At 48.7% G+C, this 66,983-nt stretch overlaps 10 protein-coding genes, 1 long non-coding RNA gene and 1 pseudogene across 14 annotated transcripts in view; 7 read left to right on the top strand and 5 right to left on the bottom strand.

The window, feature by feature from the left end:
* Positions 1-631, top strand: part of LOC117843350 (uncharacterized) — a 2,245-nt gene extending 1,614 nt beyond the window's left edge. Inside the window, exon 4 of the mRNA XM_034723926.2 lies at positions 1-631. This exon is cut by the window's left edge and continues 99 nt beyond it. Coding sequence (XP_034579817.1) covers positions 1-263 — 263 coding nt within the window. The 3' untranslated portion in view covers positions 264-631.
* A 595-nt stretch (positions 632-1,226) lies between these two features.
* Positions 1,227-6,721, top strand: LOC117843218 (uncharacterized). Of its 2 annotated transcripts, XR_004637672.2 has the most exons (3): positions 1,238-1,460; positions 1,549-1,993; positions 6,182-6,721. It is a non-coding gene; the product is annotated as an uncharacterized lncRNA (long non-coding RNA). The 2 variants fall into 2 exon arrangements; XR_004637671.2 differs by lacking the exon at positions 6,182-6,721 and having other exon boundaries at positions 1,227-1,460; positions 1,549-2,201.
* Positions 6,722-9,271: 2,550 nt separating this feature from the next.
* Positions 9,272-16,351, top strand: LOC117844318 (probable protein phosphatase 2C 42; annotated as a pseudogene).
* A 9,810-nt stretch (positions 16,352-26,161) lies between these two features.
* LOC117844317 (uncharacterized) lies at positions 26,162-26,698 on the bottom strand. The gene has a single exon (XM_034725052.1). The coding sequence runs from the start codon at positions 26,696-26,698 to the stop codon at positions 26,162-26,164; it is 537 nt and encodes a 178-aa protein (XP_034580943.1).
* A 2,194-nt stretch (positions 26,699-28,892) lies between these two features.
* On the top strand, positions 28,893-33,048 carry LOC117843844 (methyl-CpG-binding domain-containing protein 2). The gene is made up of 5 exons (XM_034724572.2): positions 28,893-29,111; positions 30,448-30,976; positions 31,322-31,375; positions 31,669-31,838; positions 32,452-33,048. The coding sequence occupies exons 2-5, from the start codon at positions 30,480-30,482 to the stop codon at positions 32,658-32,660; spliced, it is 930 nt and encodes a 309-aa protein (XP_034580463.1). The 5' UTR covers positions 28,893-29,111; positions 30,448-30,479; the 3' UTR covers positions 32,661-33,048.
* A 276-nt stretch (positions 33,049-33,324) lies between these two features.
* Positions 33,325-35,235, bottom strand: LOC117843843 (chitinase-like protein 1). Its single transcript, XM_034724571.2, has 3 exons — positions 34,526-35,235; positions 34,280-34,436; positions 33,325-34,124 (listed from the first exon to the last, which is right to left on the bottom strand). The coding sequence occupies exons 1-3, from the start codon at positions 34,926-34,928 to the stop codon at positions 33,695-33,697; spliced, it is 990 nt and encodes a 329-aa protein (XP_034580462.1). The 5' UTR covers positions 34,929-35,235; the 3' UTR covers positions 33,325-33,694.
* A 9,104-nt stretch (positions 35,236-44,339) lies between these two features.
* Positions 44,340-50,772, top strand: LOC117843658 (chaperone protein dnaJ 10). The gene is made up of 10 exons (XM_034724313.1): positions 44,340-44,966; positions 45,058-45,117; positions 45,611-45,693; positions 45,912-46,071; positions 47,174-47,303; positions 47,580-47,738; positions 47,853-48,031; positions 48,146-48,226; positions 48,315-48,461; positions 50,273-50,772. Exons 1-10 carry the CDS (start codon positions 44,880-44,882, stop codon positions 50,369-50,371), a joined length of 1,185 nt encoding a protein of 394 aa, XP_034580204.1. The 5' UTR covers positions 44,340-44,879; the 3' UTR covers positions 50,372-50,772.
* A 357-nt stretch (positions 50,773-51,129) lies between these two features.
* Positions 51,130-54,126, top strand: LOC117843657 (uncharacterized). Of its 3 annotated transcripts, none has more exons than XM_034724311.2 (4): positions 51,130-51,393; positions 51,510-52,493; positions 52,770-53,313; positions 53,412-54,126. In XM_034724311.2, exons 1-4 carry the CDS (start codon positions 51,145-51,147, stop codon positions 53,828-53,830), a joined length of 2,196 nt encoding a protein of 731 aa, XP_034580202.1. In that variant the 5' UTR covers positions 51,130-51,144; the 3' UTR covers positions 53,831-54,126. The 3 variants fall into 3 exon arrangements, with proteins under 3 accessions (XP_034580202.1, XP_034580203.1, XP_034580201.1); XM_034724312.2 differs by having other exon boundaries at positions 51,182-51,393; positions 51,493-52,493; XM_034724310.2 differs by having other exon boundaries at positions 51,182-52,493.
* A 696-nt stretch (positions 54,127-54,822) lies between these two features.
* LOC117844316 (uncharacterized protein Os08g0218700/LOC_Os08g12160) lies at positions 54,823-55,967 on the bottom strand. The gene has a single exon (XM_034725051.2). It carries the CDS (start codon positions 55,651-55,653, stop codon positions 54,994-54,996), a length of 660 nt encoding a protein of 219 aa, XP_034580942.2. The 5' UTR covers positions 55,654-55,967; the 3' UTR covers positions 54,823-54,993.
* Positions 55,968-57,688: 1,721 nt separating this feature from the next.
* LOC117846574 (pectinesterase-like) lies at positions 57,689-60,968 on the bottom strand. The gene is made up of 2 exons (XM_034727796.2): positions 60,067-60,968; positions 57,689-59,979 (listed from the first exon to the last, which is right to left on the bottom strand). The coding sequence occupies exons 1-2, from the start codon at positions 60,494-60,496 to the stop codon at positions 59,276-59,278; spliced, it is 1,134 nt and encodes a 377-aa protein (XP_034583687.1). The 5' UTR covers positions 60,497-60,968; the 3' UTR covers positions 57,689-59,275.
* Positions 60,969-61,106: 138 nt separating this feature from the next.
* Positions 61,107-63,683, bottom strand: LOC117846576 (protein Iojap, chloroplastic). Its single transcript, XM_034727797.2, has 5 exons — positions 63,393-63,683; positions 63,168-63,294; positions 62,360-62,498; positions 62,137-62,225; positions 61,107-61,553 (listed from the first exon to the last, which is right to left on the bottom strand). Exons 1-5 carry the CDS (start codon positions 63,582-63,584, stop codon positions 61,441-61,443), a joined length of 660 nt encoding a protein of 219 aa, XP_034583688.1. The 5' UTR covers positions 63,585-63,683; the 3' UTR covers positions 61,107-61,440.
* Positions 63,684-64,621: 938 nt separating this feature from the next.
* On the top strand, positions 64,622-65,960 carry LOC117845589 (uncharacterized). Its single transcript, XM_034726653.2, has one exon. The coding sequence runs from the start codon at positions 65,010-65,012 to the stop codon at positions 65,907-65,909; it is 900 nt and encodes a 299-aa protein (XP_034582544.1). The 5' UTR covers positions 64,622-65,009; the 3' UTR covers positions 65,910-65,960.
* The last annotated feature ends 1,023 nt before the right edge of the window (positions 65,961-66,983 follow it).

Raw genomic sequence — 66,983 nt, 5'->3', positions numbered from 1 at the left:
CCCAGATCCACGCCCATACCCATGCCGGCTCCAGCTCCGCAGCGGCGGCCGCGGAGATGATGGACGCTGATCAGGACAGCGACGGCGCGTCCATGGATGTCGAGCACGACGTGGAGGGGCAGCCCACGACCGCAGCTGGTGGCGCGCTGCAGGGGGAGGCGTTCCACCATCAGCAGTGGCCGCCGCAGCACTGCGTTGCTCCGCAGCAGCTGCAGCTCCCGGCCGCGAGCTACCAGCCAAGCCCGGTCACGTGGTCGTGGTGAACGGCTCGAATCAGAGCAGGAAGGACATGGTAGTAACTAGTAAAGTAGTGTAGGATCACCTCCCGGCCCCGGACTCCGGTTGCTCTGCTTTTGAGTTTGGGGCTATGAAAAGCGTGAGCTACCGAGCAGAGGAGGTGATTTCAGGGAGACGGTGAAAGCCACCCGTTTTTTGACACGAGGCGATGGTGTTCTTGTCGGATACGATCATACGTGCCGAAGTGCTTGCTGGGATTGGTGACTGTTGTTTCCCCCCTTCTTTCTCGTCAAGCCAACTGACGTTTCTTCAAAGTTTGAGAATGTGGACTCTGGACTGGAGTTGATAAGTGGAATGAATATGTTTGCGCATGATCGCCTTCGTTTTATCTGTACTCGCTCTGTGTTCGTGTTCGTGCGTAGCTACAGATAGCGGAAGGTTTTTAACTAAGTTAATCCCTCTTTGATTAGTCTTGAACCTCTTGAAAAAGAGACTAGTTAAAGACTTGAGGACTAGTTGGAGAGTAATATTGAAATATATTGGGAAGTGATGTGCGACAGTAAGACTAGGTTATTTATGGTTTCATCAATTTTAGAATATTGATTTGGTATTTGCTATGTGTTACGCTCAGAAGTCATAAGAGTAGCATTTTGTGTCATTGTGGGTATGTATTTATTGGTGTACGTATACATGCATTCATGTTATTCGTGTGCCTTTATTAAAAAAAATGATAGCAAAACAAGCCGTTTTTTATATACTAGCAAAAGGAACAAGGAGGCAACCCACTACTCATTATAGCTTTTCTAAACTTATAATTTTTCTATGTATATGGACACAGTGTATATCTAGATGACTAGCAAAATTTATGAATCCAATTAAATCAAAACTTTCTGCAATTTGGAATTGGTAAGTACCTATTACCATACGCGAAGATGACCCAATTGTCAGAAGCATAGCGCCGTGGGCCGTGGGTCGTGGGCCGTCTCGCCGTGGAGAGGACGAATCGCGCAAAAAGACTCGGGAAGCGGAAAACCGTCACAGACTCACAGCCTCACAGGTCCTCCCTGCTGGCCGGCTCCGTGCTCTCCGCCTCGCCTCCACTCGGCACTCACCCACCAAGAGCTGCGGGCCTGCGGCCAACACCTAACCGCCCGTTGGATTCGTCTAGAGTTTTGCCGGTCTCACCGCCGCAGATCTGACCTGCAGTGCCGCGTTTCACTGAGGTTGGTCTCCTTTGCTCTCCTAGGCTTCGATCTCGCGATCTTGGGTGCTTATGCGCTGTTGGGTCGAATGGAATGCCGGTGGATGCAGATGGCAACCACAGTGATGCGATTGACGATGGTGCGGCCGGAGCGGGAAATGTGATGGCGCGGCTGTGGAGTTCCAACCTCGACCTTGTGGAGTCCTAAAAAAGAAAAAAAAACTCGACCTTGTGCTGCCGCACTTCCGCAAGCCCAGCATCTACTTCTACCGAGCCGCTCCGGAAGGTTCTTCGACGGTGAGCGGACGCGGCACGCACCGGCGGCGCTCCTGCCGTTCGATCCGATATCGGGGCGGCTCACGCGGGACGAGGACGGGAGGGTGGAGATCGGCTGCAACGGGGGTGCCCTTCGTCGAGGCCGATGCGCCCGCGCCGCCGTAGATTCCCACAGCGACTTCGCGCTCACCATGGAGCTCAGACGCATCATCCTGGCGGTTACAGCAATCACCCCGGCCGGTTGACGGCATTTCAGCCTTCCCGCTCCTCGTGCTCCAGGTGAGCTCGCAGTGCTCTTTACAAGCTGCATATGGCGACTAATTTGGCATACCTGTTAGTATATTTGATACCTGATTGAATGGCTTGTGACGGACACAATCGCAACCATGTTCTATAATGGCGAATCATGTAACCTCGAATCCTGCACCTGTTGTAAACATTTTAAATTGTCAGTAACGTCAGGTTGGGAGTTGGTTCCCTTTTGTTTGACTATGGATTTAATCCTCTGAGACACTTCTACGGTTCTACCCTGTCTGTTGCTGTCTTGTTTTACTGGATGGGAGCTCTATTCTTGGCTTGATTTGTCACATGATCCAAAGTGTTGCTTAGTTCTGCCTTAAGAGTGTTTGATACCATCAATTGTATTCGTCCATGTCCAATGAAATAAACTCTTGCTTCATCTTGACCAGATCAGAGCAAATCTCTACCTATTATTAAGCTATTATTAAAGCAAGTAACGTCTCCGTGGTTATTTTGCAAAAAAGTACTTTGACTTTTTAGTAATCAACCCGCAGTCCAAATGTTGAAAAGAGGGGAGCTCGGGTAGAAAAAGAAGGGAAGGGAGGGGGTTAACGGGAAAAACACTTCTCCTTTCTTCACAACAGAGAGGCGGAGGGAGATTGGGTGCGGGCGGCCGGCAGCGTCGGTGGTGCGGCGGCCGGCGTCCTGAGCTCGGCCGCGGCCGTGAAGAATAGGAGGAGGGAGAGTGTGAAGGGAGGTCCTCTCTCCTCCTCACCTCGGCGAAGGAAGCGCTGGAGGCGGCGACGGATCTGGACACAGACCCGTGGATCCCGTCCGGCAACCTCGAGCACACGCTGCACAGGTCCAGGGATTCGGCGGGGCGCGTCGTGGAGCGGATGCAGCCCGTGCGTTGCTACGGGTCTACGGGTGAAGATCTTAAACATTACATGTATTATCTATATAAATAATATCCAGATCCCGTCTCAACGCATGAACTTTTTACATGCATTGATTCTTGGCCTACTATGTCTGTTTGGCAATTTTAGAAGTACCTGCTGTGCAATGCAACCAAGGCAGCCATGCTTGGTATTTTCACGAACATCTCATGCGCACGCAACGCACGGTCTCGTGAATCCAAGCTCAAAATTTGCTAAATGCCAAACCCAGCAGAGTAACTACTTATCCGTAGCAATAGCAAGCAGGGTAAGGAGCCAAGGACACAGACCTGCGCGGCCGGTGAACTTGGCGAGCTGCTCCTCCTGAAACGGCACCGGGGCTGAATGCGGAACGGGAACAACGACCTCGCGGAGCAGCCATGAGGAGAAGAGGGAGAGCGCGAAGAGGCATAGGGCCACAGAGATTGTGGCGCATCCGAGGGATCCACCTCCATGTACCACCCTCCTATCCTTGATGGCGCCGACTGGGAGAGTCGGCGATGGGGCGACTCAATAGCAGTCTGTTGCGCCACTAATCTTCTACTGTTATGTGAGACTTTCAGCATATCATCTGAGTTATCCAACTCCAAGGAGTTGTTTCCTCTAGAGAATCCCAATATAGTAGTTCCACCAAGCACTTTAATACCTATACCTTTTAATCCTGTGTCACCATCATTTCTGCTGTTATCCTCATGATCATCAAAATGCATCCCCCCTTGCTCAATGACTTCAATTACTGCTGCAATGTCTCTTGTATCAGCATCTGCAGGCAGCAAAGGCTGAAACGACGAGTAGTCTGCATTATCACAGTTTGAAGTGATGATATCCATAAGTGCAGCCACAAGCATGCTCCTCCCTTAAGAATGATCTGAACCATCGAATGAAGATTTCTGTCTCAAAAAAGAAAATATGTTAGGTACAACGAACTAATTGTATCTCAAAAAAAGCAAGAGCCCAGAACATTAAAAAATTTGGCTGCTGCTTCTCGTAAACTGAAGTACACCTGAGTATGATCATAAGCTAGGCCACAAGCTATACTCACTCAACATCTGAATACTTCTGTGGAATTAAACTATTGCAAGCTTGTACCAAACCACATTACAGCAATCAACCAAAGCCGAAAAAATAGGTTGAAGACCCGTCATTACCTTCTTGCCGCGCGTGGGCTGGTACGAGAAGATGAACTGAAGGAGGTAGGGACCGCGCGCGGGCGCCCGAGAACGGCGGGCGCGACCCAGGGGGTCAGCCACCAGGTGCGCAAGGGCCCTGGCAGCCTCGGCCTGCGTGGCCCCCCGCATGACGCTGTCGAGCAGCCAGTCGACGACGGCACCTCCGCCCGCGGAGACAATGGCGGCCCGCCGCGCGGCGCTGGCGGCGGTGATGTCGTCGAGCAGCGCGGCCACCCGCAGCTCGAACCCAGACCGCACCTCCTGGTTGGCCGACGAGAGCACGGACAGGAGCGACTTCCAGGGCACCCGCGCGGCGGTCAGCGTGTGCTGCATCCGCTCCACGACGCGCCCCGCCGAATCCCTGGACCTGTGCAGCGTGTGCTCGAGGTTGCCGGACGAGATCCACGGGTCTGTGTCCAGATCCGTCGCCGCCTCCAGCGCTTCCTTCGCCGAGGTGAGGAGGAGAGAGGACCTCCCTTCAAACTCTCCCTCCTCCTATTCTTCACGGCCGCGGCCGAGCTCAGGACGCCGGCCGCCGCACCACCGACGCTGCCGGCCGCCCGCGCCCAATCTCCCTCCGCCTCTCTGTTGTGAAGAAAGGAGAAGTGTTTTTCCCGTTAACCCCCTCCCTTCCCTTCTTTTTCTACCCGAGCTCCCCTCTTTTCAACATTTGGACTGCGGGTTGATTACTAAAAAGTCAAGGTACTTTTTTGCAAAATAACCACGACGGACGAAAATCCAGACAGAGACGTTACTTGCTTTAATAATAGGTAGAGATATCAAGTCACAGTTTTGTGCTGAGCCTGCTGTTTCTTTACTCATGGACATGGGCATGTTGACTACAACATGCTCAACAATCTTTCTTGGCCGCATAATAACTGTATGTTGGTATGAAAATACTAGCTTAATTCTGTGGCATGTCCATGTGATAATTTTCTGTGAAGACTTGTTTGATTGTCTAACTTTTATTTGTTTGCTCCTATCTTGATGCTCCTCTGCCTCTGGGGGTCCCAGAGAATGTTAGCCTAATTATGAAGGATCAGTTATTGTTGAGTAAATATTGAAACTTGGCCCTTACCCCCAATATTATATCCGGTCCACTTTGCCAAAGGTCTTGGTTTCTGCTGGACTTTGGTTTCTCACTGGAGCTAAAACCTTGTATTGTTCTTTGACAATAGGTTTTAGAGATCTTGATGCTTGATTTTGCTATCTTGAATGCACAAGTTTTGGATCTGAGTAAGTAATGCAGAAAACAAAATCATCTCTTAAACTATAATTAATTTTAGGAGATCTTATGAGCGAAGGGAGCAAGATATGTACATGACGTATGAGGCATATAAAGTGTTGGCCTTTTGTTGTAGACAGACTATCCAGTGTTGTGTCTTACACCTGAATATAGCACAACCTTTAACCTGTGCAGCAGTTTGGAATAAGGCTCTTTTGTACCACCTCATTTTACCTCATTATTAACCATATTTGAAACCTGACCTCAAGATGTATGTGTTGTTTTTCAGGCTAAGGTACAGTAAACGGACAACCTTACCATTCTTTGCGATCACATTTGTTCCCACAGCATAATTTTTTTCTATTATGCATGAATTCTACATGGACAATATTTTCATCATATTGTGCTGCAAGCCTGCAATAGATAATTAGTTATAGTTGAAATTAAGAATTTAAGATCAGCAGTACTTTACTTTACAGAAGTGTCATTAGGACTTGACAAATTACATCTTAAGATATGCAAGTTCTACATTCTTAGGTATGATATGAAATTGGACTTGGCAAATTATATCTTAAGAGCTGCAAGTTCTACATACTATAGGTTCAGTTTCATGTGTTTAAGGATGATATGAAATCGGACTTTACTTCAACGATACACCTATATCTTATGGATTCATTTTTTTTCTTATAGTAAATATTGATTACCATTTGTCATCTCATGATAAATTGCATATATGGTTATTTGTTCCTATCATCCATATGCTTCATTTCGTATGTTGTTTGCAATGCCTTATCTCAATCATGTATAATTTGTAGCTCATCTGGAAATATGCATTACATTCTCAGTAAGGATGGTATCAAGGGGCTAATTCTACTTAACATTTTTCTTTTCGCTTCAGGTGGCTTATTTCAAGTTTGGTGGCGTCTCCTTGGTCGGCAGACTCTCGTCTCTCCATCATGTTTAGTGCGGGAGTGGCAGCCTAGCCTGCCCCTGGCTACCCAAGTGCCTGGCCTGCATGTTGTTCTCCCCATCCGAAGCCGTCATCCCCAACTCCCAACTCAACGCCTTCTGCCACTGCTGCTGTGGCCTCGCACGGGACCTTGCCTGGCCGGTTGCACTCGTAGCTCCCCAGTCCCCACAGGAGAGGAGAGGCATGTTGTTGCTGGAGGGCCTTACTTGGCATGTTGTTCTGCGCGTATCTAGCAAGTACTAGTACTGAATTAGTTAGCAATGTGTGTCCCTTGCACGCGGCTGCCTCCTGAACAGTCCTCCAAGCTGTACTATGTGCTACTGATGGGCAACAGGCCAACAACGGCTACAGCCCGCTTCAAGATGGTTAGGGCTTGTTTAGTTGCCCAACTTTGAGGTGCCCAAATTACTGTAGCAACACTGTAGCGTTTCGTTTGTATTTGTGAATTATTATCCAAATATTGACCAATTAGGCTCGAAAGATTCATCTCGCAAAGTACAACAAAACTGTGCAATTAGTTTTTGATTTCGTCTACATTCAGTACTCCATGCATGTACCGCAAGTTTGATGTGATGGGGAATCTTCTTTTTGCATAGTGCCAAATTTGGAATTTGGGGGTGAACTAAACAAGGCCTAAGCAATATCATCTTCACTGTGACACCACTTGCTGGGGAAGGAAAGGTGACAATAAGCAGCAGTAGAGTCATCCAAGGAGTCAAACTACTACGGCTTGGCACCTGGAGCTGCATGCCTGCATGGTCCAAGCTGGTCGGGCCTTCTGATCACCATGGCGCTGACTTTGGCAGGGGCTGGGCTGACCTGTGTATGGTGAGGACGCGTGGCCTGTAACGGCCGCTCTCTGTTGTCTGTGCTAGACATATTATGCGGCTGACATGTGGGTCGCCGCGAACACAGAGGCTGATACACTCGGGCCCACCGTTGGGAACGTCGAAGCCCGAGGCCACGTGCGGCCGGGAGGGCTTGCCTTGCCGGCCAAGGCCAACCCGCGCCGTGGATGCTGCCCGGTCGGGCCGTCACGGGAGCCCGCTGCAGATGCTGGCCCGCGACCCGTACAGCGTTGCGCCCTTCGTGCTGCTGCGGCCGGCGGCGGCGCACACGCGCCGAGTGCTCTCCCAAACCGCTGGCGGCCGTGCGCCCTTGCGAAACCGGTGCCACAGCAGGTACTCCGACACCAATCCTACGCTAGCTAATTCGTACGTTACTATTTGATTGGTACTGTCGTGATAATTCGACGCAACCAAGTTAGACCTGAACTGAAAATTAAGGGGGAATGGCAATGTGCTACTGCTGTCACGGACAAAAGAAAGGCCTAGTAGTGTTGGATAGGGGTGCAGAGCATCCCTGTTCCACTTCCTTTCGCCGTTCAAGCTTAAATGATGCTTAGTTTTTCTTTAACCCACTTACCACATATATTTGCATATATCCAATATACTATATGTTTTCCTGTACACAGCATCTTTTTCTAACCGGGCTTGCAAGATCAATTATATATTATATTAATTAAATTAGTATACGGCAGGCAAGAGACTACGAGACGGCAACTTGCAACAGCCTACCGCGCGGCGTGAACTTGGCATGAACGACCGCATCTCTCTCTCTCTCTCTCTCTCTCTCTCTCTCTCTCTCTCTCTCTCTCTCTCTCTCTCTCTCTCTCTCTCTCTCTCTCTCCTGCGAAGGCTCATGAGGTGAGATCAATCTACATTCTCTTCCCCTCTTCTAGTTGCTTAATTTGTTCGTCTGCTTTCTCTAGCGAAACTCCTTCCGAATCCCGTAAGATTCTCTCCCCATCCGCTGCGATTTCGTCCTGCGTGCGATGTTTTTGAACGTTCCTGGCCTGTTGTTTTCTTTGTGGGGCGGAGCATATATGATTCTTGCCGTGCTGACTGCTAAAACTTTTGCATTTTTTTGACCTGGGTCTGATTAACTGACGGATTTGTTCTTATGGTCAGTTCTGATCTGTTATTGCTGATCGGTGATGTGTTGCCATTGCGGTAGTTTTGTTGGTGATAAGGATGATGAAGCTATCTAGCGTGCACCTGTGCTTATGTGGTGATTTTCCGCTCGCCTCTCTAATTGGGATTCGATGATCTGGTTGTGGTCTTTCGATGGCTCCCTCGTTATACATGGTCGTTGAGTTCTTCTGAGCACAATCTTGGGAGCTCATCATCTCGAGGCCTTTTGATTTACGAGACTTTTGCGGAATTTACCTCAGATTGGATTTCAGACTTCTTTTATTTTGTTTGCTGCGTTCCTGATGCGCATGAGAACTCGGCGATGAATTTGTTATGCTAGGAATGTTTGAGAGATCGCAGTTTCTCAGGTTTAGGGTTTTAGAAAGATGTTCTTTGAGGTTAATGTGCGTGCTGCAGCATGCAGATATGATTCTTAGGTTGGGCTCTTGATGTTGCTTTGCTGTACGATGTTTGATGGCTCTTGTTGTGTGTGAGCGTTGGCTTCAAATTTTCTGTTCCCTTCTTTTTGAATGTCCTAAGGAGCATTTCGTGATAGCAAAGATCAGATGGTGTAATCTTGCTTTGTTACTACAAATTTCCTGCCAAAGGGCGCTGTGCATGCTCCCCTTGGCATGTAGTTAATTCCTGTAAAAAATGTAATGCACTGTATGCACTTAAATTCTACTGTTTTTACTTCAGTAAGATAGAGTGCCTGGACCATTAGTTCGTTATTGGGCATGATGAAGTACCTGTTCTTGAATTTCACATGACTTTGAATTCTTCTTTTGCATTGGTACTTGGTCGCAAAATCTTAGTTCACTTCATTTTGTGTATCTAGGTTTACTTTTCTGCTGCGGAATACTATTGTTATGTATGACAGAATAATCCAGTTTTAGCTACTGAATTTCTATTTTTATCTCATCACTGCTTCATGTTATTTGGTTAATCTATAATCAATGACAGTGTGTTCATTAATTATCTTGTTATGGAACTTTAAGAACTTTTACTCATACTGTTGTGTTGCAGGATGTCATCAGGCTTCACTATGGCACTTGCCATGCCAACGACACTAAAATGTACCAAAGCTGGTGGGAACAAAAGGCTCAAGTATGCTGTATCAGCTATACAAGGATACTGTGAAGATATGGAAGATGATGTGAGTAGCCTACTAGCCTTTTAATCATTGGAAGCATTGTTCTCTGGAATAAAAATGATTGAATTGAGTAGTTTCTGCGAAACAATGAAGCCTAATCGCACTCTTCTCATTCTACAGCATGCAGTTGTTGAAGATATGGATAGAGAGACATCATTCTTTGGCGTTTATGATGGACATGGAGGTTTGCCTTCTAACCGTCTTATGAACATCAAATTCAAAACGTGTGTGATGCCATTTGACTGGATGTTAGGCTATTTGATTTCATTGATTTTGTTAAATTCTTTTGACTTGTAAGTTGTAACCTTATATACACTCAAAGAATACTTGACTGTTCACTCATCCTTTTGTTTTCAGCAACATGTACCATTTACTGTGAGATTTGTCATGTAACCATTTGAGTTATTTATATTCTGTTTCAGGGCCTGCTGTTGCAAGGTACTGTGCAAACCATCTGCACATTGAGCTTCTCAAGCAGCCAGCGTTTCATCGTTATCTCGCTCATGCAATTGAGAGAACATTCTTCAGGTTATCAATTTTTTGTAGCTCACTACATTCATGCATAATATATTTTTTCAGACAACATAAGTTACCTCCCTTTGTTATTACAGTGGAGAGCAAAGGACTAATGTTACCTCGTTCTTTGTTCATAGTTGATAGTTGAACTTGTTTCTCTCACAACTAATAATTACGTAATTAGTGTGCCTACTTAATTCTTGCAGAATGGATGTAATGATGAGAGATAGGAATGCCGAAAAGGAATTATCTAAGTATGGTGGTAACAAGCACTGGAGAAAATTTAGAAAGAATCTTTGCATGAGCTCCATCTTTCCTTGCTTTATACAGGTTTTAATTCAATTAGTATCTCTTTATAAAATCTAATATATGAAAGCATGTAATATTTACTTTATTTTGGATGTTTTACTAGTGACCTCCCTACGAGGGACTACTAGTGGATGGATGCACCGCATGTGTTGCTCTGATTAGAGGCAACCAAATAATAATTGGAAATGCTGGTGATTCACGTTGTGTACTCTCAAGAAATGGCCAGGTGCAAATTTTCTTATCAAGTGTCAGCATCCTATTTTGTAATATGTTTGCATGCATATTACTTGTGCCTGAACACACTGTTTATTTCCATCGTACACGAAGGCTGTTGCTTTATCCACAGATCATAAACAATGCCTTCCTGCTGAAAGACAAAGAATCGAAAAAGCAAGAAATGCAACTGTTAGAGTTAGAGGAGATGCCCCTCAAATTGATGATGGAATTTCGACTTCAAGATCGATAGGTATAGTTCCACCTGACCTTTTGCTTCGTTAAGGGATTTATTCAATTGATTGTATTGCGGTCAATATTTCACTTCCCTACATTTCAGGTGACCTTAAATGCAAGCAGAATATCAGCCTGTTTCCCCAGGACCAAATATTGATTGCTTTTCCAGAAGTGCAGTCTGTAAGTGTAGCTAAATTGTGGTGCAAGTGTAATTTTTTCCGACTGTATATCATCTGATGGAAAATTGTCCTTTTTTTAGGAAGAAATAACCGCTGAGTCAGAATTTCTTGTTATAGCATGCAATGAATTCTGGTAAGTTCTTAGCTAAAAACAGAGATGCATTGTCCAACTCGTTTCCTTTCATATTTATGATTTAATTCATAATACATCTATTGAAATGATAATTATCTTCAGTTAAATAGAATAGTATCTGTCTAGGAGGTGTTTGATTTTTGCTTCAGTTAAATATGAATTGCTTTGGACTGGGCCACTTCACCAGTATGTATATTTCATTAGTACATGGTTCCCAAACTGCCGGATTTAAGTCCTTCCTTCAGTTCTATGTGATGGGGGTCGGAGGAGCCAACTTTACAGCACGATGCTAGGTCTGCCTATCCTCTATGTGCTAATGTTTGTAATGTTCAGATAGTTATCAACCTGATGAGACGTCTGCTTTAACATGTCCGTTTGCTGAAAATAATCGTCAGATTTGTTTGATTTGTTTCGAACGGATTTACTGGGTCTGCATACAGTGGTACTCAATGAAACATAGTAATGAAGTTATGATAAGGACCCTGGCCAGCCTGAGTTTTTCTTCACACGGTCAATGATGTAATTTTCTTGACACTGTTTGCTCTATGCTCACACACGTCTTGTACATGTACTTTTTTTTTGTAGGGATTGCATGACAAATCAACAGGTGGTTGATTATGTAAGGATATACTTAAAAGCTGTAAGTATTCTCCCCTCGGCATGTCTGCTCGCTTTGATAATCATGCATTAAAAAGAGGGAAATTTGCTAACAGATTTAAGAAAAGTTTGGGTGCCGTACTGGCGTGTGCTGCTATGCTGATATCATATACACACAAAGTATTCTCCTCTCAGTCTAGTAGTTGATTTTAGTAGAGAATTTCTCTCTATGAATGGTGGGGGTATTTGGCCTTCTTATTTTGCTGACTGGTTTACAATTACTGGCTACAATCTTTGCATCTTCATCATTTGCTACTGCTGTTGTCCTGACATATTCTGCGGTTGACTGAGGGCGTCGAGCTGAGCTACATCTGTGAGTCCCTTCTGTCGCACTATGAAAAACATCACAAAGGGGGAAAGAACATGAGTACATGACTGTCGTGATCATTGTCTTCAAGAAGAGAAATGAAGCCTGCCCTGCCCTCCCTCCTGCCACTGGCCAAGGTGAGGGCTCAGCTTCCCACTCGCTGCTGCCCCCATCCGAGCCACCCGCTGCCAGGACCGGGGCTGATGAGCCACTCGCTTCCAGGCCCAGGGCCCTGCGGACAACTTCCGAGATTGAGCTTTGAGTCTACTATTCTTTCGGGAAGGAATTGAGCCTCAATCATGATACTAAAAGAAAAGAAATCCTCTGAGAGCGAGAACATTCAGAGTTAGTAGTTGAGTAAATTTAGAAGTATAGATTCACTCTGATTACCAAACGGGCAACTTTACAACTTAGGGAGCTGTAGGTCTTGTGTTTAAGGTGAAGGTACTGGAATCTGTTGAAAATAGATGGTATCCTAAAGGTGGATTACTATCATGAGTCACAGGGTATTGGTAGACTGACACTCAATTGTTTGACTATTTCATCTCAGTAGTATTTCTGGATGGATGACTTCACATGGTAATTCCATACCTCAACTAAATCACCAACGTGCCCGGCTAATGATCTATGTTCTTTTACCATGATACCCTTATAAAATTATAGTGATGCTATCTGTGTTCTTTTACCATGATATCCTTATACTACCTATATATAGGTGAAAATTTCAGTAATATATAATTAATCTTGACCGTCGAATATTTTTACACTAGTCTTTTTCGAACACTAGTATAGCTTAGCTAGTATTATTGCGTACCGTAAAAGAACTTTTCATATTATTGGCCGCTATGCCATCGCAACCTTGAAACGTCAAACCATCTTTTCAATGAATGCACAATCTCAAAGCAATTTTGGCATGCCATCAGCGAGTGGATTCAATGCCCTAGTATCGATCCACCAAATTGGACAGGATCACAGTGTTTCGTTGACTGGTTCCATGACCTGGCCGGAAGCTCCTGTTCCGGTCTGGCAAAGGGTGTGAGGTCTCTAGTAATCTTAGTGACTTGGAGTACTTGGAGGGAGAGAAATGCAAGAACCTTCAATGATCTGGAGAAGAGCGTGGCCAGACTTGTCCAATGGATCAAGGATGAAGCAAAATTATGGGGAGCAGCCGGCTCCAAACATTTGGCAGCTCTTGTTGTCCCTCAAGTTTTTGAGTAATCGTCTTATGTTTTTTTCTTCTCATGTAGTTCGAGTGGGAGCTTTTATTCTCCACCTGTTCTCAGCCTCTGACTGAGCAGGATTCCATTCGGCACCTCTAGTAAAATGTTCTACCCCCTTATCAATATATGCCAGAATCTATCCGGGTCTTTCGAAAAAAATAGTGTTCTTACTCCTATTATCAAGTTCAATTGTATTTTGCTCTTTTCTTTTTCAGTTTTATGATCCTCACTTTTTGAAACCGAAGGACGAAAGCACTGTTTGCTGCTATCTTTTAATTCCTTATTAGATGGAACACATGGAACCGAAAAAATGGATTCAAAAAAAGGAAAACATGGTTTCACAGTGCTGCTTAGTAAATGTTTAATGTCAAAACCGGTAAATGTTTAATGTCAAAACCGGTATAAAATCATTAAGACAAATCAACAGGGTGAAACTTTTTTTTTTGAAAAAGTTGAATTGACAACGTTAGAGGCTCTTAATAGAATAAGGGGTAAACGCAATCTTCAATTTGAGAAAACAAGAAGAAAAACATAAATTAAAAAAATAAGGATAAAATCATGATTAGTCTTTAAAATATATGCGCGAACATAAAAAGCCCCCTCATTAGGTCTACTGGTGGCAATGTAGGGAGTGTTGGAGAAAAATATCCCGTTGGATTTTATTATAATTCCTTTTTTTAAAGGTATGCAGGGTATGAGTCCTCATTTGGATACCAGGAGCTAAACTTTAACCTTATCAAATCGGATGTTCGGATGCTAATTAGGAGGACTAAATATGAGCTAATTACAAAACTAATAGCAGAACCCTAGGCTAATTACATATGAATCCATAATTAATATGAATCCATAATTAGTACATATTTACTGTAGCATCATATGATCAAATTATGGACTAATTAAGTTTAATAGATTCGTCTCGCGAATTAACCTTCATTTATGCAATTTATTTTGTAATTAACCTTATTTAATATTTCTAATCAGTTATGTCACCCGAGTGAAACCAAACGGAAAACCAGTGCATATCCGACTCCGTAGCCAATTCCCCTTTCCCCTTTACCATATATCTCTCTCTGTCTTCTCTCTTCTCCACATGTCCCATCGATCCCCAACGCTCATCTAAGTCCAGAACCCAGCAAAGCCCTAAACCCACGCCACCATGCCGGAGGTCGAACCTGACCTCGAGGCTGGCGTGGCCGCAGCATCACACGAAGGCGGAGGTGAAGCTTGAGGCCGATCCCAAGGCCGCGGCGACCGCCGAGGCTAAAACCGCCGTGACGCCGCCGCCGCAGAATTTGGAGCAGGGGACCCCGCGCCTGCAGTGGGAGTTCGTGCGGAAGGTGTACGCCGTCATCTTCCTGCAGTACCGGCTCGCAGGTGGCGTCGTCGCCGTCACCTGCTTCGTGCCCGCCGTCCCGCGCTTCTTCACGTCCCCCCACGTCGCCGTCGATATCGCCTTCATCGCCATCGTTGTCGCCCCCTTTATCGGTGCGCTTGTGCTTTCTTCACAATTATGTTCCGACCCTTGCCCTCCTACTGTTTTGTGATGTACCGTTAATCGCCCTTTTACTGTTTTGTAATGTCCCCGTTAATTTGAGTGCGCTCAATTTGTGCAGCGTTATGGCCGATGCTCAAGTACAGGGAGAAGCACCCGATGAATCTGCTGCTGCTTGGCCTCGTCACGCTCTGCTTCAGCCTCAGCATCGGCATCTTGACCTCCGTCTTCACCACAATTGGTATAGACATAATCTCCTATCCCGTCCCCGCCTTCTGGAGTTTGATGTTTGTGTGTGCTGTGGTAAATGCTGGTAGTTTTGATCCAGAATCAAGTGGTCATCTACTCATCTTCTTGCAGTAGGTTGTTGGGATGATACGGGTGATTCATGGTTCAGACAGAATGTAACATTTAGCCTCTTCATCCCTCTTGTCACGGGTTGAATGATCCTGTGCTCGCTTAGTAGTGCATTGGTGTGCTGTAAGGACCACCGGGAAATAAGAACACTAAATATTTGCTGTCAGGCTACAAGTCTTAAAAAACATGCTGTGCCCTGTTAAAGAAGATATATGTTTGGATGATGATTAAGTCTTGATCAGGGCAGTTTTTTTGTTGCATCAGCAGCTAATAAGTTAAATTTCCATTTAGATGATGGTTTAAGTCTTTATCTGCTTAGAAACTCTACAACAGAACATTCTACATGTTGAAAACCCACCCTGTATCTGCCATGGCATGCCTTAAGATTAAGTGTTGAGTCTCTCTATGTTTATGACTTTCAAGGCTGATTTTTGTTGATGAAACTCATGGGGTGGCTTGTTCAATTGTTCATCTTACACAACTGTAGAATTCAAAATTTAGTTGTGTGAGTTGGTATGCTAAAATATCATTTGTATCTCGGTAATGAACTGTATTTTACATGTCCACAGGTACAGTGGTTTTGCAATCTATGATTCTTACAGAAGTTGCTATGATTAACCTCGTCATCTACACATTCTGAGCATCCATAAGACACTATAAAGTCACCTTCCTGTTCCCCTTCCTGATCACCCACCTCCTCACATTTGTGATCTACTTGACCATTCAGGTAGAACATAATTCAACAGTTTCTTTCTTAATTCTTTCAACAGTTTCTTTCTTGCATGATGCCTTTCTAAATATGTCACTCCTTCCAGGTCAATTGTCCTCTGGGAAGCATCAACATGAGCGGATTCGGTTGCGTTGTCAACGTGTTGTGTTCATCATCCATGACACAGACCTGTTGATCAAGCGCCACAAATTCAATGAGCACATCTTTGCTGCAATATCACTATACTCCGACCTCATCAACCTGGCCCTTTCTTGTCTGTCACCCAGTACGTTGATCAAATAGTTGTACAAGCGTGGCAAATGGTTCTACGTAATATTAATAATTAGACCCCCTAAGGTATCTTGGCCTTTATGGATCTGCACAAGGCAGTCCTAGTTGGTGGGCAACTGCATCTGACTTTAGTCGAGATCATAAACACTCGCTGATCGCTTGTTAAGTTGATGTTCGAGTAGTTAATGTGTTCTCTTATATGTAGCCAGTCATGCTACTTTTGGGGTTTATTCACACCGTTGTTTGCAGCTCTGCTGCTGATTACCTGAACGGTGACTGTTCTGGTTGGTTTTTATTTGGAACAGTCTATTTGTATGCAGATGACTAATACTAGTTCGTTGTTTCTGGAATACGGAGTTTGTATTTAATGTCGCACATACATTAGGTCCTGTTTGGAGAGGGGTGCTAAAATTTAGTCATGGATTAAAATTTAGCCCCCTCAAATGAATGGGCTAAAATTTAGCACCTGGGGTGTTTGGGAGGGAGGCTAAAGTTTAGCACTTTGATTATCAAAAGACTCTTTTACCCCCTCTCCTTTACCCTCAATGTCGGTGTCAAGAATCACGGGTCGAGACTACCGGCTTAGTAAATTTATTTTCTCTGCGCGTTAGGCTCGGATGGTTGTACGAGAGAACACGAGGATTAGATTGGTTTGGGCAAGAATAGCCCTACGTCCAGTGTGGGTGGCTGCTCGTGTTACTCGTACCAAGTTTGCAGTAGGGGCTACAAACGGGCGAGAGAGGAAAGCTGGTTCCCAGGTCTCTGTTGGTGTTTGCTGATGCTCAAAGTGTCTTGAGCGCTAGGGTTCTACAAGAGTTGTTCTGTGTTCGTTCTTGTTTGTTCGTTCGGTCGTCCGTGAACCTCCCTCCCTCGGGCCCCCTGGTCCCCTTTTATAGTGTAAGGAGGGCACAGGGGTTACAAAATGAGCCAGGAGTAAAGGAGGGTAAAAAGGTAAAAAAGGAAGCAAGTGGGCTACTGGAGACGCCGTCTTCCTTTCTTGTCTCTGCGCCTTGTCAGTACTGCTACTGAAGAAAGGCGGTTTGCCGTTGGATCCCATCGATGACTGGCGGTCGGCCACCGTAGCTGAGCACGCGAGTCGCATATGGCGGCCGATCACTGTAGCCGCGCAAGTTGGTGGTGATGGCCGGTCGCTGTAGCCGTGCGAGTTATAGGCGGGAGCCGACCACTGTAGCCATGTGTTCTGACAGGGCTGCGCGGTTGATGTGCACTTCTTGCCAGGCTGCGCGGGAAACCAGACGGTTTGCCCTCCTCCGTTAGACAGTATGGGCGATGAGTGCCCTATGACAGGTGTCGCAGAGGGATAAGGCGGTGCAGTCATAGCCCTGTGCTATCGTGGTAGCAGTGTGTAGCCCAACATTCTGACAGGTCACGTCGAAGAATACGGGCGCCTCTCCATGTGTCAGAACCGTATCCTGGAGCATGCGCGCCCCATCGGTTATGTTTTGGCGAGATTGGGGGGGACCCACAAGACCTGTGCCTCCATTTGATGGCCTGCACATGCCTTCGGGCGAGGCGGAGTCTTGCTTCGAGGGATCAGGCGCGTCCGACCCCTTGCGCCCGGGGTCAGGCGAGGCGAAATCTTGCTTCGAGGGGTCGGGCGCGTCCGACCCCTTGCGTTCAGGGTCGAGTGAGGCGGAACTCCCTCAGTCGAGATGAGGTGAGGCCTCGGGGGGTCGGACGCGTCCGACCCCGTGCCCTTGGGGTCGGGTGAGGCGGAGCGAGGTACCTCCGGGGTGTGTTTGGTCGGTGGAGATTACGGGTGCCGGGGGTGGGCCCTAGCCGTTACGATCGTTGATTAGGGAGCGTAAGGAGGTCATTAATACTCCTCTCCGACAATTAGGGAGCGTAAGGAGGTCGTTAAAATTCCTCCCCGACAGTAGCCCCCGAGCCTTTGGGGAAGCAAGGTGCTCCTCCAGAGGCTGTGACTGGCTCTCGGCAGAGTGTTTGTCGGGGGTCTTTGCTTAACCCGTAACCTGTTTTGGTCAGGGAGAATGTTTCTGTAACGACCTGGATTATTTAAGCCGAGTTTAATCTTAAGACAAGTTCCCTAATCTGGTTGACACAGCTTTTTTGGAGCTATACCGGCTAAGTCTGGTTTTCAGCCCAACCTAGCGCCTTCGGGAGGGTTTATCTTTGGAAAGTTGAGCAGGACACCAAGAAAACTCTTGTTAGAAGTTGGAGAATGAAGTCCCTGCTTTAGCTTTGTTAATTGGACCTTGCTCCAATCCATCTCCAAAACTTCCCAAATCTGCAGTCGCCAGATTGGCCACTGCCGCGCTAGTCCGCCTCGCCTCCCACGCGCATCTCCTCACCAGGATCCTCGGCCGCACCCCAACGCCTTCCGGCTTTTCCATCGTACCTCAGTCGCGCTGCCCACGCGCGCGCCCCACGATGATACCGCCTTCGCCAACCACCGCGCAGGCAGTGACAACTCCTTTTCCCCCGCCAGGCCAGTCGTGTGCCGCGGCAGAGCCGCTAGTACGCGCATTCTCACGTCGCATCGCTCGCCCTGTCACCTCGCCTGCAGTGCCCCTCTCTCCCTCCTGTCCGCCAATACCGAGTCGCCGCACCCAATCCGGCGCTGGACGCGACCAGGCACACCTCGACGTCACCAGTCCTTTCGTGCGGCAAAACCGCGCCTGCCTAGCGCTGTCTTCAGTGCCTAATGTCGTAAGATCCTATCCCCGGAGCTCCGCTTCGCCGGCCAATGGAGACGCCGACCAATCGCCGCCATGGCAGAGCACTCCTTTCTCTTTCGATCTTATCCTCGCGCCGCTCGAACTCTTTCTCTTCCGCGCAGCTATAAAAGGGGTACCGAAGCCTCGTACCGAAGTTCCCTTTTGCCACCACCGCCTTGTCGCCCTTGCTTGCTTGTTCTTCTCCAGCGCACTCGTCGCCGCACACTTCTCTGCTTCACGCGCAAGTGCCGCCGCCTGAGCTCTCTGTGGAGCTCCCCTTCCGCCCAACACCTCGCCAGCCGTTTCGCCTTCCTTCGCGTTGTGCTAGAGCGTGCATGTTGCCCTCAAGAAGCGCCGCCGCCGCTCGAAACTTAGCGCCTTTCGTCGTTTCGTCTGAGCTTGCTTCTTCCCGACCCCAAGTTTTCATCGCTAGGACCAAAGGTAAGCTGCCGACCCCTTTCCGTTTCGCTGGACCCCTGTCCGTTTCGCTCGACCCCTATCTATTTCGCCCGACCCTTGTCCGCCTCGCCCGAGGGCTCGGCTGTATCCTTTTCTTTTGACCAAGGGTATCTGTGTAAAATTTCAGAGACTTCTCTGTGTTAAGTCTGAGGACCTCGGTACAGTTATTCCTTAGGTCTAAGGGTCAAATCGTAAGTTTTTCCCGATCCGACTCTTTTATCTTGTTCTAAATCAACAGAAGCTTGGGAAATTCATCTTAAATCGAGGAAAAATCAGAAAAATGTGAAATCACTTGGGTTGGAATCCTCTTTCTGAGTAAAATTCAATAAAATGGGTTTCACACTTTTCCTGTAGTTTTGCTACAGTTTATGGGCTAAATCTTGCAAGCATTGTTGAAATAACCGTCTAAGTGTCTGACCCTTGCATTTGCATTCCGTGTAGAGCTAAACCTCGTTGACGGCACGTACGAGCTGCACCCGGTGTCAGAATACGGAGTTGTAGCTGAGCTGCCGCCTGCAGGAGCTGAAGCCGAGCACCCAGAAGATTAGTTTGCTTCCGCCCCAATCGAAGGCAAGCTCCGGAGCATAACCCAATCTTTCTAAACTTGCGCATGCCTTCATTTGTATGTATGTGCATTTACGTTACAGGAATTGTTTGAAACCATAGATGCATGACTTAGTTCCCTTTATCTGAATACTAGTATGATAGTCCGAGTAGTTGCAGTGCTTAACAGGACTCGGTAAAAGTCGAGTGATTCCCTGTCACTCGCGAGTTATAGGAGTTGCTTGCTCCCCTTCTAGTTACAACTATAAGGACGATGGATGGGGCAGGGCTCTGTGAACTATTTTGGTGGTCGGTGGATTGCCTCGTCTGTCTACATCAAATTGATTAAGGTCGGAAAGTGTTGGTGTTCGTGATCAAGTGTTTTAAAGTACTAATCTCATACCTAGTATGGGATGGGGAAGCCTAGTACCTGATTGAACTAGGGCGTGGCTTATACCCCTGCTGTCCCTGGAACGAGGTTCCCATGGTGCATCATGTGGGTGCAAGTGCGGTCATAGTACGGCAAGAGGTCGGGACTGTGGAGTATTGCATGCCAAGGGAAGTTTGGACCTAACACGCGCCTGGGAATTGATGGGGACGGCCGACACAGGAAGTGACCCTTTGTGGTGCACGGATGTCGTGAGATTAGGTTCACCATGCATGGTTAAGAAATTCGAATCGATTCGTTTGCCTCTCACAGTTTGAGACTGCTTGATCGCTATGCTACACTGAGTAAAGATGGAACATGATGATCATGTGAACCTTGATGCTTCTTCTTTAAATTGTTTGGAACCTATTTTTGCTTAGCATAAGTTGCTAATGTAGACTGGTTAATGAACTTAGAACCTGAGCTAAAATATTGAAAGTAAGGACCTACTGTAGTCGCTTTTGGCAAAGCAAACCCCTCAGCCAAGAGCCTTGCATGTCTAGAAGTTGGTGGAGTAGATCCCACCGGTCAGTTTAGTCTTGTTGAGCGTAGTCGCTCAGCCTTGCTTGTGGCACATCTTTCAGGTGATGTTGAAGCTCCTGAGTTGGCTGCTGTTGGCACTTCGCCTCCCCAGCTTCCTCCTGGGTGGACGGTCGAGCGGGATCCCTCCTCAGACGGCGAGGATAGGGACCAGTGATGTCATGATCGGCCTTATCAGTGACATCCGACCCCGACGCTAGCTTCTGTGGTTTATCCTTTTCACTGCTTATGAACTCTGTACAACGTTGTTTTTTGAACCAGTGTTGTAAGAAATTAATGTACTCCTTTAAGTTGGATGATCCGTTGTATTCTCTGGAACCACTCACCTTCGTGTGAGCTCTGCTAATTCGGTCCTGTGTAGTGGTCTTATCGGATGAAATCCGACGGACTGCCGAGTTAACTTGATTAAAGCATATGATCGCGGCTCAGGCGACTTAATTGTGCTTTAACTAAGTTAATTCAAGTGGTTCCGCCACAGCTTCGCTGTTTGGCCTAATTGGGGGGTTTCGGGCAGGCAGAGCGCTCTGAGGATGATACGGTTTGGGGAGATTCCCATCGTCCCGCTTATCATTCCTGCCTGATGCCCGATCGTGACCACACGTGTGGTCGTTTTTCTCACGATTCCAGCCCCCGAGCCCCCGCGAGTTGCAGGGGGACCGATCGAGAGGTCGGATCGTCTTTTAATTGTCACCCCTCAAATGTCCGTTCAATGGGACGGAGGGGTTGAGCCGTGCCGGGTTATCCTCGTCGAACGAACCACAGTGCTCGGTGAGCTGCTAGCGGGTTAGTTTGAGTGGAGTCTTGGTCCCCGTTAGGGGGGGTCCAGCTTGGGCCAAGCTGGTGGCATACTCCTGGTTCTGGACGGCCAGTTCATATAGTTCCCGGATCCGTTCGACCGGATCCCGGGGCTCATTGCCTTTCTTCGTGGAAAAACGATGAACTTAATCGCCAGTCGGGACTCGAACGTGAGGTCGAGACGCCCTTGGCTTTTGTTCGCCAGGGTAGAGGCTGCTAGCGGACCCGTCCCATCTCACCCCTTGCTCGGGAAGTGTCCTAGGGCGACTGTCGAACCCTTGGGAGGGCCAGCCTTTGAACCCCTGGACCGTAATGGGCTGTAACAACATTTTTAGCTCTGTATCCCTTTTTACCTGAAGCGGACCTTGGGCCGCTTGTGGGAGACGTTTGTGCGTATGACCTCCGGGAGGCGAAGCAGCAGATAATGCCGGGGGCGTGGGGTGAGGAGGCGCGGCGTTCCCTGCAGTTAGAACAGGATCGTGCGTACGGTTTTCAAAAAAAGCGGGGGTGATGGGATGTACCTAACGTCGCAATAAATGCGATTGGTTCGTCTTTCATTTGTCGCGCGGCCCTTATAAAGCGAAAGAGCTTTCCTCGCTGGTTTCGCCCCGCGCTTGCCTTCAGCTTTCTCGCCTCCTTGCCTACTCTTTGTCTTCTTTCGAGCCAGAGCAGTCGTTCTTTCGCCGCCGCCGACGAACCTTCCCCCTTCTCGGTGATGGATTCGTGGTCTCCGTCAAGCTTCAACACCGCACTCGCGACCGGCCTCGTGAAGAAAGGTCTTCTTCGGGATAGGACCGTCGCGAACGAGTGGTGGTTTCCCGGGAATAAGGCCGAGCCGCACCTGGAGGACGTGTACGTGGTCTCCTTCGCGCACTTCCACGAGAGGGGGTTCGCGATTCCCCCGAGTCGCTTCTTCCGGGGGCTGCTTCACTACTACGGCGTCGAGCTACAGCACCTCAACCCCAACGGCATCCAGCACATCGCGGCATTCGTCGCGCTGTGCAAGGGATATTTGGGGATCGAGCCCAACTTCTCCCTCTGGAAGTACTTCGTTGCGGTTACTCTTTATCAGAGGACTGAGAGGAGGGGAAACCAGACGTGGCTGATTCCGGTGCCGGTGGGGTGTGCCGGTATCCACCTCCGTAGCAACCGGGCCAAGGAGTACATGTCGATGAAGATCGCGTCTTCCCACAAGGGGTGGCATTAGCAGTGGTTCTATGTGAAGAACCGTGCCGACGTCCCCTTGCCGGAGTACACCGGCCGCACTATCAAGGAAGCGCCGGCGACGTGGTTTTACGGCCCTGTCGAGAAGGAGAAGAAGCAGATCCGGGAGCTCCTCCAGGCCATCAACCGTCTGAAGAACCATGGCCTGACCGGGGCCGGGGTCGTCGGGGTGTACCATGGCCGGAGGGTGGCGCCGTTGATGCTGCGGGCCCGCTCGCTCGACGAGATGGTTCCCGGAGCGCCGACCGACGGCACCGTCCTCTCGACAGAGGAGATTTCCGATGCCGAGATCGAGCAGCGTGTCCGGGAGGTGTTGGGTGACAAGGATGTCGTGTTCTCGATGCCGGGGCACCCTCCGATGCATCCGGATGAGGACTTCATCGAGCTGGTGAGAAACTTGCATTCTCGTTCTTTTTTCCTGCATTTCCCTAGTTTGTCGTCTTGACGCAGGGTTTTTAAATTTGTAGGGCAATTTAAACCTCGTCGTACGCTCCCAGCCACTGTTGCTAGAGGACGCGGAGCGGAGGATGCGGAACCGCCTCGCCGCTGAAGCGCAAAAGAGGAGGAAGGACAAGGAGGCGGCGAGGAAGAAGAAGAAGGCCATGGCGGATTTGCAAAGGTAGCGGAGGGGCCCAAGTGCGACGTCGGATGAGGATGATGATGCTGATGATGATGAGGATGATGACAACAACGAGAAGGGGTCCGACCGGCTCGACCGGTTGATGGCAGAAGAGCCTAAGAGCGGCGTGGTCGGGGACCAGCTCGCTGCTGAGGACTATGTACCGGCCTTCGCGCCAGGCCCGCTTGTCATCTGGGAGCCGCCCCCTTAATCGGCCGCGGAGGGTGCGCCGAGCGTGTCAGCCGTCCAGGGCCCAACCCCGCGGGACCTGGAAGCCGCGCCCCAGGAGTCGGCGAGGGGCGTGTCTCAGGAGTTAGTGGGGCCGACCCCCATTCCTCTGCCTGTGTTGCACGAGCAGAGGGATAGCGGCAAGCGGCCGCTATCTGACGTCTTGGGGTCGGCGTCGGGCTTTGGCACACCGGAGTTGAAGCGCGCTCGCCATCCCCGTACCACGGTGAGGTAAGTGGAGGATCCGTGTGTGCCTTTTTCCTTTTTTGGTGATGAGTCGATCTCGCGTTGATGAGCTGTCGTCGTCTTGCAACGTTACGCGTGGTGTCATCCCGCCGCTAGCGCCGAAGAAAGCGCTCAGGTTGTCGGCCGCCTCTGTGGGACCAACCAGGGCTCTGCCGGAGGCAGGCGGCGGCGCTGTTGGTGAGGCCGTGGTGCCTACTTGGAGGCGGCATCCGAGGCGGCGACCAAGGAGAGGACGCCAGGGTCGAGTGCAGAGCAGGTGGCCGCCCCTTCTTCCTCTTCCGCCCTTGCAGCTGACTCCGCGGGAGAGGATGTTGCCCCTCGGATTCCTCCATCCACCGAGGTGATATTCATTGATGACGCGGCGGAGGAAGAGCCGGTGGGGGAGGCGTCCGTACCTGAGACGCCGGGCGTGGAGACGGAGGCGATGGTGGTAGAGGTGACGGCGGCGTCTACTCTGGCGCTGGAGGTGGAGACGACGGCGCTTGCCCCGGCAGCGGAGACAGAGGTGGTGGTGCCCGCTCCGGAAGGACCGTCTGCATCGGTCGAGAGGCCATCGACGTTTGTTGGGGAGTCCTCCCGCGCCATCGTCAGGTCTGGACGTGATCCCAACGCGTGGGGAGGACCGACCGTGCGTTGGGCCCCCCGTGGAGACCCGGAGGAGCCCCTCTTCGTCCTTGATGACGTCGGGGAGTAGGAGAGGTGGCTGGAGGTGCAGGGAGGGCTCAAAGACGTTCATGCCGCCCTATCCTCTGCGATGGGAAGGCTGCATGACGTTGTCGCCCCTGCCGGTCAGGTATGGTGTTCTTTTCGGTGGTCATTTTTCCCTTCTCTGCTCCTTTTTCTCCAAACGAGTTTCAAGCGCAGATCGTCCTGCAAGCCCTCAGGGACTGCAGCCGGAGGAAGTCCGAGTTCCTCCGACGCGAGAGGGGGGGTCTGGGAACGCCTTTTCGAGGAGGTGCGGCGGAACGGGGAGCTAACTGGACAGCTCGCCGCTGCCCCCCAGGCTGTCGCCACCCTTGGTGAGACGGTGGCTCACCTGTGCGCGCAGGAGAAGGAGGCGCAGGCGGGCGCTAGGAGGGCGAAGGACAAGCTCCGGGTTACCACCGAGAAAGCCCGCCAAGACGTCGAGGAGCTCGCCCGGGTTAAGAAGGAGCACGGAGCCCTTCAGAAGACTGTCGAGCGCATTCGGCGCGAGCGCCACACGGCTCGGCAGGAGCGCGACGCGGCTTGCCAAGAGCGTGACACGGCTCGGCAGGAGCGCGACGTCGAGGCGGGTTGGAAGGTCGAGGCCGAGCGGGTGGCGGCCGATCTTGTGGAAGAGGTCAGCCAGCTCCGGGGGACAAGTGCAGGGGCTTCAGGCCGCGGTGTCCCAAGGGCTTGTCCGGGAACGTGAGCAGCGAGCCCGCGCTGATGGTAAGGACTTCATCATCCTTTTTCCTCTTGCTTGTCCCGGCGCGTACCGCTAGTCCTGATTTTTTCTTGTGGTTTCAGCAGGCCTTGATGGCGACCTTGCCCGGTTGAGAGCCGCCACTGATGAGGAGCACGTCGAGCTCGCCAACCTGCGGAGCGCCGTTGGTATGGTCTGTGAAGACCTTGGAGTCGTCCAGGAGGAGGGGACGAGCTCGCTGGCGGCTCGTGTCCTCGGGACGTACCGGCGGGCGCGCAAGGTTGCTCGGGACGCGCTCCGCATCAGCGTGAAGCGGGCCTTTGGCGTCTTCAGCTCCCACTACGCCGGCCTCAACTTCCAGCTGATGAGCGAGGGCTACGCCTCCGGCTATACTGAAGCCGAGCTGGACGAGGTCGACGCGTCGGTGGCTACTCCCGCGCAGGCCTTGGCGTGGCTCTTGGAGGAGGAGGCAGTCCTGCCTGAGCGTCCTTGAGATGCTGTATCGGGCAAAGGTGCCCCCAAAAAATGTAATGAATTAAGTAAACTTAATCTTGTTTTTGCGATGGATAGAGAAGCCTTTTTGTTTATACAGTTTTCGAAAAAGGTTTTCAATCCTCTTTCTATGTTATGGGTTCGGAAAGATCAAAATGCAAGTCGGACAGGTCGGGAAGCGCCGATGAGCAAAGGCACCGTAGCCGTCGGAGGCGTAGGTTTCTCGCAGTCTGATCGGTCTTGCCGAGCGTCGTTCGCACACTCTTCTCCTCCCGCGCCCAAACGTTTAGGAAGAGGGTCGGTTTGGAAAAAAGTGGTGTTTTTAGAAGACGCCAAGTGTCTTGAGCTAGAGCCCTTGACAGCCCCCGAGGGATATTCGACCCTAGGCGAGAGCCAGGGTCGGATATCCCTAAGCTTGGAAAAAAACTTTAGCGAAAGCGACCCGAAACAGCTTTTTCCACAAACAAATAGTAGAAGTTTATACATAACTTCAGAAATGACAACTAGGGGTAGAAGTGACTTAGCTGTTCGATGTTCCAAGCGTTGGTGAGGATTTGCCCGTCGGGGGTCGCTAGTTTGTACGTGCCTGGTCGCAGTACTTGCGCAACGACAAACGAACCTTCCCACGGCGGGGTCAGCTTGTGCCGACCCTTGTTGCTCTGGATGAGGCGGAGCACCAAGTCGCCGACGTTGAGGGCCCGGCCCCATACCTTACGGCTGTGGTACCATTGCAAGGCTTGTTGGTACTTGCCCAAGTGTAGCAGGGCCACGTCTCGTGCTTCGTCTAGCTGGTCTTGCGCGTTCGTGAGGGATGTTTGGTTCCCTTGTTCGTCGTACGCCCTGACCCTCGGTGACCCATACTCCAAGTCGGTGGGGAGGATCACCTCGGACCCATAGATCATGAAGAAAGGGGTGAAGCCGGTTGCGTTGCTGGGGGTCATCCTCAGGCTCCATAGGACCGCGGGGAGTTCCGCAACCCATCGGCCATCGAACTTGTTGAGGCGGTTGAAGATCCGTGGCTTGAGACCCTGGAGTATCATGCCGTTGGCCCGCTCAACTTGTCCGTTCGTACGGGGATGTGCCACGACCGACCAGTCCACACGGATGCGGTGATCGTCGTAGAAATTGAGCAATTTTTTCCCGGTGAACTACGTGCCGTTGTCCGTGATGATGGAGTTGGGGATTCCGAAGCGATGAGTGATGTCGGTAAAGAATTGCACCGCTTACTCGGATTTGATCTGCACGATCGGTCGAGCCTCGATCCACTTCGTGAATATGTTGACGGCGACGAGTAGGTGGGTGAAGCCGTCGGGCGCTTTCTTGAAGGGCCCGACAAGGTACAGACCCCAAACCGCAAAGGGCCATGTGATGGGGATGGTCTGGAGTGCTTGGGCAGGCAGACGATTCTGCCGGGTGTAGAATTGGCATCCCTTGATGGTGCGTACCACACTGGTGGCATCGGAGATCGCCGTTGGCTAGTAGAAGCCTTGTCAGAAAGCGTTCCCAATGAGGGTTCTTGGTGCGGCATGGTGACCCAAGCCCCGGCGTGGATGTCATGGAGCAGCGACCTTCCTTGCTCGGAGGGGATGCAGCGTTGTAGGATCCCAGTATGACTTCTCTTGTAGAGCTCTCGGTCGATCATGATGAAGGACTCGGCACGACGGGCAATCCTCCGCGCTTCCGTCTTGTCCGTCGGGAGTGACTCGCGGATGAGGTAGTCGAGGTACGAAGCTCTCCAGTCAGGCAGAGGGTCCGGCCTATTTGCCAGTTTTGCGTCAATCTCCATAACCTTGGGGTCGGAGGGGGCGGCCTCTGGGTCCGGGATAGGTGGGTCGTTGCCGGCCTCTCCCGGTTCTTCATAGAGGACCGAGGGCTTATGCAAGTTACTAACAAAGACGCCAGCGGGGACTGGCCTCCGGTCGGATGCTGCCTTTTCCAGTTCGTCGGCTGCCTTGTTGAAGCGTCTTGCGACGTGGTTGAGCTCGAGACCGTCGAACTTGTCCTCGAGCTGGCGGACTGCGTGGCAGTACGCCGTCATCTTGGGGTCGTGACAGCTTGACTCCTTCATGACTTGGTCGATGACTAGCTACGAGTCGCCTCGGATGTCAAGCTATCGGATGCCCAGCTCGATGGCGATGCGGAGCCCATTGACGAGAGCCTCGTATTCGCCTCAACCCAATGCACATCAACTCTTCGCATCCCATACCAGCAATACAATCCACCAGAACACAGGACGTAGGGTATTACTCTCCGGATGTCCGAACTTGTCTAAACCTTGCGCCCTTATGTTACCATTCAAGCTCTTGATCTTGTGATCTCCCCCGCCTACAAATCTACCACCTGGGTAACCTCCTGATAGACTGTCGGTCACTAAATCCGATAATTACCGTGGAATATTTGATGGGGGACTTCTGGGTGCTTAATAGCTCCGTGCAATTTTTTAAGAAAAAACATAGCTTTCCAATAAAAAAGATAGATTTGAAGAAATTCGGACAGAAAGAAAACTCCCCAATATTTATTACCCCCTCCATTTGTATTTATAAGGTGTAAATAAAAATTAAGATTACAATTTTATTTTTATTTATTACTCCCTCCATTTTTATTACTCCATCCATTTTTATGTGTACATGCATATCAAGATTTAAACTTTACAATATTTGATAATAATTTAACTATTACTTTTTTATTATTATAATGTACCGCTACAATAGTTATAAGTTTATAAACATAAATAATATAATATAAGATAAATGAATAGTCAAAGTGTTATTTAAAAGATCGTATATTAATAGATCTAAGCAAATAGCCGAGTCGGGCCGGCAAAAAGCTAGTTTTTTTCGAGCCCAAAATCTCCACCCAACCCAACATTAACTCCACCGGACCAACAAAATCGTGCTGGGCTCGAGCTCGGACCAGCCCGCCCATAATTTTCTAGTGGAAATTTAATTTATTTTATTATTCGGGTCAGGTCGTCGGGCTGGGTCTATTTTGCTCAGATTCACTGCTTACGAACTTAAATGGAGAGAGTATTGACGACGGCGGTGAAGAGAGCGGTCGTCCTATCGTGATCGGACGGTAACGAATCGGCCACTGCCGTAGCAGTAGCTCCCTAGCAGTGGCTCCTGCCGTCAGCGAGGACCAGGCCGCGGGCGCACGCACGTGCTTCCTCCCATTCGGACCGAGACCTGATTGGGGGCACCGTCCGGGCGGAGAACGCGAGTACCCCCAAATCCCCCATCCCCGAACCCCTCCCCTCCGCAGTAAACCCGCCGTTCTTCGCCGGAGCTCCCCGGCCCCAGCCCCAGCCCCAGCCCCAGCCCCAAGCCTCAGCCCTCGTCCTCTCCATCTCTTCCGAGGCCGCCGTTCGGGGCCGCCCGCATGCTCGCATCCTAGACACTGAGCCGGCGCGGGGAGGAGATCCGTCCGGGCTCGAATCGGTTTCTTCGCTCGCTGGTGAGTGACCTCGGCTAGCTGGACGGGTTGGTCTGGAGATTACTTTGTTCTAGGGAAACCACCTCTTTGCTGCGAGTGAGAGCAATTGCATCCAAATCATCCACTATCTCTCTGTTCAACCGGGTTCCATTTGCTTGCTGCGTCTGCGTGGCAGTCTAATTCATCCACGCATGGTTTAATTAGGTTCTTCAGTGCGCAAGATCGATCTGCCTTAGGCACGGGTGCTGTTCATTTTCTAAATTGCCATGCCCGCATTAACCCTGGCTCTGTGCATAGGGTTTTTTGCAGACTCTTCTGTCGTCTCTAAATTTCATCTTGACATTCCTATGGAATAATTTGCGGGTGGATAGGTTACTGTTCGAGTTTGTTTATGTTCTTTGATCTAATGGTTTGTGTTAGGCTAGGCCAACCATTGAGATGTGTTCCTGGTGCTGAGATCTGCTTGTTGTATTGGGTCGACAATTGAGAATCCATAGAGTGGAATGTTTAACGAGGAATATGCAGCTTTATCTTGTGTGCATTATGCTACACATAACAGTCTCTTTTTCATTGGAGCATAAAATAAGCAATCACAACTGCACCTTAAAGCTCATTAATCTGAATTCAGGGATTCTTCTTGAATCTGTGCCATACAAACAGTTTGTAACTTGTTCTGAAAGATTGTTCTAGCTATTCTTGCCTATGAGGTAGTATAAGCCTTTATTGCCTAATTTTAATCAAGTTGGTTGGTTTGCTTATGCAGACCAGGATATCTTGCATCATACTACTATTATTCATGCAATATTTGAGCTTTTTGAGTCCTAGATGTAACTCCTATTATAATTCAGGCCACCTAACTAAAAGGAAATTAAGTAAAGAACTCCTCCTGTATTACATATATAACCTTTCATTTCCTTTTTTTTGCATTGGTATTTGTCCCACAGCTAGTATCGACCAAATATGCGTCTCTCATTTTAGACCATCAGATTAGGGTTGTTGAATGTATATTCTGAGTCCAAAGCATCTCAAAAATCTTTCAGAGCTACTGCTGATTTTGCATAGCAATAAGGGACAGAAATTGAAAGTGCATTATCATCTAAATGAATTGACTATAGTTGGCATCACTCGCGAAAGAATAAATAAGTAATGATGCCTCATTCATCTTTATTTATGTTCAGATTATTTTCTTTTTATTGCTTGCACTCAGCTGTATATTGTTGTTAATTCTGTGCTACAATTTTCTAGCCATATTCATAGTGAATTGGGCATCTCATGTTGTTTACATGATGTGTGCATTTTTGACATGGGAACCATTCTTCTGTTCATAGCATGGAATTCTAACATTTACCAACTGCAGGTACCTAGGTTCTAACAATTTGCACAAAACCTATGGAAAGTTCTAAATCTCCTCAATCATCAAAGAAGAGTCGGGTTGTTGTGCCCTCTGATATTAATGGCCCCCGATTTGAAAATGATGACTTTTCTTCTGAAAGCGCATCAAATCAAATGGTCGTTTTCAACCATGAAGCAGGAGATAAAGAGCAGGACGAACTAGGAGAAAACCGCTCGCAGAAATCAGTCATAACAAGGGGGATATCGCCATCTATTGGGGCATTCACAGTCCAATGTGCTAAATGTTTCAAATGGAGACTTATTCCAACAAAACAGAAGTATGAAGAAATTCGTGAACGCATTATACAGGAACCTTTTGTATGCAAACGAGCTCGTGAGTGGAGACCCAATGTAACATGCAATGACCCAGAAGATATATCTCAGGATGGAAGCAGGCTTTGGGCTATTGACAAACCCAATATTGCACAGCCCCCTCCTGGATGGGAAAGGCAGATCAGGATAAGGGGTGAAGGGGGCACCAAATTTGCTGATGTGTAAGTAATGCTTTTCTCTCAGTACTGAATTGCTCTGATCTTATTCTCTTTTGCAAGGCAATTTAGTTCCAATTTTTATTGGCTCCCATCTTTCCTTTCAAATCATCATCAGTTAGAAAACAACCCAAAACATAGGTGCTTACATTTACTTGTGCTTGCATTTTGGTTGGGACATTATGATTTTTCTAAAATGTTCTCCAAAATATCATGGAGATAGGAAAAGTTCTACATGCATGCCTGCAGTATTGTTGGTACAATTCGTTACATGTGGAACATACAAAGTTATATATTTCTTACTGCATTTTCTGAACTTGATAGTTTGCGCAACCTTCAATTTGTTTTCAGGTACTATACCTCTCCTACTGGAAGGAAGCTAAGGTCTCTGGTTGAAATTGATAGGTACGCCATTCTAGTTGTTTCTTCAATACATCCTCGAATGCCATTCTTTATCCACTGAGCTTTAGATTTTTCCTGAAATTGCATTGTGAAAAGTTGCAACATCTTGAATTCTTGATGCAGAACTTACACAACAAATATTGTTTGTTTTTTTATAGTTTTTATGAGTAGATATCCCAAATGATTAGTATGCGGATGTTAATTATATCAGTTATGCACTGCATCAGTTATTTATTATTTCTGAATTTTTTACATATATCCACCTGTCTGTCTTAAAGTCTCCATGTCTTTGGCAGGTTCCTCCAAGAGAATCCGGAGTATGTTGCACAGGGTGTAACTTTAGCTCAGTTTTCATTCCAGATACCTAGACCTCTGCGGCAGGACTATGTCAAAAAGAAACCGAAGTTGGTAAATCCAAGTGATGAAGCAAGTACAGTCATCTCCAAGTCTTTTCAACCAGAAGAAGGTCCGTAATTGTGTATCGACAAACTAATAATAACTTGCCAATATAGTGCATGACTATTACTCTTAGATAAAGTTTTCCATATGAAATCATGAATGATATGGCCTCAAATATATGGGCAGACTAGCAGAGGTTTGGAAAATATACAATTGTAGCTATCTGGGTTCCGGACTACTTAAGCAGATTGAATCCCTGATTATATATGGGAGTAGTAAATTTATTTAACCTGTTGGAATGGTGTTGTGGTACATAAGAATTCAAAATGAATTTCTTGTGGGGCTATTTCGGTGGTGGGGATTTTTTGGGAAAACTGTTTCCACCCAAAACTATCCAAACAGTCTTGCTAACTACCATATGTTGACTATGTTTTCACTGCAAATTGCCCAGTAATATCCTGGGATCTCTATTGTAGATGCTAACAGGCCTACATTCTTCACGTCAAACCATTGCTCATCATGGTTACTTACTGTTAAGTGTTAACTTATGCAGCAAGTTCTCTTCCGCATTTTAATAAAAAGCCTAATTAGCTCTGTCAATTGGTTGCTGTTTGTTGTAGTATGTGCACGGCTAGACTCATTATAATTTTCTGATTCCACATTTGAACTTTTCATTTCAGTGAACCCCATATCCTGGGCAGTTCCTACAGCACATGAGGGGGATGCTAGCGAAGAAGCTTCTCACGCTGATGAGACAATTGGATCAGAAGAGATAGAGCTAACCCGGAAGAGAAAAACAGGAAGTTCTTTGTCAGAAGAGTCAAACCATCTCTCTGATGAACTGAAACCAAAGTTGGAGGATGCTCAGAACGGAGACACATCTACCTGAAAAGTATTAGTGGCTGATGTTGTAATGCCAACTGCCCCCTTTCATGGTTTTACGGGCCCGCTTCCCCTCTATTTGCTTTCCATTGCACTTGGGAGTCGGTTTCTCTGTTTTGTGAGGCCACACTAGCCTTACATGTAGTTAAAAGCACAGAGGCTGGCTGACCTGAAATCCGACACTTTGGGGGCAGCAGCTTAACGAAATGTTTGTATCAGAGTTGAGAGCCGTATGGAACTCCTGCGGATAAGTATGTTTGTTACCATGTACTTAGCTAGGAGAACCAACTTATGTAAGATTAGTGTTTTTCACGATCTTTCTTTGTGTAAGATGAACTGTCGTAGCGACCTAGTTCTGCTGAATGTCAGATTTTAATCTCATGTTCTTTTTGTTAGATGGACCAGCAGCAGTGGTGGTGAAATGTCAATGCCAGTGCTATTGCATTTCTTAAAACGTTTCTGATTCGGCGGTGTGATCCTATCTTTAGCACATAACAATCACGTAGAAACATGACACATTTCCTCCTCTTTCAGTTGCTGTGTTTTGTTGTTTAATGAATTAACATAAACGGAAAGGGACACCTGAGAATAATTCTGTCTAGAAATGTCATGAGCATGGTGACTCAAATTCAGGAAGTGTAACAAATTAATGATATCAGATAGACCGAAAGTTGGGAGAAAGTCAACGTATGTTCAATTGAATCCTCTTTAAACATGTTTCGTAGCAGGAATACAGAAGTTCAGAAAAGCCTTGTATGTTTCAGTCTGAACCATCCTCTTTTAACACATGTATGTTGTATCTGACAAAATCAAGGAAATGAAAACAGACTATCTATGGACACCATGGTACAACGACTACAAATATCTCAATTCCCATAGACAGCACATAAAGTCTTCTGATCAGCCACTCAAAGCAACATCAATCCAAAGCAGCTCCACACATTCTGAAGAATCAGTAGCTCACAGTAGCACAGGAAGCTTGATCAGTGGCAATGGCAAGAACAGGTGTACAACACGTGTGGCCGCAGTAATGGGTCCCTTCTAGCTTCCTGATTGCTGCTGCTGCTGTTGGTCATCCGGCTTGCTGGAGGGATTGAACGGTGCCTGCTCAGCGCAGTCGCGGTTGTCACCAGAGTGCTCACGGCCAACCCCCATGAGGTCAAGGTAGTACTGGTAGTGCGAGATGATGACGTTCATGGCGTCGAGGAATCCCCTGCCACAGATTGATTCGCCGTAGAGTATGTTCATGGTGGCGCCGAACCCAGGCAGGCGCTTGCTGAGCGTGTCATTCTTGGTGGGCTTCCATGTACCCACAAAGGCCTCGTGTGCCGATGGCTGACTCTTCTTGATCGGCGTCATCCATCGCCACATTGCCGCCATGAATGCGAGCGTCGCATTCTGTTCCAAGTACTCGGGGTGGTGCAACAGGTCCGCCTTGATCCCGTCGCCCGCTGCGCCATAGTTGTAGTTCCTGACAGAGTTAAGGTAACCAACCACATCAGACTACCGAAAATCCAGAGCATGGCTGCGAATTTCTACTGCTATCCGGCGAGCCATGGCAAACAAGAGAACTTGAATGGTTAACTGGAAGCTCAATGCGAGCATGAACAGCGGGGACAGCATTACCAGTAGACGGGGATCGCGCCGCGGCCATAGTACTCGGCGCCCTCGACGCAGGGGTACTGAGTATAGGTCTTGTCACAGTAGGTCTGGTCGGGACTCATCTCGTGGTTGTAGCACAGCCCCCACGCCGTCGGCCCGCCGGTCGCCACGCCATACCCACCTGCAATTTCGCCGCCGGTCAATCAACTCCTCCTCGAACCAAATCGAAGCAGAGCAAGCAACCAGAGCAGAGGAGAATCTTTTGCTTACAGGAGGTCTTGGCGCCGACGTGCCCGAGGAAGGCGCAGAGCTCCATCATCTGCATCTGCTTGCCGCCGGTGGTGCAGAACCCCTGCGGCTCGAAGAGCGCGGCGGCGGTGATGAAGGCCTGGTAGTCCCAGAAGCCGACGGCGTGCGCGACGGGGGTGTTGCGCTTGGCGAAGAGGTTCTCGAACTGGTACACCTTGAAGAAGTCGGTGATGGTGTCGTTGCAGCAGTACTTGCTCCCGGAGCACTCCCACCCCTTGTTGCAGATCTTCTCCTGCGACTTCTTTATCTTGGCCTTCCATGTCCCCGCCGTCAGCACCAGCGCAATCGTGCCGCCCACCAGCACCGCCACCGCCGTCACGGCCAGCGACCACAGGATGATCTTGTTCCTCATCTTCCGCTTCATCCTTCTCTACCTCTCTCTCTGATCCCCGCTGCTCGGTCGGAAGCTCGCTAGAGAGTTAGCTGGATCTCAGCCGGGGGCTCGATTCTGGATCTGACGAATGCGCGCGCGATGTAGTTGGAGGGCGCGGTAGCTGGAGATCTCGCGGTGGTTGGAGGGGAGGAGATTAATCGGTGGCAAGGAGTGTGAGGTAAGGGATGGGGGAAAGCGAAGTGGCAACAGCACATGCGCCGACGGGGAAGTGGTGGGTGTCGGTGGCGGGAGGCCGTCAAGGGGGAAGAAGCGCCCAGCCAGGCAGCAACGCAGGATGTGGCTTTTCGGTGTATTGCTCTAAAATGCCCGCCGCTGTTTTTGCAAAAAAAATGATTTTCTGCTTTACGTTCTTTTCCGTTAATAGTTAACACGGAATAACAGCATAGGAATCGTTCGGCATTACTCGATTGAAGTTTAACGTTCCATTTTATTTGAATTCAAGGTTTTTTTCGAAAATTCAAGAGTTGTATTTAAGTAAGCTCTCCATCTTCAAATTTAGCTAGTGGTGCGATGAACATGTGATCTGTAATATCCAATCAAAGACCCAACCGAACACTGTCTACCCTGATCGTTAATTATGACAATCAAATCAAGAGCTATCTAAAGGGGAGCTGGCACAATTGTAGAATACTATAAATTCTCTTATACTACTAAAAATTGAAAAAAAAATTCTTTACAATTAAGAAAGGAGGAAACACATTATCATAGCTCTGTCTTGCCTTCTTCCTCCATTACACGGTAAGACGGTTGGCACTAGAATAAAAACACGTGATGCGCAACAATCTGGCACCAAACTATCCCTCCTGTGATATCTTCCTACATGATCCTGGAAAATATGGTTGAAATGTAGTTGATGATTTATGGTATGTGATGCATTTTATGGTTTTTGTTTCGACGTCTTGTAGAAAAAATATTATGTTTGTTTTGGAGTTTTGTTGAGGTAATAAAGGATGTTGTTCATAGAAAGTTTTTTTGATGTTTTGGGTATAATGTGATCTTAGCATACGCCATTGACGCTATCTTTTGTTAAAAAACTTTCAAGAATCAAAGAAATTTGTGGTATTACATAACAAATTAACTTTTATGTTTCCATACTAAGTAATAGTATTTGAAAATTTATTGTTGATCAAGTTCATAAATTTGATCGAATCTTATTCGCAGCATCATGTATCGGTTTATAAAAGGAGTCGGATGATATCCACAATAGGATTTGAAAATCAATCAACACCGGGTAATGTGTTGATTCTCTATTTTCTTGAAATGGATACTACAATTGTTCTCGTATCGCATCAAAAGGAACATTGTAACTGTATATCTAACTTGTCGTAGACATTTCGAATAATCGATGTTGAGAAATCTGCGCTCCAACCTTAACACCGACTCCCTAGAAGTAGCACCAAAGTGGTGTGACACCACTTCTTCTGTGGACTTTATACCCACACTACTCTGAGGAGACTTTCAAACCGATACCTATATGGGAGACCAACTCTTTACAAGGAACTCAAATTTTTTATTCACCTACTCACAACTTGATACAACACTCACTCTTACACTTTTTACGTGGCTACCCTACCATGATACCACTATACTACATGGCAACCTTGCCATCTCTTCACTTATGGCTCACATGCCACTCTATGCTATGGTATGGCTAGGAGGTAAGGGAGCACCTCTATTCATAGGTGCTCATAATCATTGTGGTGTTGCAATATGGCAACTTCCACACTCTTCCATACAAAATATCCTAACTCTAGAACCCTACTCATCCTTATCTAGTTTCTCATATTTTACCATGCTAAAATATCTAGTTCTAGAGTATTCTACACTTCACCATGAAGCATGGCAACTATAGCTCATGCATTCTCTCCAATTTTCTAGAACCTTCTTACCATGCAATTATCTTATCCTTATACATGGCAAAGTTAGTCTCTTAAGATCTCCACAATCTTCTAGAATGTTTCAAGCATGCATTGTTCAACAATCTCCGTGTGTCCATTTCTGAAAGCGACAAGCTCGCAGCTCAAAGACAGATCGCTTGTCACGTGAATAATCAAATCGAAATTAGGTGTGCGACGGTGCTTGGTAGGGATACTTAGCATGTGTTTGGTTTTGGGATGAAGTGGGTTGGGTCGGCTCCAACTCACTTTTTTGGGTTGGGTTCAACCCATCTCATATTTGGTTGATAAATATGGATCCAACCCAGTTTTTTATTTGGTTGGAAGGATTACTGGAATAGGATGGATCCCACCTTAATACTATTAGCTACAGTAAATTGTGGGGTCCACTTATCATTCTCTTGTATTATTTTTTTTCTTCTACCTTCTTCCTCATCCTCATCCTTCCCCGCCAGCCCTACCTCTCCTCCCCCGAGCCCCACCTCATCCTCCCCCATCGGTCCCACCTTCGCTCCCTGTCGATGGCTCCATCCACCCCCGCCGGGATCCCCACGCTGCCCCAGTGGTGAGGGAGTGGCGCGCACGTAGCGGCGGCCCTCGGCGAGGGCGTGCGGCGGCCCCCAATGAGGGCATGTGGCGGTAGCCTCCAGGCGTGCGCGACGGCAGCCCCCCGGCGAGAGCCTGCGACGCTGCCCCCACGGTGGCCTCTCGGTGAGGGAACGTGAGGGCGGCCCTCGGCGAGGGACCCACGGCCGTCGTGCGCTCACCCTTCTCCCCAACGCTGGCCGCCGCCGCCCGCCCCATTTTTCTTCCTACCCCTCCCTTCTCCCTAGCGCCGGCTGCCGCCACCCGCCCCTTCCTTCTCCCCGCCTGCTCCTCCTCTCGGTAACGATGGGAGACGCCGTGTATGTGGGTTGGATGCGTCCGCTCGTTTTAGCCGGATGCATCTAACGTGCATCTGAGGAGAATATCCTTAACTGGGTCCAATCCCCTCCAACCAAACACCTCTATAATTGGATCCAACCCATTCCAACCCCCTCCAATCCTCGAACCAAACATGCCAGACCTCCCAACAACCGGATCGCACTGGTTCATCTGGTGCTCGCGCGCCATGCTGGTTTGCGAGGACGCATCAGCACAGAGCTGATGGATCCAGGCTGGGCAAATCTAATTGCAGTTAATTACTTCGAATGTGCCAATCACGAGCCTGCCGCGAATGGATCGCTGCTCCCTGTCCGGTCTGAAGTCGCTGCAAGCCTGCAAGCGCAAGCGTCACTGTTGGCACTAACAAAGCTACAGTGATCTGTCCTGTTGCTTGCTCGGTCAGCAACTAGGCATTCTGAATCATCCAGTTCATACAATAACTCGAAACCAGTTCAGAAAGACAAGAAAAGGATTCCACGAAACACGCCGATGAATTGCCTTGCCTTAGCGATGAAGGGTCGTCGACCATCCGCCCCGCCCATTTCGGCAGCCTCCAGAATGTTCGTCCCACACCTGGTCCTAGGAAAGGAAGGTGTAGCCGTGTAGCCATTGCTGGGCACTATACAAAATTACAAATTATGGATAGACTTGTAGCAGAAGCAGCTGAGTGACAGAGCTTGCTTCAAAGCACGTTGCCCATGCGTGTTTTTGTGCGAGTCAGATGGGGGCTGCGATTAGGCGGGCTTTCGGAGCTGTAGGGGCGTCGGACTAATCGCTTTACACGTACTATGCGCTACCTACAATTAAGCGCGCCTCCACCGCCCATTCCGGCCTCCCCTTTTTCTCTTTCGGACAAGAGATCCAGTCATCCACTCGCCGCTCGCCGCTCGCTCCAAGTGTTCGTTCGTGCAGTGCGGCAAAGCCAAATGGAGCGATCAGCCTCCTGACGCGTCATGGGCTGGGAATAGGCAAGTAGCCTACCAAATGACCGGCACGTTGCAGTCTTACTGTATGCGGCGAAAACGATTTCCAGGGTAAAGCAAACGTGCAGGAAGAACCCGAAGAAGTTACTTTAGAGTGCGTTTGGTTCAAGGATAGGATGGGACGGGACGATCTCATTTTTAAGGATGTTTGGTTCAGAGATGAGTGGAACGGAGTCATCTCCGAAGAGGAATATTCCATCATTATGCGGGACGTCCCATCCCTCCGAATCGAGCGGACAGGGGCATCCCACTTTTTCTCGTCGCTCTCTCCGTCTTCTTCCGTCTGGCGACTGGAGCGCAGTCATGGGAACTCCCCCCCTCCCCCCCCCCCCCCCGAGCGCTGGCCACGAGTGAGCTAGAACTCCGCTGCGCGCCGCGCCGCCGGCAGCGCGAGCTGGAGTTCCTCCGCGGGCCAGCGGGCGGGCGTGGGAGGTGCTCCGGCGGCGCGGCTGGGACCCCAAGCGGGTGGGCCAGGAGCTGCTCCGGCGGGCGGGCGCAGATGGGGAGGAGAAAAGGGGGCGGCGCGGATGGGGAGGAGAAAGGGGGGCGGCGCGGCACGACAGAGCCTGAGGGGAGGGTGGCGGGGCGGGGCGGCGGCCGGCTCTGGTGAGGCGGCGGGCCGGCCGGGTGGGGAGAGAAGGAGATGGGGGTGGAGGAAGCTCGGCGGGGAGGATGCGGGTGGGAGAGAGAAGGAGCGGGGAGAAGAAGATAAGAAAGAAAACAGAAGGCAGAGGATGACGCGTGGGTCCTAAAATGACAGATGGGGCCCACTAAACCCTGTTGCTAACGGTGTTACAAGTATCATCCATTCCGCATTTCTTAACCCTCAACCAAACAAAAAACAGGGATGGATCCATCCCACCTCAACCAAACACTAGATAGGATCATCCCAACCCACAAAACTAGGTCAGAACTGTCCCATCCCACTTTGTCTTGGAACCAAACGCACGCTAGCATGCGTTTGGTTTTGTCACGACGTGACCCACTTTTGTGGGTTGAAGTGGACATAACTCGTATTTGGATGAGAGAGATGGAGAGGGATGGGTTGGACCCAGTCTTTTGTTTGGTTGAAGAGGTTGAGAAGGTTGGGATGGATGTCCTTTTAACACCGTTAGTTGTGGGTCCCACCTGTCAGCCGCGGGGTCCACCTATCATCCTCTTCTTCTTTTTTCCCCTCCCTTCCATCTTCTTCCTCCTCTCCTCCCCGCAAGCCCTCCTCCTCCCCGGCCTCTCCCCGGCCCAGCCGCCCCCGCGCTACCTCCTCCCCGGACCGGCCACAACCGCGCCGGCCCTTTACCATCCCCGCTCCCCGCGCCGCACCGCCCATCCCTCCCTCTCCTACGCCGGCAGCGCACCGCCCCTCCCTTCCTCCTCCTGTGCCGGCCGCTGCCCCTCCCTCCCTTTCCCCAGCCAACCTCCACACGCCGCCCTGCCTCTGCGCCACGCCCCACCCTGCTCCCCCGCCCGGCGACGCCGGCTGCTCCCCGCGCACCAGCGGCAACCGAGGGAGGCATGCGGACGAGTGCGAGACGGAGCCGCATGGCATCCATCTGGGTCCGCGCGGTCCCTCCATTTTGGAGGAATCTGCTCGACCCGGATCAAGTGGGAATATTCCCATCTGAATCGAACCTATTCCACATCATTTTTCAACTAAACACGGGATGAAGGGGGTCGAACCCATTCCGATCCACTCCAACCCAGTAATCAAACACACGGTTAGACGATAATGGTGGTGTGTTCTATAAAACCCAACAACCCGTGCAAAAATTCTATGAAATTCTATTTGCAGGAACACATACTTTTATTTGAGACCCAAAAAATAACTGGATGATTCATTCCCAAAAGGTTTAATTTTAGTACATCACGAAAAGGGGAAACAAAAGGTGAAAAATCTCTAACTGACTGGATGAAATAGAAAGTAAGCCTTGTCCGGCCCAACAGTTAGCAGGGGGTTATGGACCCACGCACACCCCAAACCTGGAAATCCTATCCATCTTCCGCAAGGTGGGAAGACTAGTTATCGCAAATGCTTTAAGATTCGTGCATGCACTCATAGCCATCCGATCCGCTTCGTCTTCCTTCTCTGCCTGCCGCCGCGCTTCGCCCCTATTGCCCTCGCGCGGCTCGCCTTGGGAACGGAGGGGTGGGATGTGGGCTGGAGCGGCTCGGTGATGAGTGGGTGGTGGTCGAGGCAGCGGTGATTTAAGGTTTTGGGTTTCTGGGGGACGGGCCTCTAATGACCGCCCGCCTTACAGGAGAAGGTCGGGGAGCAGCGGTACGGCCGGCGACGGAGGGTGAGGTGGCGCGGGAGAGCCGCCGTCTGGGCAGAGAAGGACACCCGATGGGCAGTGCCGGTGGTGGGGGCAACGAGGAAGCGGGCTGCTATATGTCGCGTACGCGACAAAAAAACACATCGTCAAGTGAAGATGTTACATGCGTGGGCTGGTGATTTGGCCCAACTTAGTCTCTTTTATTTTCAGTCCAAATTAGCTATGCGCCCCTGCTGTTTCTTTTTTTCTGTTGCGAGCTGGCACTTGGAGGGAGAGGTGCCTCCGCTTATAGATGTCCATGCAGCCTGCAACACGATAGCCCGGCACGAAACCCGATTTTTTAGCCCGTCCCAAGCCCAGCCCGACCCATAGCTCATCGGGCTCGAGCTGGCTTGGTTTGATGCCTCGTGCCGAGCAAGGGCCGGTGCCTCATCCCGACGGGCGGCCCGGCTCGGTACGATGGCAAGGAGGTGACCCATTAAGGCCCATTACCAGACAAAATCAACCAGCGCAAACCCTAACCATTCTCATCTACCCGCCGCCACAGCGCCACCCTTCCGAGCTCCGCATCCGCGGCTCCACCCCATGACCGCGTCGCCTCCCATCCGAGGCTCCGAGCCTTCGACCTCCCCTCCGCCCGCGGCCTCCCCTCAGGCGGGCGGCGCGCCGCCGGCGCCGCCTCCCTCCCTCACGACCTCCGCCCGCACCGACGTCACCTTCCTCCCTCGCGACCTCCGCCCTCCGCTAGCACCGCCGCCGTCCCTCGCGACCTCCCCCGCCGTCGCCTTCCTCCGTAGCGGCATCCACTCCACCGGCGTCGCCTCCCTGACTCCCTCCCTCGTAGCACCTCCACCGCCGCCGGAATAGCGGACAGTCGCGGCGAGGGATCCGGCGGTGACATGGAGCCCATCGTGCCTCGCTGGGCCCGATTTCGGCCGTGCTCTATGGGTCGGCTCAGCACGAAAAAGGCCTTTCAAGCCCGTGCTTGGGGTGCCGGTGAGGCCCGTGGGCGGGCACGGCCCAACACGAAATTTAACGGGCCTTGTTGGGCCCGTGCTAGACCGGGCCAGGCGGCCCGAATGAACATCTATACCTCCGCTTTCTTTTTCTTCTGTATTTTTTCTTTTTTCGGTCTGTTATTTGTTTCGTTTCCTTCCGTGTGTTTTCTTTCATTCATTTTTTCCTTTCCGTTATTTGTTTCTCTTATCTAGTTAACATATTTTCTTCCTTTCTTTTTCCTTTTTCTTCTTTTCTTTTATACTTCTTTTATGTTTCTTTTAGTTGTATCAAAACCTAGAAGACTCCTTTATATTATAATTTTTTCGCAAGCTTATACAACTCTACTATGATTGTTTTTTCTCTTTTTTTCTTTTACTTTTGTTTCCTTTTCCTTTTCCATTCATTTCACCTCTCTTCTATTTTTCTACTATCTTTTCTTTTGTACTCCTCAAATAGATATACTTTCTCTGATTTGCAATGCTATGTATTATTCATTCAAACGTTCCTTTCTATTTCATGTAGAATTATGATCTTTTCTATTTTTTTCTATTTTCATGTTTAGAAACTGTATGCATATTTTTTAATTTTATTTATATTCTACTTCCTTCAATCTTCCATTTCACCTTCCTTTCCTTCCCTATCTAATACTTTTTTTTAAGTTTGTGTAATAATTTTCGCATTGCATACAATTCTTTTATTCTGTAATTTATTATAATTTATTTGAAGTTTATAAATCTTTTTTTGTCTCCCAAATTTTTATAATCAATGTCTATAACTGTTTTGTTCCATGAATTCATGTAATTTGTTCGGCAATGTGTACTAATTTGTTCGTGATATTCAATTTTCTATTGTTTGGTACTGTACAACAAATTTTTCGTGATTTCAACTATTTTTGTTTAGAGTATATTATTATTTTGTTCCTCATGTTAAATTATTTGTTCACATAAAATAATCATTTGTTCGCGATGTTCAAGAAGGTGTTCGTTGTAGCTGATATTAATTATTCCATATTAAAAAATTAAATTGTCTCGAGACATAGTCAAGTGAGGTTTTGTTTCAAAGATCATGTTGTAGGCAATCTATTGGTGCAATCGGAATCTAATTTTAGTTGTAGACATTGTCAATTTTTATTTTTATCCTATACAAATGTTCATATGCTGAGTTTTTTTTTCATTATACTTTTTCCATCATGTTTAATGTTTTGTTCTGGTGCATGCATGCAAAAGAGACAAAACTGATGATGTCATCCCACGTGCAAACCGTTTGGAACTTAAAAAACTATAAATCTTACACCGAGCATCAAAATTAAATTCCGATTGCACTATTGGACTTCTAACAATAAAAGCTTTACAACAAGATCCTACTTGACTATATTTGGACGATTTTTTTAATTCACATTTTTTAATCAAGGTTGCATATTCTGTGAGACATATACACGTGGAACAAATTATACAAACCCATGGAACAAAACAATCATACACATCGAACAAAATCTATGAACTCAAAGAACATGTTTAATTTTTTGTTCGTAGAAAATAGTTATTGGTTCGTGGTGTTCAAGCATTTGTTCGCAGTAGTCATAACTAATTAATCCGTTTTTTAAAAAATATTCTCCAAACATAGTAAAGTGGGGTTTTATTTTGAAGATCTTGTTATAAAAAATTTAATGGTACAATCAAAATTTGATTTGAAGGTCTGGTTCAAGAGTTATGACTTTTTTACTTTTCGAACGCTCTTGCATGTGGATGACATCACCAACTCTAGTGAGCTGTTACTACACTCGATTCTTTGACCCGCGTAGCCCAGTAATCATCACGCGGCCGACCAGTCAGGCCGCAGGCCAGCAACAGAAGGTGACATCGGCTGATCTGTCGCCTTCTGTGATGCATAACCGCACTCAATAAGGAACGCCGAATTCGGAAGGGCGACGGCGGATGGTGGGTGGGCGGCGCGGCGGGTGGGGCGGTAGAGGAGGTGGGGGGGTAGGAGAAGCTGTCGGGTGTGAGGAAGAAGAAGCTGTGGTAGCGGCGGATGGTAGACAGACGGCGTGGCGTTTGGTGGGCGGGCAGCGCGACAGCTGACGGCCGGGGCAGCGACAGAGGGGGCGGTGGTGCAAGATGTCGGGCGCGGAGAAGGAGAAGTCGTGGTGGAGGTGACGGGGAAGAAGAAGTAATGTAGATAGGAACCGATGGGCTTTAATGAACTTATAGTTGAAGCTCTTACACATCTTCCACGAGATAGATAGGGACGCCCCCAAACCGAGTCCCTGCCCGGTGGGCCCTCGTTGCTTTCCCTCTCCGAGCCCCCGCCCTCTTGACCTCTCTTTCCTAGGGGTCAGCGCCGCGCCGGGGCTCCTCCTCCCCCACCGCACCGGCCATGTGGTCCAGTCCACCCGCTCCACTCCACCACACGCCACGTCAACAGCGCGTCGCTAACCCGCGGGATCAGCGAGCGGATTACGCTAAACAACCTCGAGCTCGTCCTGGGGGGACGGGGACGGGGAGGGTTTTACCGAGGGGAACCAGATTTTGACCAGCGAAGCCGAGAATTCCATGTCAATGTGACTCATCCTCGCATTATAATACGGTGGCGGGGAGGGAAAAAGCACGCGAATTATTCGACGCGCTTTATGGTCGGATTCCCCAGCACCAGCGGCCGCCAGAGCATTGCAGCGCCGGCCACCTCGCCACCCTCTCTCTCTCGCTGTCTCGCACCACCCGCGCGGAGGGAAGGGGAGGGGAGTGGGGAGGTGAGCGGCGGGCGGGCGGAGATCTCGCGGGGGCTCCGATCGAGCCGGAGCGGCGGGAGCTCCGGGAGAGCGGAGGTGGAGGAGAGGAGTAGATTGGTTCGATGGTAAGGGAGACGGGGTACTACGACGTGCTGGGAGTGACCCCGGCGGCGACCGAGGCGGAAATCAAGAAGGCGTACTACATCAAGGTGCCGCGCGCGCGCTTCCTCCCTGTGGTTTTTGCCGTTGATCGAGAGGGTGATTTGGCCTCATTTCGGCCGTTGCTGCTGGTGTTTGCAGGCGAGGCAGGTCCATCCGGACAAGAACCCCAATGATCCGCTCGCGGCGGCGAGGTTCCAGGCAAGTGTTCGCTCGGCTCTGTCCTCCTACCATGCTACCTGCTACTTGTTCAGCTCTCAACCGCAGCAGCGTGATCGTACTACTCATTCTGTAACTACCATGCCGCTGCGGCTGAGCTGGATGCTGGAAGTTGTCCAGAACAATGTTGTCATCTTGTTAGATGTTGGAATATGGCGATCGCGATTCTCCATCTGTGTGCTCCTATAGTTTTTTCAAAATGTGCTAGCATTTTCGCGTTTCAGGATCTGGTGAACCTTTAAATGGATGAATGAACAGTGGTACCATTGTGGCCATGTAGCCTGCAATATTTCGTTGTTCATGGTAGAAAACAATCTGCATTGAACTGGCCATCATGGAAGAGCATTTAGCACGTTGTCAACTTACTTTTGAAATATTCCTTCCCTGAGCATCTTGTTACTTCAAGATACTATTGGCTGTCATCACACAGATTATACTGACTAAAATAGTAATTGCATCCTCATTGTAACTGCAGGAGTTGGGGGAGGCATATCAAGTACTCAGTGACCCCACACAGCGGCAATCCTATGACTCATATGGAAAATCTGGTATTTCAACGTATGTATTGAAAATACTTCCCATTATGTTACCTGTTGAAATCATATTTAAAGAACTGGAGTAATCTAGGAGAAAGAATATGTGTGTAATTGTCTGCTTAGAGATACAACATAGTGTATTGTTTCCTTCTTTTTCCCAGCTGTAGGGTGATTTGATCCCATATGTTGTTGAATCTTGTAGATGATTTCATTCTAACATATTTTGTCAATGACCTATAGGGAAGCCATAATAGATCCTGCAGCAATTTTTGCAATGCTGTTTGGTAGCGAGCTCTTTGAGGATTACATTGGTCAACTGGCGATGGCATCCATGGCTTCACTTGATGGTTTTAGTGAAGATGAACAAATCAATGAAAGGAGGCTGCAAGAGCAAATGCGAGTATGGCTCTTTTCCAGAGTGATTTATGGGCATTCCATTATATTTGACATATTCATTCTTGATTGGAAATTCATAACTGATTGTTTATATAAGACTACAAATTGCTTTTTAGCTTCTCACTATATACTACACAAGCAGTTCATGGTGGTTTGTTACATATTTTAACTGTTACTTCAATAATTTTATAGTGAAACTGAAACTATTGGTCAGTGAAATAAATCTCCTGACAGTAGAAGCCAGGAATAAGAGAACATACCTGGGAATGTTTTGTATTTTGCTTCACTGAAATTACCTTTTCTAACATGTTATGCGTCAGGTTATACAAACACGATCCATACACACTGAACTTTGACACTGATTGTTTCTATTTCTTTGTTAAATCCTGTCACTGGATGAGAAGTCGGTGGCAGCCTTCATAGTCACTTTGTATCCTTTTCTAGCACTTGCATCACCTTGCCAGGCAAGATGTTGGAACAGTAGCCACGTTTGGATCCCTTGCAAGCTGCCTCGTTGCTTGCGAAAGCAAGCTTTTACTTTGCTTGCTTGGGCTAGCAAACGCCACCCTTACTCCGCAAAGTAAAGAAAAATGATTTACCTGTGCGTTACACTTCACATGTGGAATGCCGGTATACAAACTTCGGCTTTTCGACTCTTTGACAACTTTCATGTGCTGTAAACCCCAATAAGCCTTTAGGGACAATGAAGTTGAGAAACTCCTCCGTTACATAATATACGCTCTTGTTCTTTCTGTGTGGCATTTCTTAAGCAAATATCAGTCTTCATGCTTTTGGTCCTCTGCAGTGCTTGAAAGTTATTACAGGTGATCCCATTGAATCTTTGTTATATAAAATGGGCGAAACTAGGGGCTGACAGATTTATCAATCATCATCGGTGACTGAGATCAACCACACTTGATGTGATTTATTGTAGCTGTATGGAAAATGCTATCCAAACTATCTGTTCTTTACGAGCGCTTTAAATATTCAACAACAAAATCTTTTTTGGTGCTTCCAAATTCAATTTATTAATTTTGTGCTTGGTGTTTCATGCCTTTTCTAGTTTCTGCTGTAATACTTATTTAAGGGTTTGATCATGACTGTAGGTTGTACAGAAGGAAAGGGAGGAGAAGCTCGCAGAGGCACTGAAAAATAGATTGCACCTTTATGTTCAAGGAAATAAAGAGGAATTTATCCAGCATGCTGAAGCTGAGGTGACTAGACTCTCTAATGCAGGTATGTGTTCATGATAACCCTTTGTTCACCTCCCCAAAACATTCATGATAACCCTTTTATCACTTGCTAAATTGTATGTCCATGCAACAACTCAAACAGCTTTGGATGCCTTTAGCCCAACCCCGGTACCTCTGAATGTTTTTTTTCCCTTGTGTATATGAGTCAAGTAACAAAACAACATTTAGTAGCACTTCCTTTTGTTTTTACGGTCATAGCTTGAGTACAATTAAGTATTAACTCAGAGTTCTTTTCTGGTCCCATTTTGCTTATTTGCAGCATATGGTGTTGATATGCTGAGCACTATTGGTTACGTGTATTCTAGACAAGCTGCAAAGGAGCTTGGAAAGAAAGCTTTATATCTGGGTGTTCCGTTTATAGCTGAATGGTTCAGAAACAAAGGACATTTTATTAAATCCCAAGTAACAGCTGCGACAGGTAAAAGTTATTTTGTTGAACAATTTTCTGCTTTAGATGAATTAAGTTATGTACTGTTGGTCTTAGCACAGATCCGTAATTTGCTCATGAGTGTTTTTTTTTATGTATCTGCAGGTGCAATAGCTCTTATGCAGCTGCAGGAAGACTTGAAGAAGCATCTTAGTGCTGAGTGCCACTACACTGAAGAGGAATTGGAGGCTTACATGCAGACTCACAAAAGTGTTATGGTAGATTCCTTATGGAAGCTTAATGTTGCTGATATAGAGGCAACCCTATCACATGTGTGTCAAATGGTCTGTTTTCATGTCTTGTCTACCTCCAATTTTTTTGTAAAGATGTTTTTATATCCATCTTAAATTCCTTTGTCGTAACTTATGACAGTGGTTTCAATATTCGATCAATATCAGGTTCTTCAAGACAGCAGCATCAGGAAAGAGGAACTGCGAGCTCGTGCTAAAGGATTGAAAACTTTAGGCAAAATATTCCAGGTACAATTGTTCATATAAATTTTTATGCGTTTTATGTGCAAGTTATGCATTGTTATTCCTTGAGCTAAGTTGCACTCTTATTCTGCAGCGTGTTAAGCTCAATGCTACCGATGGAGAGCCAGCAGCAGTGAAGAATACAATAAATAACTCAGATGACAATGATGGTAGCTCTCCGGATTCATCACCAAAATCTCCTAGGGATCAAATATTCGATGCAAATCCTCCTTATGCCCAGGTACTTATTTGGTATGACCTAAGAGTATAAGATTGTTTTTAGGAAAAAGTCCAAATTACTACCCTCAAGTATAGACAAAGTCTAGATGACCCCCTAAAGTATTTCTTGGTTCAGTTTACCCCCTAAACTATGCCATTTGGTTCAATTTACCCCCTAATACAATTTGTCTTTTTAATCTCTCCATGCACAAGTGGAGTTTTAAGTTCAATTTTTTTTAAGATGATAGCAGACATAATAAGACATGTTAGAAAAATACATCATGAATTTATTATTATTATTTTGACATGGTAGGATATTTAATAATAAATTTATCCTTGAAATCTAAGATTATATGAAAAATAATGATGAAAAATTCATAATATATTTTTAAACATAGATTATGATGTCCACTACCATCTTTAAAAATATCAAATTAAAATTCAACTAGTGTATGGAGAAACAAAAATGACAAATTGCATTATGGTGTATGTTGAACCAAATAGCATAGTTTAGGGGGTAAAATTAAGTTTAAAAAATGTTTAGGGGGTTATCCAGACTTTCTCTATACTTGAGGGGAGTAATTTGGACTTTTTCCTTTTTTTATTACACACATCTGTGGGAGTTTACAAGTCTTATGTACTCCCTGATGCGTTATTAACATGGACTAAACCTGACACATGCAAGGTTTTAGATTCTACTGTTTTTATATTCTATCAAGTAATAGTTACCCAATGCAACTTGAAAAATTCCGGAAGCCCTAGTTTTCCATCCCAATCAAGAGTCACATTGAACTACAGTGCAACACCAACCTGACTTAGATGCGTTCAAAAGTCAGCCCAACTGTAGATAGTAGCCAGTGCCAGATTTTCTGGTGATGCAGTCAATGCTAATCGCTAATACATGTGTTGGAGAAGATAGTATAACATTCCGGGGAGGAGGTAAATGGTGTTGTCTGAAGAATATCAAAAGTTGGCCATGTTTGTTTTCTTTAGAAGTTATATATGTGGTAGGTTCAATATAGATTTTTTTTTCAGGTGTTAGAAAGTACTACCTCCAGTCAAGAAAAATTGACATTTGAGACAGGGAAAACCACTTGTTTGCTGCTAATTTTGCTTGTCTGAAACATCAAGCTTGCTGACCTGAGGTGGTACTGTAAATGAATAGATATAGCATACTCAGACAAGCATTGGCATAACAAGAGGACATCAATTTGGCCTTTTACCCTTGTCCTAGCTGTTGTGCACCTCCATTTTCAACTTCAACTTCCACTTGCCCTTTGGATAAGTCACTGCTGTTAGCTAAACCTCAGCATGTTGGACCAAGATATAAATCCTGCTTCATCGGGTTTCACTAATTTTCCTCTTGCAATTTAGTACAAGCTCCCTTTATTGCTTTCTCCAGTACCAGATCTAATGACCGATTGACTGGTGCTGTGAGCTTTGCAAAAGAACTTACATCTCACATGGGCGAACAGTGAACCAATCTGTTCGCTTATGCATGTGCTCGATGTGGTTAAGCCCAACTCCAGTTTTAGACTGCCATGCCATGCATAACATCAGTTCCAAGTTATGTCCATCCTAGATTGTCTTTCATCCCATCAACTATATGAAAAGAGAATACAAAATGTAGAGTCACAGTTGGTCATTTCATTGGTTGCATTCCTACTAATAATTCCATGTACAACATTGCACTTAACTAACACGGAAATAGAAAACAGTATATTGTTGTTTTTCATATGATTAAAGATGCTTATATGATAAACAAACACTCTTTTGCCATGAATTTTTGCTCAGTCAAACAGAATACTGAACAACTGTCTTCTTTCTGTTTAGAGTCCATATGTGGAGGCCCCTCAATTCGGTGGTTATTGTTCCTACAACTTCCCAATGCCTGCTGCTCCACCCGGCGCGCAGAGGGACCCCATTCCATGACTGCTTGGAGTGCAGCAGCTCCGTTTTGTGTGGGTCGTCATTTTGTACAATATTTCTTGTGTAGTAGATGATGGCGTGGTCGTCATTTGTATTGTGACATTAGTAGCATTAGAGTGAGGCAGCAGCTTGGTATCCATTGCATCTTTTCTTTTCTTCTTTTCTTCAGTTGTGTAATCAATCAATCAAGCATGCAACGACGTCAGCCTTGTGTTGTGTATAGGGCTGCAGGCAGGCTTGTGCTGCTGTTGTGTGCAGCAACAGGTCAGCCATTGTCGTACATGAACCATCACCACCTCTTTGTTTCATGTGTCTATGGGTGCATAATTGTTTTAGCCTATGGCCCATCTGTGAAAACAACACCATGTCTTGTGACAAAACGATTATCTCCTGCTTTCTCTGCAGCTCTGAATCTCTGATGAGACTGGGATGTCTGAATGTCTGTCTGATCACAGTGCCCTGCCGCCCCTGATGTTTCTTTATGTTCCTGAGATCTCTACGCCAATTGTTAGTTTGGTTGCCATGATGTAAGGCTTGTTTTGGGATGCTTGAATTTCACAGGAAATGCACAAATGTGCTGTTTTTCTGGAAGTTGCTACGTCGCCCATCTGTGATTTGTCACTGACCTATGGGACCCAGTGAGCGTGGGCTCGTTGCTTGGTTCAGGCCCTTTCTGTGCTACCCTTTCTGTCTGTCGTTCGGCCTTTTGGGCCTTGGGCAAGCAAAAGAAGCGCGAAGTTACCTGGAAGACGCGTAGGATCGCGGGGCCCACAGAGATGGAGAGCTTAGCTTTAAGTAGCCGGAGCATCGGGTTGACCCGGCAGACGACACGCCGTCCGCACGCCACCAACCATCCGGCGAGATGGAAACCCCGCCGCCGCGGCGGTGGCCGCCGGGCTTCCGCTTCAGCCCCACCGACGAGGAGCTCGTCCTCTACTTCCTCAAGCGCCGGATCGTCTCTGCCCGGCCCTCACCCTACGTCGCCGACGTCGACGTCTACAAGTCCCACCCCTCCCACCTCCCAGGTACGCACCCTCCTCCCCCAACCCCCCCAATCGATCGCATCGCTTGTTGCAACCCCTCCGGCAGTCTCTTGACCTGTACGCACCGGTGCTGCACTGAAGAGAGGTCGGCGCTGCAGACGGGGGACAGGCAGTGGTTCTTCTTCAGCCGGACGGACCGCAAGTACCCCAACGGCTCGCGCGCCAGCCGCACCACGGGCGACGGCTACTGGAAGGCCACGGGGAAGGATCGCTTCATCTGCGGGGGCGGCCGGGCGGTGGGGAACAAGAAGACGCTCGTGTACCACCACGGCCGGGCCCCGCGCGGGGAGCGCACGGACTGGGTCATGCACGAGTACACCCTGCTCGCCGACGCGCTCCCTCCGGCCGCGCAGGGGAGGGAGTCCTACGCGCTGTACAAGCTTTTCCAGAAGAGCGGGGCCGGGCCCAAGAACGGCGAGCAGTACGGCGCGCCCTTTCGGGAGGAGGATTGGTTGGATGACGATGAGGAGGGAGTGACTGCAGATGCTTCCGCTAATTCTGTTCCTAACACCAATAATTGCCCTGCTACAGTGGAGGAGCATGCAATTGCTGACCGTGAACTTCCGATTGAGGATCTTCACGAGCTCCTGTCACAAATTGGAAATGATCAGGAGGAGTTTGGTGAAGCACCGCTAGATTTCTCAACACCTGCTACTTCCCACGGTCAAGGTCAGGGTTGGCCCAGTGGTGGGGGTGACAAGGCTGAGGTTGTGGATGCTTCCGTTAGTGATGGTGCTGTGGTAGTGGCAGAGAATACGTGCATTGATCTCCCTCTTGGGGATATTGAGCAGCTTCTGATGCAGATATCTGATGATCAGCAAAATGCCGAATTTTTCTCAGATTTCACACCATCAGTTCCACAACTGCAGCTTCAGTGTGACAATCATCAGGTTTGGCTTGATGCCCACAGGGGGCAGGAAGTTTGTGCTGCAGATCCTACCGCCAGCGGTGGTGCCGTGGTAGCAGCAGAATGTACTGACACAGATCTTGAAGGTCTTCTGCTGCAAATAGCCAGTGACCAGGACATGGTTGAACCTCTATCAGATCTGTCCCCACCAATTCCACATCATAACTTCAATCAGGTTTGTCTTGCTGTGTATAACCTATTCATTGTATTATTCTGTCCTTTGAATGGTTAGAAATCATGTTGCAGTGTGATTGTTAATAGATTATACTATTGCACTAATGCAATTGCTTCAGTTTAGAACTTTATTGAAGTTGCACCAAGAATTTATGGTGTCTTGTGCATATGTCGGAATATGTGTCTGATCTTGCATGATGCAGCTACATCTTTTAATATGCATGAAGCTTTTTACAAAATGCTTCCTATTCATAAGATACCTTGTTGACTTGTGTAGGTCGGCATTGGGGATTTCCATGAATCTCACGGTGCTCCGGTTGGTAATCTTTCTTGTACAGTTCAAGAAAGTACATTTGTTCCACAAACTGAGCTGAGAAGTCAATTTCCACAGTCTAACCTAACCAATGTGCCATTTAGCGGAGAAACAAATTCTTCTGAAGGGACAAGTGTGCCACATTCTGTGTCAGGTTTGATCAGTTACAATAGTCAGGATGCTGATGATGAGTTCCTTGAAATCAATGATTTCTTTGATCTGGAGGATGTAGAACAGAGTGCAAATTGTACAGCAACGGAGCACTTGATATCTGCAACAAATGGGATGTTTGACAACTTGGAATACTCTGATGCTCCTACGTTTCTACCTGGTCCATTTGACACAGCTGGAGAAGTAGCTGAAAATCAATTTTTTGATTTTGGTAGCAGTGGAATTCAGAACCAGGGATTTCATTATACAACTCAAGTAAGGACACAAAATCAGGCCGCTCTTAATGTGCGGAGCCATATGAAGGATAACCATGTTGTCTTATCCTCACATACATCAGGTGCTTAGTTATTTCGTTTAATTTTTGGACTTCTTTTGTGCCATCACTTGAAACTCAACCTTTTGTGATATCTGATTTTGTCCATAATGCTTGAGCAGGCACTTTGAATCTTCATGCGGCAAATGAGCCACCAAGCAGGAGCTCAACTGCTTCACAATCATGGTTCAATGCTGCTCTATCAACCTTGTTGGACTCTGTACCTAGCAGTCCAGCATTGGCTGCTGAAATCGAAAACACTGTTATCAACAGAACACTTCAGCGCATCTCTAGCTTCAGATCACATCAAGCTTCAGGTGAAGAAAACACTGTTATCAACAGAACACTTCAGCGCATCTCTAGCTTCAGGTCTCAGCAAGCCGTACGTGAAGAACCAAGCACCCGAAGGATTCAGGTTACCAGAGGTGGCAGACTGACGTTCATCTCTCTACTGGTTATACTAGCTGCCGTAATGTGGACCTTTACTGCTGGGTCTGCACTCAATTTTTGCAAGGGGTTATGGAAATCATCTTCTAGGTGACAAGATCAACGGCGATCTTTTTCCTGTTATTCTGGTGATCGGGTCCTCTATGAATTGTTGTTTGAATATCCCTTTCCTTTCAAAAGGTAAAAGATGTAGAAGCATTTTGAGGGCAGATCAACGGTTACAGGTGTTAGTAGCTTATGCGATAGAACAAGGAAAAAGAAAGATAATGCGAAAAGAAAAGGTTTTCTAATGGTAATATATGTAGCTGCTGAGTTATTGGCGTCCTGTATTTTGACGGAAATATATACTGAATGTAAGTAAACCATTAATATAACTGCAGTTTCTGTGCATAGGATCATGACGTTTTTGGGGGGAAAAAGATTTCAATGTAGCACAATTGTAGTCTTGTAGATCCCATGTCTATGTGGACACTATATCTTTTCTGCGCGTTTGTGTTCATTGAAGACTTCAAATTAGTTTGTCCAGCCAGCAAATTGAGAGACAAATGAACCACAATGCTAGACTATGAGGCCAACCATCTAGGAATAGTTCTCTCCCAGGTCCTAATCACAGTTGAGATAGTGTAGGTGTTTGCTTGTCATGTCAGGTTTATAAAAACACAGGAACAGAAAACACCATAACAAAAACAAAGTACCAGGTCTCATAAACGCTGCAGATTGCAGAAATCAAGAATTCATAAAGTTTATATATAAATTATGTAACATAATAAGACAGTAACAAAAACAAGATACCCTGTCACTTTATATATAGGAACTGAACATCCATGTACTCCATTTTCTCGAGAACGCCTCCTTTTACTCCTTAAGACCATACAAGACAAGTGTAGGAGTACTGTCATATAAACCGTCAAACCTATCACATCAACGACATGAATAAACGATTTATCGTGTATGACATGTACAAAAGGCGAGTGTCTGCCAGTAATCGGTTGCGTCAGAGACACAGAAAGATATAATGTTTCAGGAGGCAATCAACGTTCAGAAGTAAAAGAGCAAATGTAGAAATTCCATCAAGTCTCATGATCCTTGAGCGATAAACTGACAGTTTTGGTTTAAGCGAGGAAGCTGCCACCATGGAATTGTTGAAACAAAGCGACAAGAGGCCAACACTTCACTATTTTAGAAAGTAAAATAGAATCAACAGGAGATGGATTATTCAGAGCAAACACGCATTTAGGTTGCGACATTGCGTCACATTCACAACTTTATGGAAGCGACAAGATCCAGTGCAATGTCTCCGTAAAGATGCAGGTTCGTGGCCCAGGCCACCACCTTCTTCACCACTGGCGACGCCAGCGCCGCGTCACCGGCACTCGCGAAACCATCCACGCACCACATGGTGCAAGACTGTACCGAGCCGGCGTATAGATTAGCGTCGTGCAGGTCCCACTCCGCCTGCTCCCCTCTTCTCCTGCCGGCGGCCGTCTCGAGCCGCCGGAGAATGGCCAGCAGGTCCACCTCTCTGCCTTGGGACACGTCGGCGGACGTCGCGCAGGAACCCAGAGCGCTGTCCGCGACTCTCCCGGCGCCGGTGCCCCCGGGCTGGAGCTGCAGGCGGCGGAGCTCGTCGTAGAAGCCGCGGAGGCGCCCGAACGCGATGACTGCGGCGGCGCGAGCGACCTTGACGCGGTTGCCGTGGAAGGAGCCCGCGAATGGGAGGAGGGAGTCGTAGCATATGGACGCGTTCGTCGTGTTAGCACAGCACGCCCAGAGGAACCTGCTGTCCGCCGGTGGCGGCGCCGGCGACGGCGCCGGCGGCTCACCGTTGGCCGTTGCGCGTGTGGATACGGCGAAGGCGAGGAACATAGTGAGGAGGAGGAGGCCAACGGGCGGGAAGGAGCAAAGAGCCATTGGCATCCACAGCCCGGGCGCGTCCCGGCATCCGGTCCTGCAGTCAGCCTGGTCAATTCATCAGTGGCTGGCTGAGGAACGGTACTTATAATCAGAGGACATCTGTTTCCTTGATGTCCGCGTGGTGTGGTGGCGTCCAGGCATCCAGCTCGTGCTGATCAATTTCCACAGCATCTATCTACCTGGATGATTATAACCGAAAAGCTAAGTAAAAAGACGAGTGTTTTGGCACTCATTTTGGGCCCAATTTTAATGCGGATGATGTGGAGATAATTCTCCCTAATAATTACTAATAAGAGGACTTATGGAAGATTCCATAGTCTGGCATTTCAACTCTGAGGGCCCGTTTAGTATCAAATAATCCTACAAGGTCTGTGTTGGTAACTCCAGAGCTGAACACCAAGTTCAATTCGTGGGGTTACTGTTCGCTGTTCGGCGATAGGAACAACATTGTCCTGGAAGAAAAATTGGGCACTAGGCTGTCCGGATGAAGTGGAACAACATGTACGGGAGCATGGTGCTTGATATCAAATGCCCATTATGTTACAGACAACAGACTGGACGAAGATGGAGAGCACCTTTTATTCAAATGGAAAGTGGTGAGAGCAGCATGGAGGGCTTCTTTGGAGGACGAGCAGTGCACCCAATGTAACCCAACCACTTAGCAAATTTAGAAAGTAGAAGAGAATCAACCGGAGATATAGATTATTCAGCGCACACAAATATTTAGGTTGCATTACATTCCCAACTTTATGGAGGCGACAAGATCCAGTGCAATGCCTCCGTAGAGATGCACGTCTGTGGCCCATGCCACCACCTTCTTCACTACCGGCGACGCGAGCGCCGCGTCGCCGATACTCGCGAAACCATCTACGCACACCGTGGTGCAAGACTGCACCGAACTGACGTACAGACTTCCCTGCCGGCCGCCGTCTCGAGCCGCCGTAGCCTGGCCAGCGAGTCGCCCTCTCTACCGAGGGAGTCGTCGGCGAACGTCGCGCAATCCCCCAGCGCCATGTCCGCGACTCTCCCGGCGCCGGTGCCCCTGGGCTGGAGCTGGAGGCAGCGGAGCTCGTCGTAGAAGCCGCGGAGACGCGCGAACGCGATGACGGCGGCGGCGCGAGCGACCTTGACGCGGTTGCCGTGGAAGGAGCCCGCACCTGGCAGGAGGGCGGAGTCGTAGCAAACGGACGCCTCCGTCGTGTTGGCACAGGCTGCACAACACGCCTGGAGGAACCTGCTGTCCGCCGGCGCCGGCGTCGGGAGCGGCGGCGGATCTTTGACCGTTGCGCGTGCGGATACGGCGAAGGCGAGGAAAATAGCGAGGAGGAGGCCGAGGGGCGGGAATGAGTAAAGGGCCATTGGCATCTACAGCCCGGGCGCGTTCTGCAGTCACTTTGGTCAATTCAGTGGCGAAAAATACTTTGTGAACATAGGGCCATAGGAGTACCGGAGGGCGGAGAATGAGACACGTCACCTCCGGTGTCGATCCGGTGGCTGAGAGTGTGCCGCGTCATAGGGTGGGCAGCTGGCCCTATGCTCATAAAATCCACTTCCTTCAGGAACATCCGTTTCCTTGATTTTCGCGTGGTGTGAAGAAATGGCATTGCGGTGCAGTCATGTTCTCCTCCTATGAAGAAATGACAGTTTTCGTCCAAGTGAATACTTGAAAATAAAAGGGCCAAGACCATCATTGGCCCAGCTTTATACGAAAGCAGAATGGTTTTGCTGGGGTTACCAGCTTACAGCGTTCTGGGTACATGAAAGACAGAAAGCATAAAACATGTGCACGTTTGTTCAACAGGAGTTTTTTGCCTCGCTCTGTAAGCACCCTCTAAGAAAACCTGCTAAACAACTAGTGAAGCAAAAGATAGCGCCTCCCATTCCTTCATAGGAGGCCCTTTTTCAGGAACACTAGACTGGACGGTGATGATGCTCTCCCCAAGTCACTCCATGGTGTTTGAATGAGACAAGAAATGGTGATCGTGAGATCGCCATGGCTTCTTCCACATTAGCGAACGTAGACACTAGAATAGAATCCTCGGAGATAGGTTATTCAGGAGATACTTTCACAACTTTATGGAAGCGACAAGGTCCAGTGCAATATCCCCGTAGAGGCGCACGTCTGCGGCCCAGGCCACCACCTTCTTGCCTACCGGCGACGCGAGCACCGCGTCCCCGATGCTCGCCAAATCATCGACGCACGACGTGGCGCAGGGCCCTATCCCACCGACGTATAATCTAGCGTTGTACAGATCCCACTCCGCCTGCTCCCCTCTTCTCCGGCCGGCGGCCGTCTCGAGACGCCGGAGCTCGGCCAGCGAGTCTCCCTCCCTGCCGAGGGACACCTCGGCGGACGTCGCGCAGAACCGCAGCGCCATGTCCACGACTCTCCCGGCGCCGGCGCGCGGCTGGAGGCGGCGCAGCTCGTCGTGGAAGCCGCGGAGCCGCGAGAACGCGAGGACCGCGGCGGCGCGGGCGACGCGGACACGGTTGCCGTGGAAGGTCCCGCGAACGGGATGAGGGAGTCGTAGCAGGCGGACGCGTTCGTCGTGTTGGCACAGCAAGCCCGGAGGAACCTGCTGTCCGCCGGCGCCGGCGGATTACCGTCGGCCGTTGCGCGTGTGGATACGGCGAAGGCGAGGAAGATAGTGAGGAGGAAGACAAGGGGCGGGAATGGGCAAAGAGCCATTGGCATCCACACCCCGGGCGCGTCCTGCAGTCAGTTTGGTCAATTCAGTGGCGGGCTGATGGGAATGGGATGGTACTTGTAAGCAGAGAAAATCCGTTCCCTTGATTTCCGCGTGGTGTGATGGCATGCAGGTAATGATGAGCTAATGCATCTACCTATAACGGACAAGCTAATTATTTATAATTTGAGTGTGTTGGCACTCATTTTGCCATTTTGGGCTCAACTAATTTGTGCCACAATTGACGCTAAGGCTCTGAATTGTCTTTCCTAAAATATGGCGAGGCTTCAACAAGGTGCAAGCGAAATTGCCAGGTGTGGGTAAATTACCATTAGCATCTCTGACCACTGCCCTCTAGCTGTGGCAGAAGTGCACCATGTTCAGATTTGAGGCAGTTTGAATGAAATTGCAGAGATGCACAAGGTTCAGATACGAGGTACATCGGCCTATATTGAGGAAATGCACCAGGTTATGATTTGAGGCAGACTGGCCGGAATTGCAGAGATGCAAAAGGTTCAGATTTGAGGCAGATTGGCCTATATTGCAGAAATGAAACAGACTCAGATGTGAGGCAAATCGGCCAAAATTGCAGAAACGCACAAGGTTCAGAAACTTCAGATGTTTGTTTCCGTCTCCTGTTTTGCCCTTTGGATCAGCAATTGAACCGAACAAATTGAGTACATGGCAGTTTGCCCTCAATTAATAAAATTGCCTGATGAAACTAGTAGATGAACATCAACTTATTATCTTATATACTATCAGAACAGCAACACAAACTTTGGGGAACACAAAGTAAATTCCTTGGGGAAAGCTAAACACAATTTTGGAGTATATAAAAGCTAAACACAACTTACTTTGGAGTATATACAACTAAGCACAACTTTGGAGTATAAACAGGTGTGACTGATAAACTGATACGCATACGCGCCTAATCGCGGTCAGAGCCCCGGCTTGTACTCCACCCCAGTACTCGGCAGCCAATCGTTCCCCTTGATGAACCTCTCCACGGTGAAGGAGCATGCCTCGGACGCGTCAAGGTTGGAGTGGACGCCGCGCCAGTTCACCCGGCCACCCACCGCGGCACCAGGTCCCTCGTTCCCGTACTCGCCGTAGTAGAGCGTGTCAGGGGGGACTTGGCGCTCCCACGGCAGCCACCCCCTGGGGTCCACGACGTCGGAGACGGTGCACTGCATGAACACCACGCGCGAGAACGGCTTCCACGGCCGGCCGAGGTACGTCTGCACCACGGCTCCCCTGGCGGCGAGATCCTCGTCGGCCGCCACGGTGCAGGACTGGAAGCAGAAGCCGCCGTCGCTGTCGGCACGGTCCCGCCCCTGCGCGGTGATCGTGTTCTCCTGCCCCTGCATCGGCAGGCGCGCGCGGATGTCGCAGCTCTGGAACACGGCCGCGGCGTCGCCGAAGACGAAGTCGACGGTGCCGGAGATCGTGCACTCCCGGTAGAGCTGCTTCGAGGACGGACTCGCGCACCACAGCGTGTCCTGGTAGCCGCGCAACGCGCAGCGGTACAGCACGGATTGATCCGACTGCGACAGGAGCGCCACCGCCTGCCCATTCTCTTTCCTCGGGCCGGCCGTGTTCTCGATGCAGAGGTCACGGGCGATGAAGCCGTTCCCTTGAACGCCTGCGTGCAGGGAAATCGAAGTTTGCAATAAACATTTTAGCGTTTGATCAGGCACAACTTTCCTTGATCAGAACGAACCATACGCACTCAGAACCGCAGTGCCTGGTGTGTCGTAGCCGTCTGCGCAGCATCGGCTGCCCGAGATCACCGTGGCGTCCATGCCGTCGCCGACGAGGACGACGTTGCGCTTCTCCTGGCCCACGACGACGAACTCCTTGTACACGCCCCGCTTGATGTGGATCACGTGCCTCTTGTCGCTGTTCGCCGGCGCGGCGGCGATGGCAGCGGCCACGGTGGTGTACTGGTGTGGTTGCCGCTGCCATCCGCGCGCGGCCACCACCACGTCGGCGGTCTGGTTCGCCACCGCAGCTTCTGAACCCGGCCGGCCGGCTTTACGCTCCTTGGGGGCTTGTGATGCTACGCTACACAGGCTGAGGCTGCAGATTGCACAGCTGAGGATTGCTTCAGGTTTTCTCTGAACTGGATTGGATGATCTGCAAACGCATCGTATGGCCATGTATATATAGGATCACGGCGACACGGCTCGAAAGCGCTCACGGCAACATAGAGCTGGCCGGAACTTGTACAGGTGCAGTTGTGTAGACCGACTCAACCGGCCAGAAAAAAATCGAGTTGGCGCGTTTTCCTTGCATAGTTGCCGACCCGTTGCTAAAACAGCCACCTCCTTCCTTTCGTAGCTGCCGGCCATTTCTACTAGAGCAACCTTTTTCCAAACGCTGATAGCTTCAAGTTACAGTATTTTCTAAATGTTGATTGTCTAGCCGACTCAATCACTCAACCGGCCAAATCTCTATGTTTCAAGTTACATTGTAGTTTTAGCAACGCGGCAACAGGCTCAAGTCTATAGGAACTTAGGTGAAACAGGGGAAATGGCGCTGGAAATGAGATACCGCGTCAAGACATGTAGTCATGTGGTCTAAGCTCTGATGCTCGTCTGAATTTTGTTATAGGTGGAAAAAAAACCCTCTGTTTTCTTGTGCACAGAACTTTACATGTGGATTTCAGTTATAGGTGAAAAATATTCAAAGCCTCCATATAACAGGAAGCTAATATTCCTACATGCTTGACATAAGAACACCGTGATCCTAGGCTAAGCCAAAATAAAGTTGACAAGAACAGTATCATATAAATTCATAATCTGATAGTCTCCTAGATCCTATTCCTCTTGCCAACATGATTGATAGTTCAGAGAAATGACACCGTTTGCATCAAGGTGCCACTTTTACACTTCTAAGGAGCAGTGGGCAGGAAACATTTGCGAGTTGAGTTTTGCGACTAGTGAGTGATCTATCTCTTGGAAGCTCTCCACATCTGATCGATGAGATGGCCATGTCAAGATTATCGGCAATACACTGTTTTCTTCCTCCAGAAAAAAAAAAACTCATTTCTCAGTGGAGTAAGCAATCGGCTTGATTGAGTCTCCGATTGCAGGATCACCAATCACTGCCATTGGGTGTCGAATGGGAGTTCAATGGGTGTAGCGTTACCATAGAACTCTTCCAAATTATAGAATGCTCGCTGCTGAGGAAGAAATATATGAACAACAACATCCCCTGTAGGAGTGCGAAATATCATCAAATAGGCCCCATGGGGGGAAAAACTGCATAACAGCATCAGGCATTCAAAAGAAGAACATCCTTTCTCTGACACAATGGGGTGCATATAACCATTGGTCAATCATTTCTGACCTAAGAACATTTTAGAAATAGGCTTTCTTAGGAACCAAAAGATAGAAGTAATAGTTGTGCTGCGTCAAATTTACAACTGAATTGTGAAACTAACCTTAGCCTATGAGTAAGAGTAAGATACTATTTCTTTCTCTTTTTTTCCCATTTGGCAGACAGAAACATGACATGAGCATGTTTTCTTAAATTGGAGCCAATTATGACAACATGATATACCCATTGCTAAACCACTGTCTAAAAACTAACAAAAACATGTCATGGGCTTGAGTGATAAAATAGGAGCTGTTTTCCAATTCCAAAAACGCAGGGAGCTACTCTGTATCCAATTCATAATGCAGTTAAGATCTTTTTTTTTCTTTCAAAACAAATAATTAGATCATGTGGTACCAGTTGGCAATATGAAATGAGCAAAGCTAATATAGAATAAACATATCAGGAAACAGAGACTTACCAAAGTCTAGTAAAGTCCAAGAATTTGGTTTTGTATCACCAGATGCAACTTTGCTAAACTGCTTCTCGCCAATATCTCTCATCTTGGAACTACAATGTACAAGCACAATTCCATGTCAACCGAAGTTGTGAGTAATGCATTTTCAAGTTCTTATTCAGTAAAAGTTGAATGAGCAAGTTGTTAAATACTCTTGACGTTCAGCAAGAGAAAACTTGATTGATACCTGATAGCATCAATCTGAGCGTTTGAGAAGGCAGTGAGAATGATGAAGAACCTAGTCCAGTAAACAAGCCGCTTCACACAAAGCACACGAATATCAGCAGCCTTTATCTCGCTTGCAGCTTTAGCCAGGGAGACAGCAACTGAAAATAAAGTAAAACAATGATCAGGTTTAACCTTTATAACAAAAAAAATGAACAATAGTATAAAGAATCTGCAACCATGCAATTCGTGGTTACACTAGGCAGGGTCACAATCTAACAGGGTGCATGCTTTAGGATCGAATTTCCTATCTTTTACGTGTACGGCTTGGTTCAATAACCGGGTGTGTACTTTAGCATCAAAATATTTCTTCCGGTTCTGGCCACTGCGCGAACAATACTACTTTCGTGTCATGCGGTGCCTGAAGGCAACGGTGAATCATAAATCCCTGGCGTGTCTGGATGAATAGGCGGGAGGGTTCCAATTCGAAATGCAATCGTGTGGGTCTGTGGGACCAAGGGGCCAGATGTAAGTGAAAATATATGCGTTGTGCGTGAGGCCTACTTGGCAGGATCTTGCTTAAACTGGTAAGAGCCGTTGACTCGTTGAGGCACGGCGTCAACGAAATGAAAGCGCAGACACATTCTCCCCCCAAATCGTCTCCTTCCAATCCCTTGTGCTTTTTCTAACCTCAATCCTATGCAATTAACCAACAATCCTCCTCCTCCTTCGATCTGCTAACTCGAAGGAGATAGGCACACAACACACAGTCTGGCGATAACGCAGATAAGCATCTGGAGAGGAGAAAGGGAGAGCGGCGAGGCACGTACAGGACAAGCACTCGGCGTCGTCGTCGGCCTCGGCAGCCGGGGAAGCTCCCGAGCTGTACACCACCTCGCCGTGCTGTTTGAGCAAATCCTCGAGCAACTTGTCCGCATCGTCCCCTCTCCCGAAGTTCTGCTCGATGAACACAGAAACCAGAGGAATCAGAACCACCGGTACAAGAGCAACTGCAGATAGCACAAGAACCGGAGCTATCTCCCCCCGGTACCCACCACATTAGACGAGGAAGAAGACTGCGAACGAGCTCGGCAAAGGACCGCGGGCGGCGGGAGGTCGCTCCTCAGGAGCAGCTGAGGGCTGCTCCGGTGGCCGGCGGCGGAAGCGCGCCGCGCCCGTGGGTTCAGCGGGACGGCGGCCGGGGGTGCGCAGGCGAGGCCGTGGCTCGAGATGGCGGCGCCTCCCATGCTAGCTGGCGCTGCGAAATCCTCCGCGGGAGGAGGGGGAGGAGCCGAGGAGAAGTTTGAGCCCGTCGAGCGAACGGGATAAGCAGAGGCAGAAGAGCAGGACGCGGCACACTAGAGGGGAAGGGGATAGGCCAGTTTTCCTGATCCCAGATATTTTTTTTAACCTTTTTCCGTTTCTTCTTTTAACTGTCAACTGTAAGTTGTGACTTGGACCTTTGAGATTTGTGCAACGGCTTCCGGTGCGTGCAGCGTGTCGGTAGACTATCCGTACGAGTGCTGTCAAGTCTTTGCGCTAGTGTTTTGGAATTGTTTCTTCTTTTGCGAAACAGCAAGCATTTTGATACCGAATGAGAGAGTTTTGCAACTAACTTGTTCCCAAATTTTGGATAAAATGCACCAAACAGTCACTCGCTCTTTTAACTCCCTTTCTTTTCTTGGAGCTTAAAACGCTTTTTTTTATACGTGGCGGCAGTTCACCGTTTGCAGCCTGAGCAAATTGAGCAAAATGTAGTTTACGTATAAAAAAAACCGACTGCTCTCTTTTCTTTTCCTCGCTAAAAAAGACAACACAATACTACATATTTTTGTCATTTTGTGGCTGCCATGTTGCAACTATTTCCTGGGGATGCCGCGATCTAGTAGTGGTACCTGGTAGAGTTTCCGTGTCAAATCTGAGCTCACGAGAGTCGGTCGAGAGTAGGGAAATATATGATTTGGAACATGTCAGGCTTTCTCGTCGTATCTGAAAACGCGTGCGCGGCCACGTTCTGTGAGTACTGAAGTCCTGATCCATGCCAACGACAAAAGTCTTGCGCCGCCGCGATGAGATGCACGAATGCACGATGATCATTACCATTACAAGTTTGTAACCACTGCCAGCAGAAGTTTGTACCTAAAAGCGACAGGGAAAAGCTTGACACCGACGTTTGTGTTTGTTCGGGGTGCCAAGCGATGCGCCCCACCCGCATTTGAGCGGCAAGCGATGCAAACCATTGTGCAAGTTCCTGTTTGACACCATGCAGGGCAGGACAGTTCCATGCTGCAAGCGAGCCAGTTCCTGTTATGGGCATTGCGTCCGCCCGCACTGGCTTGTCTGAGGTAAAAGCATACGACGTTGGCCAGCGCTTGCCATAAATCGAGGCCACATCACATCACTAGTACTTGTCAGATGCAAAATGGGGATTCTGAATTCCGAACCGTGCGCGAAAGATTTTGGCTCTTTCAGGCTTGAAGAAGAGTGGAACAGTATCTGCTGAACCCATTGTGGATAATCCTCCGCGTCAGTCAGCATCACCTGTTGTTTGTCCCGCGGCCGAGGAAGGCCCAAAAGCCATCCAAAGCCCAACTCGTTATGGAGGCTGGAGACCCTTTTCCGGCGGGGAGTTTGTTATCGCAGCAATCCGCAGCTGCGGCGAAGTCGCTCTAATGGCGCAGCCACCGCCCGAGACCCTGCCGCTCGCCGGCCGCCGGGTGGCGTTCACGACGCCGCAGACGGGCGGCGCCTCATACGGCGGCCGCCTGGGCGCGCTCCTGCGGCAGCGCGGCGCGCGCCCGGTCCCCGTGCCCACCATCGCCGTCCAGCCGCACGACCCCGACCGCCTCCGCCCCTTCCTCCTGCCGGGCGCCCTGGACCCCTTCGCCGCGCTCGCGTTCACCTCCCGCTCCGGCATCTCCGCCTTCGCCCGCGCCCTCCCGCCCTCCTCCTCCCACCACCGCCCGCTCTCCGACGCCTCCGCGCTCCCCTTCACCGTCGCGGCGCTGGGCAGCGACGCGGACCTCCTCGACCGCGCCTTCCTCTCGCGCCTCTGCGGCGACGCCGGGACGAGGGTGGCCGTCCTCGTCCCCGCCGTGCCCACCCCGGCCGGCCTCGTGGAGGCGCTGGGCCCCGGGTCCGGCCGCCGCGTGCTCTGCCCGGTCCCGGACGTCGTCGGCCTGCGCGAGCCCCCCGTCGTGCCGGACTTCCTCGCGGGGCTCGAGGCGGCCGGTTGGGTTGCCGTGCGCGCGCCGGCGTACACCACGTCCTGGGCCGGCCCGGGCTGCGCGGAGGCGCTGGTGGGTGCGGACGCCGCCGCGCCCGACGCCGTCGTGTTCACGAGCACGGCCGAGGTGGAGGGGCTGCTCAAGGGGCTGGACGCCGCGGGGTGGACCTGGGCGCGGCTGAGGGCGCGCTGGCCCGGCATGGTCGTGGCCGCGCACGGGCCGGTAACCGCCGCTGGCGCCAGGAGTCTCGGCGTCGAGGTGGACGTAGTGAGCGCCAGGTTCAGCAGTTTCCATGGTGTTGTTGATGCTCTTGCCACAATGTTTTCTCCCAAAAAGACAGTGTAATTGGATTTACTATTGCATCGACGGGAATTCCGGAAGCAACCACATTTCGTCCGACTGATGTATCATGAATCTATTATCTTTCGCGGATCTAAAAATTCCCACGTTAATCAGAAAAAGAGAAGAATATGCACCCTGGATTTTATGAAGATATTAAAATCTATTTTAATATAAAGGTTCCATACAAAATTCAATTACTAAATAACTGAATTTGGAATTAAACAATACAGCAATAGGACTTTTGACTCCTATTGCCATGCCTGTTAGTTTTTTTAATCCTATTGGGATAAATATAAGGTTCATCGCTATCACGTAGCGCATAACCGTGGTATAACCTTCGGCCTCCAGCTTGTGCTTATGGTTTGTCATTTGGTTGTAGAGGGAGGATGTGCGCTAGTGATAGGGATGAGTTTAAGGACTGTTGTATAACAAAAGCATGGGAGATAGCTAAAATGATGGGACGGTAATACGGAAGGTAACTCCCTTTCCTGTGGTAGTCTTGGGTCTTGGCTGACTGTAAATGTCAAACAATATCGTTTGACAGAGCACTACCAGGCCAACGCAGTATTATGTGATCCTGTTGTAATAGCTAATGAATCAAGTGAAACAATCTGTTGGGTAGATAAAAGATAGGTTATAGCAGCATTATCACCCCTTTTTATTGGGATTGTGTGCCATATTTTTTAAAGTTTTTTGGCAATGTAATATCGCGTTCTGTGAAGCAGTGGTGCCATATAATGCTATAAGCGTTGGATGTTGTCACTGCTATTGTTTGTTTTCTTGAGGCAAGATGCAATTTTGTCTTATTTTGAGCGGGCACGCTCGCTGCTTGATGTTGTGATGTTACCTTCCTGAGCAACTGGCAGCTATTGCCATGTCCTTAGTTTTTTAGTTCTACTGGGATAACTAGGAAGGTTCACTATCACGTATCCAGTGTATCAGTTAAAGCAAATTCTAATATATAGAGGAAAGGAAATCTAAACTAAAAAATCTAAATAGATACGACGACGCGGAAGAAGATCTTCATCGGCTCATCAGCTCAGCCGAGGAATCATAAGAAAATCAATGTTTCAACTA

The sequence above is a fragment of the Setaria viridis genome, chromosome 2 (assembly GCF_005286985.2).
Source record: "Setaria viridis chromosome 2, Setaria_viridis_v4.0, whole genome shotgun sequence".
In the NCBI taxonomy this organism is placed as follows: Eukaryota; Viridiplantae; Streptophyta; class Magnoliopsida; order Poales; family Poaceae; genus Setaria; species Setaria viridis.
Note: the sequence above shows the minus strand (reverse complement) of the source record. Positions and strands in the feature narration are given on the sequence as shown.

Bases quoted from the DNA above. Each gene is read 5' to 3' on its own strand.
- LOC117844317 (XM_034725052.1), bottom strand. From the start codon at position 26,698: ATGATACTCCAGGGTCTCAAGCCACGGATCTTCAACCGCCTCAACAAG.
- LOC117843844 (XM_034724572.2), top strand. From the start codon at position 30,480: ATGGAAAGTTCTAAATCTCCTCAATCATCAAAGAAGAGTCGGGTTGTT. The intron at 30,977-31,321 runs GTAAGTAATGCT...ATTTGTTTTCAG, and splicing joins GGCACCAAATTTGCTGATGT to GTACTATACCTCTCCTACTG. The intron at 31,376-31,668 runs GTACGCCATTCT...TGTCTTTGGCAG, and splicing joins TCTCTGGTTGAAATTGATAG to GTTCCTCCAAGAGAATCCGG.
- LOC117843843 (XM_034724571.2), bottom strand. From the start codon at position 34,928: ATGAAGCGGAAGATGAGGAACAAGATCATCCTGTGGTCGCTGGCCGTG. The intron at 34,437-34,525 runs GTAAGCAAAAGA...GCGAAATTGCAG, and splicing joins CGTCGGCGCCAAGACCTCCT to GTGGGTATGGCGTGGCGACC. The intron at 34,125-34,279 runs GTAATGCTGTCC...TAACTCTGTCAG, and splicing joins GGCGCGATCCCCGTCTACTG to GAACTACAACTATGGCGCAG.
- LOC117843658 (XM_034724313.1), top strand. From the start codon at position 44,880: ATGGTAAGGGAGACGGGGTACTACGACGTGCTGGGAGTGACCCCGGCG. The intron at 45,694-45,911 runs GTATGTATTGAA...AATGACCTATAG, and splicing joins GGAAAATCTGGTATTTCAAC to GGAAGCCATAATAGATCCTG. The intron at 48,462-50,272 runs GTACTTATTTGG...CTTTCTGTTTAG, and splicing joins CAAATCCTCCTTATGCCCAG to AGTCCATATGTGGAGGCCCC.
- LOC117843657 (XM_034724310.2), top strand. From the start codon at position 51,231: ATGGAAACCCCGCCGCCGCGGCGGTGGCCGCCGGGCTTCCGCTTCAGC. The intron at 52,494-52,769 runs GTTTGTCTTGCT...TGACTTGTGTAG, and splicing joins CACATCATAACTTCAATCAG to GTCGGCATTGGGGATTTCCA. The intron at 53,314-53,411 runs GTGCTTAGTTAT...ATGCTTGAGCAG, and splicing joins CTTATCCTCACATACATCAG to GCACTTTGAATCTTCATGCG.
- LOC117844316 (XM_034725051.2), bottom strand. From the start codon at position 55,653: ATGCCAATGGCTCTTTGCTCCTTCCCGCCCGTTGGCCTCCTCCTCCTC.
- LOC117846574 (XM_034727796.2), bottom strand. From the start codon at position 60,496: ATGGCCATACGATGCGTTTGCAGATCATCCAATCCAGTTCAGAGAAAA. The intron at 59,980-60,066 runs GTGCGTATGGTT...CCCTGCACGCAG, and splicing joins ACCAGGCACTGCGGTTCTGA to GCGTTCAAGGGAACGGCTTC.
- LOC117846576 (XM_034727797.2), bottom strand. From the start codon at position 63,584: ATGGGAGGCGCCGCCATCTCGAGCCACGGCCTCGCCTGCGCACCCCCG. The intron at 62,499-63,167 runs GTACGTGCCTCG...CTTTATTTTCAG, and splicing joins CGACGCCGAGTGCTTGTCCT to TTGCTGTCTCCCTGGCTAAA. The intron at 62,226-62,359 runs GTATCAATCAAG...TGTACATTGTAG, and splicing joins GCTCAGATTGATGCTATCAG to TTCCAAGATGAGAGATATTG.
- LOC117845589 (XM_034726653.2), top strand. From the start codon at position 65,010: ATGGCGCAGCCACCGCCCGAGACCCTGCCGCTCGCCGGCCGCCGGGTG.